Source organism: Artemia sp. Qi Xiang Cuo, chromosome 1, assembly GCF_049724085.1.
Source record: "Artemia sp. Qi Xiang Cuo chromosome 1, ASM4972408v1, whole genome shotgun sequence".
Taxonomy (NCBI): domain Eukaryota; kingdom Metazoa; phylum Arthropoda; class Branchiopoda; order Anostraca; family Artemiidae; genus Artemia; species Artemia sp. Qi Xiang Cuo.
Window position 1 is genome coordinate 81353080 of NC_142794.1, and position 72089 is coordinate 81425168.

The following is a 72089-nucleotide window of genomic DNA, read 5'->3' on the forward strand; positions in this document are numbered from 1 at the left end:
ACTTCAAAGTATGCTTCGATTATTCATTAGTTCCGAATTAACGTAAGTAGCCCCTGAAAAGCAGAGAAATCAAGCTTATCAGACACGCATGTCACAATTTGAAATTCATTGACTTTGTGAGCTTTTCTCGACATAACCAAGTTTCGAGAATTGAGACTTTTTTTTATTCCATTTCCGTGACCTCTTAATGATAAATCATAGGCAGCGCAATCGCGCTGCCTAAGTAAAGAACAATGTAGGCACAATGTATTATTTATTTATTTTTTGGTTCTAGACTAGGACACTTCATATCGAAGGAGTTGTCGTAGAAACTTCAAAAGGGGCTCATTCGATTTGAAATTGGAGTGGCTTGTGCCCTTTTTAATAGTCAAAAATCATTGGAAGGCAACTAACACCCCTTCCACGCCCACAATTTCTTCAAACATATCCAATCAAAGTTTTGAGAAAGCCATTTTGTTCAGCGTAGTTGATTTCCACATAGAAATTATCTTTTTGAGGAGAAGAGTCCCCCACAGCCCTCAGGGCAAGGGTTGTAAGTTATGGCTCGGGGGCATATAAGGTTTTTATTGAGAGCTTTGTCGTAGAAACTTCAAAAAGGGCTCATTCGAATTGAAAATTCAAAGGGCTAGTCCACTTTTTAATAGTCGAAAGTTATTGGAGGGCAACTAACCCCCCTCTCACGCCCACCTTTCCCCCAAACATATCCAATCAAAATTTAAGACAGCAATTTTGTTCAACGTAGTTTAAAGTTCTGGAAATTAGGTTTTGTAGGCGACACCCCCCCCCCCCCCCTAGCCCTCAGAGCAAGGGTTGTAAGTTATGCCCCGGGGTATATAATGTTTTTTTTATAGAAAGTCATGTAGAAACTTCAAAAAAGGCTCATTCGATTGGAAATTGAAATAGCTAGCGCTCTTTTTAATAGTCGAAAGGGCTTGGAAGACAACTAAAACCCATTCCACACCCACCATTTATCCAAACACATCTAACCAAAATTATGAGATAGCCATTTTGTTCAAAGTAGTTAAAAGGTCCGGAAATTATATCTTTGACGATGACACTCCCCCACAGCCCTCAGGGTAAGTGTTGTAAGTTACGCCCAGGGGTCATATAAGGTTTTTATTGAAAGCTTTATGGTAAAAATTTGAAAAGGGTCTCATTCGATTGGAAATTCAAAGTGCTAGTGCCCTTTTTAATTGTCGAAAGTTATTGGAGGGCAACTAAGCCCCCCTCTCACGCCCACCTTTTCCCCGAACACATCCAATAAATTTTTTTAGATACGCATTTTTTTCAACGTAGTTAAAAGTTTTGGAAACTAGGTCTTTGAGGATGATAACCCCCTCAGAGCCCTCATGACAAGGTTTGTAAGTTATGCCCTGGGGGCATATAATGTTTTTGTATAGATAGTGATGTTGTAAAAATTTCTTCCTCGCTCTTTAAGCCAAAGAGGTTCGTTACGTAAGTTAATTCGTAAGTTACGTATATTGATTACTAATAAAAACGTTCGCAAATAAAATTAAACAGGTTTTGAGAAAGCCATTTAACCAAATAAAAGTATAATTAATATTCAATTTTTTTTAATTATTCATGTACGGTAAGCCAAAATCAAAACCTGCATTAATTCAAAAACGTTCAAAAATTAAATAAAAAAAAATAAGTTTTTTTAACTGAAAGTAAGGAACGACGTTAAAACTTAAAACGAACAGAAATTATTCCGTGTATGAAGGGAGCTGTCTCCTCATGAACGCGTCGCTCTTTACGCTAAAGTTTGACTTTCTCACAACTCTATTTTTTTAAACAATAAAAAACTTTAGCGTAAAGAGCGAGGCGTTGAGAAGGGGACAGCCACTTTCATATACGGAATAATTTCTGTTCATTTAAGTTTTAATGTCGCTCCTTACTTTCAGTTTAAAAAACTTGTTTTTTTTATTTAATCAAACCAAAGGTCCAAGATAATTGGGAGTAAACTTAAAACACGATTTTGTGACTTTACTCATACGTCGAAGGCCTCTGAAAGAACTGAAAGAAGTGGCCGAACATTTACCTTGTAAGTCTGATACTTTAAATAATATAGGTCAAAGGTTGAATTAACTTTGTTGAACTGGCTTAACAGATTTAGTTTTTATGCCTGACAAATTCAAGGTTTGTTCTAGCTCTGTGTTAAATATGTCTGGTCAGTCATATTTACCGAAATCCTCCCATACAAGCATTTATTCTTCGAATAGATCTAATAGAATACTTCCACTTCGTTACTATATTTTCGTCCTTCTTCTGTTACTGACAGAATGCTCTTCACAGAAAGTTCAGTTGAAAAATCGGCGTCTGGTTTGTAGCGAAAATATTATGATGCGAATAGACAATATTTTTGCAAAGAGTAAATATTATAAATTGGGAGTTTTTTTCCCAGGGGTGATTGTATCAAACGAAAGGACCAAGATAATTGGGAGTAAGCTCATACAAACGTAAATTTAAAGCTCCTTTTTTTAAGTGACCGTATAGATTGGACCAGGGGAAAGTCTTGTTTTCGTGCTGTTTTAGGGCACAAAACTACAACTTTACCCCAAAGAGGATGAATTTGCAATCAATTTAAAATTTCGAGAAGCTAATGGATTTAAAAGTATGAATAACTATATCTTAGGCTTTCTAGATGTAAAAGAAGCAATGCCACACAGTGGCAGTACAGGATTCAACCAAGTTGATTCACTTAATTTGTAATGAAATTAGGCTACGTTATTGATCTGTAATTGCGTATCAGCTACAATGAGGGGGGGGGGACGAGTCCTTCTCTAGGTGGGGATAGGGTAGATTCATAACAAAAATACATATTAATGGACACATTACTTACTCTTTATGAGGCTCTAGAAAAATGTTAAAAGAGGTAGAGAGGAGTCGGAATTAATTAAAATGTTTCTCTATACAGCTAAAATATTAAATTCCCATATCTACCAGCAGAGAAGGGAGAAAAAGCAAGGCAGGTCATCATTAACCCCACCAGTATATTTCTTTGGGGTGGCAAATTCTGCTAGGAACTTGGTTTTAGCAATTTCAAATGGTAATATTTTTCTTTTTCTATTTATATGAAGTTCTTCAATTTATTTAGACAAATGTATGTAATGTATTTATTGATAAGAAAATCCTATTGTAGAGCTTGTGATGGCTTCAGTTATTTAAAAGATCAAAATTTTGTTCCATCCTTAACTCTTTACTGTGAAGTTTGGCTTTTGTTCAAATTTTTAAAGAAAATTTGCAATTAAAAAAAAAAAGATAGTAGTAAGTACATATGGAATTCTGAGCCTTGTATACGCCATTTCAAGGAGATTCAGAGCTCCCTCACATTGCGTTATATTATGTTCCATCTTGTACTTATTACATAACGTGTTATGTAGGACAAGTTTTTCTGACACAATTTACCGGATTTCTAGTTCACGGTATACATGTCTTTTTTAGGGTAAGCCCATGTTAGAAAACCAGCGTGTCTTGCTTGCGCCCCTGTACCAGACAGGTTTCTAATGGGTACGATCTGGTTTGGTGGGTACAATCTGGTTTGGTGGGTATAATCTGGTTTGGTGGGTATAATCTGGTTTGGTGGGTATAAAAAAAGGGGTAATTAGTGATTGGATAATTTTTAACAAGAAATGACTGAAAAGTGTTTTGGAGGAGATGGGATGATTGTGTACTGTATAATACACAAGTGATGGTTTGCACAGTGTTGTCAATTTTAAATAGTTTAGAAATAAAAAGAAATTAACAAGAAATGGCTGAAAAGTGTTTTGAGGGAGTTGAGTTGCACGAGGGTTGAGTTGCACGAGGGTTCAGTTACATACGAATTCAGTTACAAGGGTTTTATTGTCTGGGGGATGTGGTACAAGAGGGTTCCGTTTCCCAGAGGGTCAGTGGTCCGGTGGTTCGTTTATCCTGGAGTGCCGGGCCATGGGTGGGTCCGTTGAAAGGGGGTTTAATAACATGGGGCTGGTGCTGCCAGAAAGTTGAGTTTTACGGGGGTTTATTTGCACGGGGGGGGTTCAGTTACATGCTGATTCAGTTACACGGGGATTAATTAAATGTGGTTGATTTGCATAGTCTCGTTGGAAAAAATTGGAGTTCGTACTTAAACAGTTCTATTAAGAGCTATTGCTATGGAAATGGCTCATTTTTGAATCAAAACTTTGCTTTTCCGACTGAAGATACACATTTGAATCAGAAAATGTGAAAATGTATACAATTGAAACAGAGAAGTGTGTTTTGACGATATTTTCTATATTTTCGTCTGAAAAATAGGAGTTCACGCTTAAGAAGTTCTATTAAGACCTATTTTTATGAAAATGCTTTTACAATCGGAAATGATCGATTAACATTTTCAAAAAGGGGTAATGGTATTTGCGAATTGGAGGAGATGGGGTGATTGTGTACTGTATAATATACAAGTGATGTTTTGGAGAGTATTGTCAATTTAAAATAGTTTAGAAATAAAAAAAAAATAACAAGAAATGACTAAAAAGTGTTTTGAGGGAGTTGAGTTGCACGAGGCTTGAGTTGCACGGGGGTTCAGTTAAGGGGGTACAGTTACACGGGGGTTTAGTTAAATGGGGGTCTAGTTGCACGAGAGTTCAGTAGCACGATGGTTCAGTAGCACGGGGGGTTCAGTTGTACGGGGTTTCGGTTAGACAGGGGTTCAGAGTTAAATGGGGCTTGAGTTGCACGGGGGTTGAGTTGCACGAGGGTTCAGTTGCACGGGGGGTTCAGTTACATGCGGATTCAGCTACAGAGGGATTAGTTAAATGCGGTTGAGGTGCATAGTCTCGTTGGAAAAAATTGAAGTTCATACTTAAACAGTTCTATTAAGAGCTATTGCTATGGAAATGGCTCATTTTTGAATCAAAACTATGCTTTTCCGACTGAAGATACACATTTGAATCAGAAAATGTGAAAATGTATACAATTGAAACAGAGAAGTGTGTTTTGACGATATTTTCTATATTTTCGTCTGAAAAATAGGAGTTCACGCTTAAAAAGTTCTATTAAGAGCTATTTTTATGGAAATGCTTTTACAATCGGAAATGTTCGATTAATATTTGCAAAAAGGGGTAATGGGATTTGCGAATTGGAGGAGATGGAGTGATTGTGTACTGTATAAAACACAAGTGATGTTTTGGAGAGTATTGTCAATTTAAAATAGTTTAGAAATAAAAAAAATTAACAAGAAATGACTGAAAAGTTTCTTGAGGGAGTTGAGTTGCACGAGGATTGAGTTGCACGGGGGTTCAGTTAAGGGGTTACAGTTACACGGGGGTTTAGTTAAATGGGGGTCGAGTTGCACGAGAGTTCAGTAGCACGATGGTTCAGTAGCACGGGGGGTTCAGTTGTACGGGGTTTCGGTTACACAGGGGTTCAGTTACATGGAGGGTTCAGTTGCACGGGGGTTTAGTTAAATGGGGGCTTGAGTTGCACTGGGGGGGAGTGGCACAAGAGTTCAGTTGCACAGGGGGTTTAGTTAAATGCGGATTCAGTTAAACGGAGATTAGTTAAATATAGTTGAGTTGCATAGTCTCGTTGGAAAAAAATGGAATTTATACTTAAACAGTTCTATTAAGAGCTATTGCTATGGTAATGATTCATTTTTGAATCGAAACTATGCTTTTCTGACTGAAGATACATATTTGAATCAGAAAATGTGAAAATGTACACAATTGAAACAGAGAAGTGTGTTTTGACGATATTTTCTATAATTTCCTCTGAAAAATAGGAGTTCACGCTTAAAAAGTTCTATTAAGAGCTATTTTTATGGAAATGCTTTTACAATCGGAAATGTTTGATTATCATTTGCAAAAAAGGGGTAATGGGATTTGCGAATTGGAGGAGATGGGATGATTGCGTACTGTATAATACACAAGTGATGTTTTGGAGAGTATTGTCAATTTAAAATAGTTTAGAAATAAAAAAAAATTAACAAGAAATGGCTGAAAAGTGTTTTGAGGGAGATGGGTTGCATGGAGGGTTGAGTTACACGAGGGTTCAGTTAAACGGGGTACAGTTACACGGGGGTTCAGTTAAATGGGGTCGAGTTGCACGAGGGTTTATGGCTGGTGTGGAAAAATGGTACCTGTTAAATATTCGGGTAGTTTCCAATTTGAAGTACTTATCTTTTTCACCCACAACTATACTTTTGAGCTTTTTGGTTACCCCAACACCAAGAAATACTTTTCAAAGACCAGTTCAGAGCAAGTTTAATTCTTTATGACCCTTCTAAACCCATATTATAAGTTAAAGTACATATCTTTTTAACTCTAAACTATACTTTACAGCTTATTGAATACCTCAACACCAAGAAATACTATTCAGAGACCATTTCAGAGCAAGTTACTTTCTTAATGTCCCTCCTTAACCCATTTTCCAACATGAAGTACTTATCTTTTTCACCCACAACGATACTTTACAGCTTTTTGGATACCTCAACACCAAGAAATACTTTTCAAAGACCATTTCAGAGCAAGTTTTTTTCTTAATGTCCCTCCTAAGCCAATTTTCCAACTTGAAGTACTTATCTTTTTTCACACACAACTATACCTTACAGCTTTTTGCCCGGAAGAAGAAATTTTCAACTTCGGTTCTGAATTTTCTCAATGAAAATGAAACAAGTTATTGATCAATTCTATTTTCCCAAAATAATATAAAAATTTTCCACTTCAGTTCAGATTTTTCTCAAAGAGGTGAAAATTTAAATACTTCCAAATTTTTCATAGAAGATAGAAAAGTTCAAGTTCTCTTCTGAATTTTACCAACGAACACAATTCAATTCTAATTCTCCAGAGAAAATAAAAAGCTTCCACTTCAGATTTAAGTTCACCAAGACATAAAAAATTTAAAGTTCTGTTCTAAATTTTTCCGTAGATGATAGGAAAAGTTATACTATGATTGTGATTATTTTCCATGAAGATAAAAAGTTTCACTTTAATTCAAATTTTCTTAAATTCAGTTCCGACTTTTCACATAGAGATGAAAAAATTGAAAGTTCTGTTCCAAATTTTTCATAGAAGATTGGAAAAGTTATACTTTGATCGTGAATATTCAAGTTCTTTTCTGAATTTTATCAAAGAACACAATTCAATTCTAATTTCTCCATAGATAATAAAAAGCTTCCACTTCAGTTTTAAGTTCACCATGACATAAAAAATTTAAAGTTCAGTTCTAAATTTTTACATAGAAGATAGGAAAAGTTATACTATGAGTTTGATTACTTCTTATGAAGACTAAAAGTTTCACTTCAATTTTTAATTTTTCTCAAAGAAGTGAAGAAAAGTTCAACTTCGATTCTGAATTTTCTCAATGAAAATGAAATAAGTTATTGATCATTTCTATTTTCCCAAAATAATATAAAAATTTTCCACTTCAGTTCAGATTTTTCCCAAACAGATGAAAAAATTTAAAATACTGTTCCAAATTTTCCATAGAAGATAGAAAAGTTCAGGTTCTCTTCTGAATTTTACCAAAGAAAATAATTCAATTATAATTTCTCAAGATAAAATTAAAGACTTCCGTGTCAGTTTTAAGTTCTCCATTACTCAAGAAATTTTAAGTTTAGGTAAAAAATTTTCCTTAATAGACAGGAAAAGCTTTGTTATGATATCGAATATTTTTCATGAAGGTAAAACATTTCATTTTACTCCTAAATTCCCTTAAAGTCAATTCTAACCTTTCTCAAAGAGATGAAAAAATTTAAAGTTCTGTTCCAAATATTTTCCCGTAAAAGAAAAGTTCAACTTCAATTCTAAATTTTCTCAATGAAAATGAAATAAGTTATTGATCATTTCTATTTTCATAAAATAATATAAAATTTTCCACTACAATTCAGATTTTTCTCAAAGAGATGACAAAATTTAAAATATTGTTCCAAATTTTTCATAGAAGATAGAAAAAGTTATACTTTGATTGTGATTATTCTTCATGAAGATATGGAGCTCCACTTTAATTCTAAGTTTTCTCGAAGAAGTGCAAAATGTACAAGTTCTCTTCTGAATTTTCTTAGAGAGGAGAAAAAATACACACACACACACACACAGAGACGACACACACACAAAGAGACAACAAACTCAAAGTGAGGACTTACACATAGAGACGACACACGCACAGAGATGACAAACACACAGAGATGAGACACATAGAGAGAGAGACGACACACACACACACACACACAGACGACAAACACACAGGGACAACACACACACAAAGAGATCACACATACACAGATACGAAACACACAAAGAGACGACACTCGCACAGAGACGACAAACATACAGAGAAGACACAAAAACAGAGACGACACACCCACAGATATGACACACACATAGAGACGAGACACGCACAGACACGACACACAAACAGAATCATAGTGGGAGAGATATCCAAAAAGTTGGGTTGATCTAGGTTCACTTAGAGTGGCGCGCCACTCTAACACACTTCTCTGTTTCAATTGTGTACATTTTCACATTTTCTGATTCAAATGTGTATCTTCAGTCAGAAAAGCATGGTTTCGATTCAAAAATGAATCATTACCATAGCAATAGCTCTTAATAGAACTGTTTAAGTATGAACTCCAATTTTTTCCAACGAGACTATGCAACTCAACTGCATTTAACTAATCCCCGTGTAACTGAATCCGCATGTAACTGAACCCCCGTGCAACTAAACCCTCGTGCAACTCAACTCCCGTGCAACTCAAGCCCCCATTTAACTAAACCCCCGTGCAACTGAACCCCCCATGTAACTGAACCCCTGTATAACCGAAACCCCGTACAACTGAACCCCCCGTGCTACTGAACCATCTCGCTACTGAACTCTCGTGCAACTCGACCCCCATTTAACTAAACCCCCGTGTAACTGTACCCCCTTAACTGAACCCTCGTGCAACTTAATCCTCGTGCAACTCAACTCTCTCAAAACACTTTTCAGTCATTTCTTGTTAATTTTTTTTTATTTCTAAACTATTTTAAATTGACAATACTCTCCAAAACATCACTTGTGTATTATACAGTACACAATCACCCCATCTCCTCCAATTCGCAAATCCCATTACCCCTTTTTGCAAATGTTAATCGAACATTTCCGATTGTAAAAGCATTTCCATAAAAATAGCTCTTAATATAACTTTTTAAGCGTGAACTCCTATTTTTCAGACGAAAATATAGAAAATATCGTCAAAACACACTTCTCTGTTTCAATTGTATACATTTTCACATTTTCTGATTCAAATGTGTATCTTCAGTCGGAAAAGCAATAGTTTTGATTCAAAAATGAGCCATTTCCATAGCAATAGCTCTTAATAGAACTGTTTAAGTATGAACTCCAATTTTTTCCAACGAGACTATGCAGCTCAACCACATTTAACTAATCCCCGTGTAGCTGAATCCGCATGTAACTGAACCCCCCGTGCAACTGAACCCTCGTGCAACTCAACCCCCGTGCAACTCAAGCCCCATTTAACTCTGAACCCCTGTATAACCGAAACCCCGTACAACCGAACCCCCCGTGCTACTGAACCATCGTGCTACTGAACTCTCGTGCAACTCGACCCCCATTTAACTAAACCCCCGTGTAACTGTACCCCCTTAACTGAACCCCCGTGCAACTCAATCCTCGTGCAACTCAACCCCCTCAAAACACTTTTCAGTCATTTCTTGTTAATTTTTTTTTATTTCTAAACTATTTTAAATTGACAATACTCTCCAAAACATCACTTGTGTATTATACAGTACACAATCACCCCATCTCCTCCAATTCGCAAATCCCATTCCCCCTTTTTGCAAATGTTAATCGAACATTTCCGATTGTAAAAGCATTTCCATAAAAATAGCTCTTAATAGAACTTTTTAAGCGTGAACTCCAATTTTTCAGACGAAAATATAGAAAATATCGTCAAAACACACTTCTCTGTTTCAATTGTATACATTTTCACATTTTCTGATTCAAATGTGTATCTTCAGTCGGAAAAGCATAGTTTTGATTCAAAAATGAGCCATTTCCATAGCAATAGCTCTGAATAGAACTGTTTAAGTATGAACTCCAATTTTTTCCAACGAGACTATGCAGCTCAACCGCATTTAACTAATCCCTGTGTAGCTGAATCCGCATGTAACTGAACCCCCCCCGTGCAACTGAACCCTCGTGCAACTCAACCCCCGTGCAACTCAAGCCCCATTTAACTAAACCCCCGTGCAACTGAACCCCCCATGTAACTGAACCCCTGTATAACCGAAACCCCGTACAACTGAACCTCCGTGCTACTGAACCCACGTGCAACTCGACCCCATTTAACTAATCCCCGTGTAACTGAATCTGCATGTAACTGAACCCTCGTGCAACTCAACCCTCGTGCAACTCAACTCCCTCAAAACACTTTTCAGCCATTTCTTGTTAATTTTTTTTTTATTTCTAAACTATTTAAAATTGACAACACTCTGCAAACCATCACTTGTGTATTATACAGTACACAATCATCCCATCTCCTCCAAAACACTTTTCAGTCATTTCTTGTTAAAAATTATCCAATCACTAATTACCCCTTTTTTTATAGCCACCAAACCAGATTATACCCACCAAACCAGATTATACCCACCAAACCAGATTGTACCCACCAAACCAGATCGTACCCATTAGAAACCTGACTGGTACAGGGGCGCAAACAAGACACGCTGGTTTTCTAACACGAGTTTACCCTAAAAAGACATGTATACCGTGAATTAGAAATCCGTTAAATTGTGTCAGAAAAACTTGTCCTTCATAACATGTTATGTAACAAGTACAAGACGGAACATAGCATAACGCAATGTGAGGGAGCTCTGAATCTCTTTGAAATGGTGTATACAAGGCTCAGAACTCCATATGTACTTACTACTAAAGATTTCTCAAAGCACTAAAAAACTTTCGTTTAATGAGCAGGGTGTTGAAAAGGGGACAGTCCTTCTTATATACAAAGTAATTTCAATTTGTTTTGAGTTTTAAACTTGCTCCTTTTTTTAAATGAAAAATATTTTCTATTTGTTTAATTACATTTCGTGAGACTGTAAAGAATTATGAATGCAATTCTTTTTGTAACGCAGAAAAAAGATTAATATTTCAATTGTCTCTGTTTGGATTTTGATGTTAATCAAACAGTTCATGATAACTGGCGGTAAGTAAGGAGACATTATTACGTATATGAGGGGATTTTCCCCCTTCTCAACATCTCGCTCTTTCAATTTCGTCCCAATTCTTTAAAAACCATTACTGAAACAAAAAGGTCGTTTAATTAGAGCAATACAGAACTTTTTTTTAAAGTGCCAAAAAACTTTAGCGTGAAGATCAAGGTGTTGAAGAGGGGGCAACCCCACTCATATACATAATAATTTCTGTTCGTTTTAAGTTTTAATGTTGCTCCTTACTTTCAGTTGAAAAATCTTGTTTTTTTTATTTAATGATCCTTAGAGACAAACATTTTTCTAAAGGTAATGGAAAAAGTATATCAATTATAGTAAAAGTATACAAAAATGAAAAAAGTAAGTAATTACAAAACAATAGACGAAAAAATAGCCTATTTACAAAAACTAAGATATAAACTCCCAGATGTCTGTTCTGTTTAGCAATGTCGAAGCGTTGGACGGATATTTTTTAACAATATTGACAGTTTTGAATTTGGTTATCAAACACCAAATTTTTAATGTCTTTAGACTACTCAGTGCTTATAAAAAGTAACGTATTATCAAAGTAGTTTGGTCAAAGTAAAACGTTAAAATTAAAATTCAGAAAATCACACAAAAATTTTCATTAAATATTTTCAATTTAATTTTTATTACCAAAAACCAATATATTTGACACCTTTTTACTAATTAACAAATACATATTTAGGATCATCATAAGAAGCTGATTCTTTGATTTAATGTTATCAATAGATAGGCTCTTATACTTTCGTTGTTGACAAGGATCGTTATTTACTTATCATTCGTTACTATGAAGAATTTGATTTTTTTTTTTGTTGTTGTGGCTCGAACCAAATCATATAGCAAAACTGTTTCTGGAAAACTAGAGAATGGTCACTCAGTCACAAATTAGAGCTTGTATTTGCCTTATTGAGGGTCAAAATCTATTGGCAGGCAGCCAACAATGGAGCAACACACATTTTTTCCATGGGTTTTCTCTATTCTGCTCTCTTTCTTTTGGTTTCCTTATAATTAGTTTATAGTACCAAATTTTCCAAGGGGGGGGGGGGCATGGCCCCCCTGCCGGCGCGCATATTATTTTGGTTAAATTGTTTGACAGTTTATAGATTATGCAATTTTTTTATTGTTTACACAGGATTTGTCATTAGGAAAGAAACAAATGTTCGAAGCTGGTTGTGTTACAAACCAGTAAGGTTATAAATATGAAACTTCATTGGATACTTAGGGGCATTGCGAACTAAACAAAAATCCACTGTTTGCCTCCTGGTTATATGAAGGAGAAATAAAATTTGAACATTACTTATTTAGAGGAAGAAACGTAAGGATGATTGATAAAATATTGACAATAAAGAATACAGTTATTTTTGGCAAATTATTCGGCAATTTTAAATTATGCATTTTTTCGACTACTTACACACAGGATTTATCACTAAGAAAGGAGGGAATGTTTCAAACCACATGTAATCCAAAATACTAAGGGTGTCAATGCGAAACGTTAGTGAATGTTGAGGGGTATTTTTTAATGGCTTATAATTATTTAAATACTGCTGATACTTTAGCAACGGCTGCGACCATTCATTAATTTGACTGCAACTACTTGCGACTGTGACCACTTCCAATTGTGACTGCTTTCAGGCAATTTTAAAAAGCGTTTTTTTATCAACACCAGAGCATATTTATTTGCTTGTGGGTTGTTAAAAATTTCTATCAGCAATAGCCTTAGAAGAGCCGAGGGTATTAAGGTGAAACTTTCAGGGCCTGTTGAAAGGGGTGTCGGAAAGTAATTGAGGAGAACGGGGCTAAGTACCTGACAACTCAGATTCATATATCTGTTATGCCTCGCCCCCAACAGACCCTGGGGCAAGACTGAAAAATTATGCAATTTATGGATTGTTTCCATGTAGTATTTATGATTGAGTAGGGGGGGGGGGTAGAGGGCTAAATCCTGGGTTAACGAAAAAAAGGATGAAGATATTACGGTGAAACTTTATGACGTTTTTACCATTTTGAACAAAATGTCTAATTTTGATCAAATGTTTTTGGAAGAAGGGTAGTGAAAACGGGCTTGAATTCTGGGAAATTCTGGCAAATTCACCAAGTGTAAAATTTCCCCTGAAAAGTTCACCCCCCTGGAAACTTCCCTCTCCATGGAAAACTCTCCCCGTTTAAAATCTTCCCAGCAGAAAATTCCTCCCCTCCCAACCTGAAAAATGTATGTATATTCCCAATAACAAATAAAGCAATGGGTGAATTTTATAACTTAAAAACCTTTCCCCAGGGGCTGAAGGGGGCCATTTTATCTTTAAATACATATTTATTGGGCCTTTCAACTATGCTGAAGAAAAGAACTATCTCAAAATTTTGATCGGACGATTTTTGAAAAGGGGACTTGGGAGGAGGCCTAGTTGCTCTCCAATTATTTTTGTCGCTTAAAAAGGGAACTAGAATCTTTTATTTCCTTTGGAATTAAACCTTTCTAAATGGTCTAGGCCCATTGGGTCAATACGATCACCCATGAAAAAAAAACAAAAACAAGCAAACACGCATCCGTGATCTTTCTTCTGGCAAAAATTACACAATTTCACATTTTTGCAGATATGAGCTTGGAACCTCTACAGTAGGGTTCTTTGATACGCTGAATCTGATGGTGTGATTTTCATTAAAATTATATAACTTCAAGGGGGTCTTTCCCTTTTTTTTGAAAATCAGACAAATTTTCCCTGGATCGTAGCTTTTGATGGGTCAAACTAAACTTAATGAAACGTATATATTTGGAATCAGCATAATAAGCCATTTCTTTTGTTATATCAATTGGTATCAAGATTCAGTTTTTTATATTTTCGGCTACTATTGAGCAGGGTCGCTCCGTGCTTACAGTTCATTACTACCTTTGATTACTGTTCGATTACCCATCCAAGTCCAAACAGAGTTCATCAAAATATTCATCGTTTTTTCTGCGTTACCAAAAGTTCTGTATTATAAAACTTTAGTTTCACCAAATGTAATTCAACAAACAGAAAAGGATTTTCAACTAAAATAAGGAGCAAGTTTAAAACTTAAAGCAAATATAAATTACTTTGCATATAAGCGGGACTGCCTCCTTCTCAACACCTTGCTTTTTAAACAAAAGTATTTTTAGTTCTTTGAAAAATCTTATCTTTCCAATTGCAATTTTTCTTTAAAATTTGGAAAAAAGCCCAAACTTCACAGTAAAGAGTAAGAAGCTAAGGAGGAGACATCCCATTTCATATAAAGAATAATCTTTTCAAATTGGTTTCAAATCTGTTTCTTGCTTTCAGTTGAAAAGCTCTTTTTTTTTATTTAACTTCTGATCGTTTTTAAAATCATACCCAGGCCTAACCAAGATATAATTCGAGGTACCTGTCCCTTAAATCCCTGGTTAATTGCTTTTAAAATGTGTAAATCCATAATTGTACGTGTATTAGTACCGTCCTAGGTTTAAATTTTCAATTTTGGATAAAATTTGAATATAGGCTGCTTAAAAACTTGGCGATGAATAGTAATTTGGGTAGGAAGTCCTTGTTAATATTAATAAAAAATACTTTCGGTTGGAAGAACAGAAGTATCATTATTTTTGTGGATGGGAATTGTGTGAGAATTTTGATCTTCTACATAACTGAAGCCATCACAACATCTAAAATAGGATTTTCTTATCGATAAATACATTACATAGATTTGTTTAAATACATTGAAGTACTTCGTAGAACTAGAAAAAGAACATAATACCATTTAAAATTTCTGAAAACTAAGTTCCTTGCAGTATTTGCCACTCCAAAGAAATTTCCTGGCGGGGCTGATAATGACCTGCCTTGCTATCCACCTCTGTGCTGGTAGAAATGGGAATGTAGCATTTTTGCTGTATAGAGAAACAATTTAATTAATTCCTACTCCCCCTACCTCTTTCAACATTTATCTGAAGCCTCGTGGAGAGTAAGCAGTTTGTCCATTAAAATGTACTTTTTTAGGAATCTACCCTATCCCCACCTAAACAATGACTCCCCCCCCCTCATTATAGCTGATCCCGCAATTACAGATCGCCAAACGTAGCCTCATTTCATTACAAATAAAGCGAATCAACTTGGTTGAATCCATCACTGTCTCCGTATTACATTGCTTTTTTTATAACCGAAAAGACAACAACATAGTTATTTATACTTTTAAATCATTTAGCTTTTCATAATTTCAAATTTATCACAAAGTCATCCTCTTCGAGGTATAGTTGTAGCTATTCGCCTTAAAATAGCACGAAAACAAGACTTTCACCTGGTCCAGTCTGTATGGTCACTTAAAAAGGAGCTTTAAATTTACGTTTCAATGAGCTCCCTCCCAATTATCTTGGTCCTTTCGTTTGATACAATCACCCCTGGGAAAAAAACAAAACAAATAAACATGCATCGACGATGTGTCTTTTGAAAAAAAAATGCGAAGTTCCACATTTTGAAGATGGGAGCTTGAAACATCTACGATAGAGTTCTCTGATACTACTACTACTACTACTAACAACTCACCGCAACTCACTAACAACTCTGATATGATGTACCTAATAAAGAGCTTTTCAATAAGATCGCTTGCTTTTTTTGGGGGGGGGGGACTCTTTTTGAAAAAATAAGGCCAAGTTTCTAAGATTTTTGGTTGTGGGTGGGTGATAATAAACTAAAAGAATTATAAACATTTATAGTTAGCATAAAAATCCAATACTGCCGGTGTAACAATTGTCACGATAATTAAATTTTTAGTTTTGGTGAATATTGGTCCAAGTCACTCTTTATTTCCAGTTTTTTTTTCATAAAATATTTGATAAGATTCTCTTGTGATGAACATTATTTTGAACATGTTAATTTTTTTTAGTTCAATAGGACAATAAAAAGAAAGATGGACAATTTGACAGCTTGATAGTAAATTTAAATTTTGTTTATCTTTCGCTATTCTATTTTTTTTTTTCTTAATGTATGAATATATAACGGGTTTAAGTTCGAACAGAAGAATTGTCCTGTTATGAAAGAGATATATTTTACATGGCCGTTATAAAATCAAAACCTGGTATCTGTGCAGGCAGGATGATTTTTGCGTATCTATACTCCTTGTGTAAACTATTCTAAGGCGTGGGAAATTGTATAAAGGCAAGTCTACAACTGTTATAATCTATGAAAGCAATCTTTCTGTAATTTTTGTTCAAATTTGATTTTATTTTAAAATTAAATGTATAATAATTAAATATATTATTGATTAAACAAATTGATCCTTTTGTCAGGAATCCTTGCGGTTTAAAGTTTACTGTATTTTGTTTCATTTTGCAGGTAATTTATTTGCTCTTTTTATTTGAGAGTTATTTTCTAAAAGTATTTAAAAATAAACTTATTCCTACGAAAAAAAAAATCCTGAAATATATTCCATGTCACCCAACCACCATTGATATTTTGGCGTTTGCCCCCTCCCCGAGGAAAATATTCTGCTGGCACCCTTGTATTTCACAAAGCACTTATGTGAACTAACTAGGCCAAGTTCTTCTTTAATTACCTTTCTCCTTTTTCAAAATCTTGGACTTCAACCCAATTTGACGGAGCATCAATATTACCATGTTGAAACATTCACTTATCATGCCAGGCGATACAAGTTGAAACCCTGACTGTTTATCACTGGAAGACTGGTATTTATGCCCGCCTATTCAAACTAAATATGCAACAGTTCAGGAGTTTCTAATATAAAACTGATGGTAACAACTTTTAGAAGAAACAAATAAACTTATGAAAATGTCTTTTTTGAATTAAATAGGAAAAAAAAGTCAAGTTGTTCCTTTCAAAATTTTCTACAAGTCCGTTTTAATTTTATTAAACTTGTATGTACCATTCTTTCAGACAAGTTGAAATGGAATTTGCACGAAAAAGCCTAATTTAGTAAGCCCAGCAAAAAAATTAAAAAAATTGTAAACTCAGATTATGTTGCTAGATCAGGAGAACAGATAAAAACCAAAATCGATGCCTTTATGCGTCTGTTATCCCCAAACAAGCTAAAAATATTTGACATGGAAGAGATACCCTGGAATTTTCGTATGTCGTTCCCCCTTAAACCACCCGTGTCCTCTTTCAGTATTTATGTAGAAGTGTATGCCCCTGTTCGTTAATTATTAGTCCATCATGTTAAAACTAAAACCGACAATCCTTCTCTTTCTGAGAAAAAGTGTTTCTTTTCAAAAAGAAACAGTTTGTTCATAGCAGACCTTAGTTGGTAGATGAAACTCTTAGATGAAATGGGAATCAATTTGAAATATTTATGTGGGCAAGGTTATAATGGAGCTTCATCAATGAGTGGCCAGTTACAAGGTTGAACTGCTATAGTCCGCGAATGTTTTTCCCATACAGTCTGTGTTCACTTAGCAAGTCACTCCTCAAATTTAGCCCTGTGTCATTCGTATGACATATCTCTTATAAGAAATTGTCTAGGAACTTTGAAATAAGTCATTACGTTTTTTAACATTTCCCTTAAACGCTCTGCAATTTTCAAAGAAATTGTTCAAGAAAGTAATCCTATCACAGAGACAAAAAGAACAAGATTGAAAAAATTTTGCGAGACTAGAGGGTGGAGCATTTAAAAGCGATCATTTTTTTTAAAGAAATGTTCAATTTTAGCTGTAAGGCTGAAGGAGATTCGAACATCCTGATTCGGATTCCGAATCTTCAAGCAAAGTTTATTCTTTGCTATCTGCTATTAGAGATGCAGTTTTGTTGTTGCTATGGTTACTGTCAGTAAAGTTTTTAGTGTGTCACACACTTTATTGACAAATTTGCAATTAGAAACTATAGATCTCGTATACGTTCTCAAACATGCTGACGATATCAAGAGCGAAGTTGGAGAAATGAGGACGATGGGGGTGAAGCTATGTTTCATCCATTTTGTTGAGACATTAGAGAGACTACGTTTCATCCACCTTTTACTGAAGTAACTGAACTGTGTCAAGATGCTGGAATCAGCATTAGAGTGCACAGATGATCTCCGAAACAAACGTATAGGAATAATTTCACAATAAAGTAAGAGGATCCTAAAACATATTACCAACTTTCTATTTACTCTTAATTGTATTTCCCTCGACGAAAAAAAAACAAATCATGTATTGGATATTCTGACTAATTTTGGTATTTTGATACAGACACCTTTAGGCAAAGCTTGCAAGCTGATGCATAGGTTTTTGAATCATTTGAAATTTAAAAATTATAGCAACAAATTAAGTACAATTAGTATTCCTCTATGAGAGGTCTTTTGACTGAACTTTCTACGAGGATGCTCATTTGACTGAACTTCGGGCTCTAGAGTTTTTTTCAAAATCAATTTGTTCAGAACAGTTGAAAATATCAATAAATATGCATCCAAGAATGAGACAACCCCTGGATCCCTGGGAAAAGAGCCGTGAGTTGGTGGGAAAAGAGCCGAACTGTCTATTCTTTAGATATATTTTATAGTGGAAAAAGGGGGCGTGTTTGATTTTAGGAGTCCAGCCGCGAGAAACTTTCAAGGATTATTTTCTTGGTCAGAAGTATCAACATTCTGCTTTGGGATTGAGGACGGGCTAATGGTCGAAAATGAGTCAAAAAAACTCTTTTCTCTGATCAAATGGAATATTATAGTCGCGAGGAAGTAATTGCCAAGGGGACTAATACAAATCATTTCAAAGGAATTGGTCTCTCATCTAACAAAGGGGGTTCAAAAAACGACGGACTTTTTTTTATTGGCCAAAACTTATATGAAACCTTTGATTTAAGGGAACACCAATGCAGAGAGAGAAAAAATATTACTTCCCTTCAAAATGTCCTCCAAAAAAAGGACAGAAGAGTGCCAAAACACTTCTTCCACCTACTTCAAATGGATGGGGCTGTTTTAGAAATTTAGGCTCTTTTGAGAGGAAATTGAAATTTTTAGTTGTTCTTTAAAGATCGAAGGTCATTGGAGGGCAATCAGCTCCTTCTCGGCTCCTTTTCTGTTTTCCAGCCCTCCTGTAACCCCTATTATATCAAATCAAAATTATGAGGTATCTGTTTTGTTCAAAAACTTCTAAATGTCTAATAAGTTTATTTCTGGTGTTGATATCACCCCCTCAGTCCTAGTGTTAACCTTTGTATTACTCTGCTATGATAACTGAATTTCCAGAAACACGAAAAAAAGAATTGAAATAAATTGAAACTATAATAATAAATACTATAAATATTCTACACCACATATTCTGCCTACATTTTGTAATTAATTAAAAAAAAACAACTTTCCGAAAAATAAATTTTTCAAAGAAAAGTAAAGGCCATTTTAAACTTAAGCTCAGCAAATACAAATACCTGTAAAAATTTAAACTCAAAACAACCAGAAATTACTATTAAAGAATAAATGAAACCCAAAACAAACAAAAATTAGATAAACAATCACAGGAAAAAACATACAAAAAGTAATAATATAAATGAATAAATAGATCTTAAAGCAAATAATGCTTAGATTGAATACGAAAAATAAAGCTTAAAACAAAATAAAATATTTTGCTATTGAAGTATAAATGAAACTAAAAACGAAAAGAAATTAAATAAACAATCAATGCAAACAAACATACAATAGATACTAATGTAAATGAATAAATAAATCTTAAAACGAGTGAAACTTAAATTGAATATGCAAATCATGCTTGAAACAAACAAAAATCACTGTAAACAAGAGTCTGGGTATCTCCTCCTTCTCTCACTGCAAAAGTCTAAAACCTACTGCGTCATTGGTGCTTTACTACTAGTGGTAGATGATTGAAAAAGCTGGAAACAAACAGCCTAAATGACAGAATAGAATTCAAACAAGAATCAATTATCCCTAATTTCTTGGAAGGATTTATCTCTAATCCTGGATGATTTTTGATGTTTACTTATTAATAAAAATATCATAGGTATGATAGAACTTGCTGGCAATGCAAGGTTTTTTGAACTGACAATATAACTTCAGCTTTCCCCCGCCCCACTCTTCATCACAGAATCGGCTGCCCACCCTCACCCCCATAGAAAAGAAGCTACGCACGCCCCTGCTCCTATAACACAATGGCTAGTTCATTAGTTTAATTTAGTTAAACAAAAAAAATAAATCAGAGAGAAAAGTTCCTGGAAATCAATGATTTCTACTTTTTACAACGGCAACACTGGCTATGTATGAAATCATTTGAAAAGCATAAACGCTGTAATTAGTATTTCTATTAGAGCCTTTAGGCTAATTGAAGTTTAAAAAGGAGAAAAAAGATTAAACCGGTTGGATAAAAGATCTTTTTCTTCAAGTTACAATTTTCTTGTGAGTATTGGTGATTGTTCGGATTTTATTAAAAAATTCTTGACTATTTAATAAATAAAAATTGACATTTGTGATTTTAGCTGAATGTTTCAGCTACCTGACCAGGTTTTACCTGGTCCCACCCATAATTTCCACCCCCCTTACACTCAACCTCTAATTGGTATCCTCCCCAATGGACAAAGAGTAAGAATTTTTAATCCAGCTGATATTCAAAGGAGCTCAACTCAAACAAGTGTAACTACAAGTCAAATCCCTAGCTCTGTCCCTCATAGTTATGTTCTACCTCCCAATTATCCTAACTACACCATCCCAACAACAAACAGATATTCTGCGCTCAATGAAGAGTGCTATCCAGCTTTACCCTCTCATGACTGTGATGAAGAGCTCAGAACAGCTGGAAATCCATTGGAAATAGAAGGAATTGCCCCCAGACAGTGAAAGGAATTGTCCCCAGACAGTGAAGCAGGTTCAGCTGCAAAGTGTAAGCAAAGGAAATCTGCAACACCTCAAGCAAATTACATCAACAAAGATACACAGAGCATCATCCCAGAACAAGAACATTATAAAGTGTTATTATAAGTTATCATAGAGGAAAGTGGAAAAAACTTCCATCCTGTCTATGAAATTGCAAAATCAATCCAAACAATATTGGGTATTTGTTTAGCCTTGGGACACCTCATAAGGAGACATGTTAAGAAAACAATTCTTACTTTAAAATATGTATAATGATCCTAGTTCTTATATTATCCAAGGGTAGAACCTTCATCATGAAGTCTCTCCTCAGAAATTCCACAAAAGACAAAAAGTTTCCAAATATCTCCATATTTTCAATTCAAAATTTAAGTCTCTTGACAGTAACACTTTTAATTTATACCTAATAGGTTATGTTATATAAAGTGGTCAAGCTAGTCTTTTTATTTTTATTTTTTTTAAAGATTATTGGCGAAAGGCAAATAGCAGTGGCAAAGGGCAAATAGCAGTGGCGAAGGGCGAATAGCAGTGATATAAATAAAAAATATTAATAGCAGTGGCAAAGGGCAAATAGCAGTGGTGAAGGGCAAATAGCAGTGGTGTAAATACAAAATATTAATAGCAGTTGTTAGGTTAGGTTAGGTTACAAAAGATGCATGGAATTTCAAAGGGCAAATAGCAGTGGCGTAAATACAAAATATCCTATTAATAGCAGTGGTGAAATATTTTTTTTTAATGAGTTTTTTTTTAATGAGCACTGGCGAAAATACTGCTTTTTTAATGAGCAGTGGCGAAAATACAAGAAATGCAGGGAATTGAAAAGAAATGAAATAAAACACATAAATTTTTTGTTAAAGGCATGATTTATAACAGAATTCACAATGTTGTTGTTTGTTGTTTGGGGTTTGACGCGTTCGACCAATTGGTCATATGCATTCATATCACTCAATTAATCTTTGCCTTCTGTAATCACTAGCTTGCTTGGGTGTCACTAGTCAATATTCATTGAGCCATGCAGGTATCACTTATTGTGCTATTGGTAGGGGGTCATTCACATGTAGCAAATGCCTGCATTGAAAAACAAGAATCAGAGTAATTTGGCACTGCTTTGTCATAAAACAATTAAAATACAATTGCAACACAATTAAATAAATAATGCCAATATACAACATTCCTGTCACATGCATCAACTAAAAAAAAAAAAAAAAAAAAAAAAAAAAAAAAAAAAAAAAAAAAAAACTGATAGAACATAGATAAAAAGAAAAAATATACAAATTGTGATGACACTAAAATGAGCAAATATAAGGGTGTAAAAAAAAAAAAAAAAAAAAAAAAAACCATAAAGGGAATGAACCAAACCAGTAGTCTTAACAAATCTACCTAAAAGATTTGTGCTTAGTTGTCTAGCCCAAGGAGGACACGTGTAATGTACCAGAACAGAGCGCATTGTGAATGCTTTAAATACCCTCTCACAGCAATTCCTTAGTATTTCCCTCTCCTTTTCATATTTTCTACAGTTGAAGATGATGTGACTTATATCTTCGTACACTTCACATGTGTTGCAGTTGGGGGAAGGGGTCATTTTCCAATGGAAGAGTGTTGATTTAGTCCTTGCATGGCCACATCTAAGACGAAAGAGACAAGTTGAAAGGATGCAAGATGAGAGGTACATTTCTTTTGATGGCTGCTTGTAATTATACAGATCCAGGAGCTGGGTATGGAAAGAACGGAGCCAAGCCTCTTCTTCCTCCAAAATTTTTGAACTGATTGAAGACATGAATTCAGGACCGGTAATAGGGGTTTGAGTGACCAGACCAAGACAGAAGGCTTGTTTTGCAGCCTGGTCTGCCAATTAAATTACCTTTATACCACAGTGTGCTGGGTCCCATATAAATAGGACTGATATACCCTTTCTTGCAAGTTGTGTAGTCAGATTTTCAATCTCCATGGCAACATTTCTTGCTTGGTGTTGCTGGTGTGAAAGGTAGTCCAGAGCTGACAGTGAATCAGTGCAGACAATATACTTCCGATTTTTGGTCTCTGTTTGGCTTGCTATGGCTTAAAGAGAAAACTTAAGTGCCATAAGTTCTGCCGAGAAAATTGTCAGGTAGGGGGGTAAATGGTAGGAAAGAGACAGGCCCTGGGAGGGTATAACTACTGCGCAGCTGCATTTTGTTTCTGTCTTAGAGCCATCTGTGTAAACTTGGATGTAGTCCTGGTATTCTGCCAACTTTCCCAGGAATATGATTTTCATCACAGCTTGGGGAGGTCCTCCTTTTTTCAGTGCTGATCTGAGGAATAATCAGGTCCCCAATTGCTGTGGAGGCGCTGTGAAAATCATCATCCAAATTAAACCTAAGCTTGCCATTCTCCATGAACTCTTAAATGACGGGATGACAGAGGAATCTCTGGCCTCTCTGTTGGCTTATAGCGGACATCAGGATTGTGGTGGCTAATGATTCCTTTGTAGATAATGTGGTTCTTGAGTCTTATCTTTTTTGCAAAATATCTTGCGAGAAGATATTTTCTTCTGGAGTGAAGGGACTGGATCCCCACTTCACAGTACAGGGAGTTTTTGTAAGGGAGTTGAGTATTGCAATAGGAGTTGATTTTAGGCAGCCAAGGGTTCTTCGTAAGATTGCATGGAGGGTAGTGTCAAGTTTCTTGAGGAGACATTTCTTAGCAGATCCATATATAAATGATCCATAGTCTATCTTGGATATTACCACTGACTTTACAATAGTTGAAGCAAAGGCTGTGGGGGCTCCTCTTCTTCCAAGACAGAGAGCATTAATGAAGTTTTGTCTTTGTTTGAGACTGCCAATCAGCTCATCCAGACGGGGTTTCCATGTCAGTTTTTGGTCAAATACAACTCCCAGAAAGAGTGCATGTTTTACAACCACAATCCCTTGTCTATTCAGTTTCACCAGTGGTTTGAAAGCATCCCGGTTATGGATTTTGTGGAAAAGCACACTGACTGACTTATTGCTTGAGAAGACCATATTATTACTTTTTGCCCAAGTTGATAGCATATCTAAAGCTTTTTGAGAGACTGACTGTAAGCATGCAGGGTCTCTCCCCACAACTGCAACAGCAATATCATCAGCATACAGAAAGAGCTCTGCTCCAAGAACATTTTCCAGGCTTATATCATGACAATAAACTGAGAAGAGAAGTGGGCTTAGAACAGCCCCTTGAGGGAGTCCAATGTCAAAGGCTTTCCTCTTAAACTCTGAGAAGGAGCTCCCCAAGGAGGCCTGAACCTCCCTACCCATCAAGAATTGGTGGATCCAATTTACCAGTGGGTCTGGTAAACCCATTACAGATAGATTTCTGATTAGTTGCCTCACATCTACTCTATCAAATGCTGATTCCACGTTTAAAAATATCACATGTACTGCTTTTCCTTTTTTGAAGCTTTGTTTGATCAGATGCTCACAATTCACAGAATTGTGAATTCACAATTCACAACAGAATTCACAATTTCTATAATCTCAATATACCACTACTTTTTCTTTAAACATGTTTTTTGACACACGTGCTAAATACTATTTATAAGACATCATATTTGGCCGCATTTTACAGCTGCAATTTCGAAAGAATTCATCATTTAATTAAAAACGTGGCGATATTTGGAAACTTTTTCACTTTTAAGGATTGTTAGAGGAAAGACTTGATGATAAAGGTTCTCCCCTTTGATAATATAAGAACTAGGATCATTATACATATTTTAAAGTAAGAATTGTTTTCTTAACATGTCTCCTTATGAGGTGTCCCAAGGCTAAACAAATACCCAATATTGAAGAATTCCAAATTTGAGCTTGGAGTTAAGAAAGAAAGAAGGAACATGCTTTTATATCTACAAAGTGAAGATGAGGCTGAAAAGATTTTATCTACCAGCACACTCTGCAACATCACCATAAAGACAAAAAGAATTCAACCTATAGTAAGAGGAATAATTAAAGGTATCCCTCTTAACTTATCCATAGAGGAAATCAAGGAGAGCTTACAAACCCCAACAACTGTGAAAGATGGTATAAGACAGAAAATATACAATAAGGAATCTAAAAAACTTGAAGATAGCCTTGCAGTATTAATTATTTTTGAGGGTAGGACCCTACCACCAAATATCCGGTGCTTTGGAAGAAAAAAGGAGGTATACCAATAGCTGCGTTCGTTTTCACCGTTCGTCGTTCTTAGTACTAAAAAGATTTTCTCGGTTTTACTCTTAAATTGTGTTTTATTTCGCCGTTCTAAGAACTACGTTTTAACTGAAAAAACGGTTTATAAGAGCTTTCCTTAGCCAGATAAAATTTCAAAGTCACAGACAAAATTTCAATGAACCAGCACAACAAAAATGGAAAATATACTTCTAAATGTAGCAAAACAAGCAATAGAGTTACTAAAGCAAAGTGACTGTTGAGTAACTGTTGCACCGTTCTATAGAGTGCAAATGGGCACTCTTGCTTTTGAATGCTTGTGAATGGGCATAGACATTAGATTAGTTGAAATGGGGGTGCAATCCTAAATAGTGGACTCCACATAGGGACACATGTTAAGAAAATATTTTTTACTCCGTAATATGGACAATACTCATAGTTGTGGCACTTAGCCTAACACTTAATCAGCCAAATGTCCTTTCTAAATTTTTAGCTTAAGACGTTTGAACAATTGAACATATTCCTAAGGGTATTGAAACCTGGGGTTAGCGGGAGTTTCTTAGTATTAGTTGTAATCTAAGATATCTAGAAATTCCTCCCATTTTTATCCCAAAAATGCTTCCAGAACTTTCTGAAGATTTCAAAACTGTGCCACATATACGAAAAACAAATCACTACCATTTTTTAGATGAAAGACACCATCAACAAAATCTACAAAATTAAATATCAATAAACTTGTTTTCCGTCATTTTTTTTTATTTTAAAACTTGGCGCCCAAAAATAAAACTAAAGTTGTTGAACGTAGTTTGAGGCTCAGTTCGTTGTTCTAAGAACGACGGTACTAAGAATGAAGGACGGCATTTCAAAGAACGGCTTATAAGCGAAACATTTCATAGAACGGCGAAAACGAACGGCTTAATTGTAAAACCGAGGATTTGATTTCCATAGAACGACGAAAACGAACGCAGCTAATGTTTTTACCTTCACCTTTATCGGTATCATCTAATCGATACAAACAAAAAAGGATAGAAAAGGATAATAAAAATAAAAAAAGATTTAGAAGATAATATTTTTTTATTAATTCTTGTCCAGACGAAACTTCTTACTTACTTGAGGTTTCAGGCTCGGTGACTTCCACTTCAAGACTCTTGCGTGATGATTGAATATCCATTTCAGATTCAATTAGTGATTGCGGATGCAGTAGTTTATTCATATTTCTCCATGCTTGAAGCTTTTGAAACAATATCGCAGCATCGGTTCTAATTTTCTGTTTGAAGTAACTACTCCGCATTTGAAACTTGTCCTCCACCAGACAATTTATTTTGTCATGCCACACATTGGTTATTTCAAAAACACCTTTGCCACCACGACAAAACAAGTAATTTTATCGCTTTGTGAACATGCCGTGGATGATTGAAATCCTCCAATCGCATTCCAATTACTTTCATTATTTCGAGCATTTTAATAGAATCACAAGCAAGACGGGGCAGTTCTATCTTCAATTCAGTTGATGGGTAGTTTTCATCGTTAGATGTAGCTTGTCTTGCTAAAATCTCCGCTAAGCTATAGGCTGCTATTTTTTTTTTTTTTTTTAATATTTCTTCTTATCGCCTTTAAATTCATTTCAAATTCACTTTAACTAAGTTGTCACTAGGTTATAAGTCGTTTCTACGTCCATGAGGTGGAGGTGTTGATGAAGAAGGGGCATTCCTCCTCCTATGTGGGATAAATTCTGCCCATTTCGGGGTTTAATGTTACTCTTTACTTTCACAATAACAGTACAGAACGGAAATATTCCCAGAAATAATAAGGGAATGGATATGAATTTCACAATTTTGAGACGTTTTTTAATAGTTTTTTTGTACCCTTCCCCCCCAAAAAAAATACCCCTCAAAAAACTTAAAATTCTGGTTATGACCCTGGGGATTAAACATCAATTTCTACCTCACCCTCCCCTCGTCTCTCTCTTAGGACTAATTTTGTATTTAAGTGATGGCTCAATGAGAGCTGGGATGTTTTGGCATTAAAATACATCCTTTGAGGTTTCTCCCTCCCTTGCTAACTACAAAACAATCAGAGAGCCCAATTTTTGAAGCTTAAGTACCTTTTTTTTTAGTTTTTTAATTTGTCCTTTACTTACAAATACTATTTGTTATTGGGAAACATACAGAGATTTTTCGCAGGCAAGTTTTCTGCAGTGGGTGGGGAGTGTCTGGGAGATTTTCAGTGGGAAGAAAATTTTTGGGAATAATTTCCTTTAAGCGGGGATCAAATTGTCTGACAAGAATTTTCCGTGGAAAATGTAAGTAATGTTCAAAAGGGTGATGCAAGGTGACATTTCCCTTCTTATTGCATAAAAATTTTTCTAGCGTTTTTTGAGTACTCAAAATGGTATTCAAAACTGGAAAAACTCAAAATGAGCCAAAATTAACATGAGTAGGGCTGACAGCCCCCATGCCCTCTCAAGAGTAGGACATAATTTGCACTTTACTGAAAGCAAAATATATTTTAAATGTTTTCACTTTTTTACTTTAATAAATAAATAATTATGAAGACTTTAAGGAATAAATATCAATATATGAGTAGAGATGACCCGGGTCATCTCTACTTATATGTATATTAAACTGACAATCAACGGTTATTTTTTTTTTAAAGCAAAGTGCAAATTATGTTCTGGTCTTGAGAAGTGATGGGGGTTTGCAGCCCTACTCCTGGCAATTTTTGCTTGTTTTGAGCTTTGACTAGGTTATCTATTGCAATTTCTGTTCTTTTGGGGTTTCATTTATTTATTAATGGTGACTTGCGGTAGTTTCATATTTGAAAGATAAGAAAAACTTACCCGTAGAATTTGACAGCGCTTTTGTCCGTAAAAACTTAAACTATTAGAATTTGTTGGTTACCAGAGCCAACTATGGTTTCAAAGGAATAATAAATCTTCTTATCTTCTTCTTTTTTTTATTATTTTCTTCTTCTTTTTTTTCAATTTGCGCCCGCTGCGATCAAAAATTGCTTAACTTCATATGGAAGTCTTTTCAACAAAAACTAAATTACAGTTTTTCGATATTTTTAAGATACATATGGTGTGTAAATTTATCTTTTTCACTTTCCCTTAGCACTAAAAAAAAAAAAAAAAAAACGCAACTATACTAGAAAACACAACTCAAATAAAGTTCTCAAATTTAGAAAAGCCCATTTTCCGCAAGGGGCGGGGGGGGGTGGAGGGTATTTTTCATGCGAGGTAATGATTTTTCTTTGCGGGTATTCTCCCCTGCAGCGGGGGGGGGTCACGGGAGGAGGCATTTTCTGCAGGGGTTATATTCCAAGGGGGGGACACATAGAACCGTTTTTTCAAAGTCTATGTTGGGCATTCATGTATTTATTTATGTTAATAGTTTTTGGTCGTTAACTAAACTTTTTCAGTTAACTGTTGTTAAAAATATAAACTTAAATGAACCTTATTTGTTTTTAGTATAACTCTGAAAAATTTTAATTTGACATGAGGAAATACTCGAACGACAACCAATGTAACGCTATGCCTTTGCAACAAGCTTCTTTAGAAGGAAGTAGGAAAACAGGACCCATAAAGTCACATTAGATTTAGTTTTAATATTTCCTATTAGAGATCATAGAAAGAAATCAAACCTTTTCCGCTTCTTCTCATCAGTATCGTATTTTGCGTGTCTTTTCAAGAAAACTTCGTCGCTTAATGGTTCAATCCCCTCAATGGAATGAATAGGCGAAAAAACACGAATTTTAGATGTAGGAACCTATAAAACATCAACACTTTTAAAATCAGCGTTTCTATTGAGGTACTTTTTAATCTCTGTAAAGTGCGACATCTTTGTAGAGCCAACCTCATTTGGTACATATAATGTAGACTACAACTATGAAAAACCAACATTGAGACAAAATATTGTTTTTTGTTTTTTTTTTACAATACACTTTTATTCGTTAATAACTGCCTGAATGTTAATTGATACATAACATAACGCTTCGATAAAAATTCGATGGATTCACAAGCTGAAGACAAGCGACAACGGATATAAATTTTAATTAATTAAATAAAAGAATGTTTAAACTGAAAGTAAGGAGTAACATTAAAACTAAAACAGAACAGAAAATATTCCGTATATGAGGGGGTTGTAAAGTAAGTAAGTAAGTATGACAGCACTAGACCCTTAAGGTCCAAACCGGTGGTGCTGATGTCCATTTCGTGGCCCTTCAGCCAGGAAGTACAATGGGGGGCTGGGGGCCAGCCATCCTGTTTTTTCGCTCATTCTTCCTGCTTACCTTCCCCAGATATCTCCAGATACCCATTTAGAGCTGGGTTGACTCTGGCTGAGCTTACAGAGTCACAACACTGACCCGCGTCCCAAACCAAATAACTGGCCATGCCAGGGATAGAACCCGTGCCCCTTGGACAAAGAATTCTCAACCCAGAAGAATTCTCGAGAAGTCCCCTGCTTGATACCTTGCTTTTCACGATGAAGTTTTTATGCACTTTTAGAAAAAGCTTCTTATTCTAATTAAATGGCTCTTGTGTTTAAGGAGTTGTTCTTAAAAAAATTTGAACAAACAGTCTTTATGTTCGCTTTCAGTTTTAATGTTGCTCCTTACTTTAAACTGAATAAAAAAATGGCTTTTTTTTATTTAATTTCGTATCGTTTTTCAGGTATTGCAACTAAATCTGCCCCCCTCTAAATGAAAAACTCTTCCCTTTCCAGGAAACTCCTCCGCAAAAAGTTCCTCTCACAAAAATACCCCTCCCCCCCATCAAATTTCTTGAGGACAATTTCACAATACAAATTTTATTAACATACATTTGAAAAGGACTTCTCGTGGTTTATTTTAATCACTCTGGAATATATATAAATATATATATATATATATATATACATATATATATATACATATATATATATATATATATATATATATATATATATATATATATATATATATATATATATATATATATATATATATATATATATATATATATATATATATATATATATATATATATATATATATATATATATATATATATATATATATATATCAAATCCATCAAAAAAAATTTGCCATTATAAATATGCCTAATATTTTTCACAATAATTATAAACATCTCAAATTAAAATGAAAAATGAGAGCTTTCTAGAAGAATTTTTGAGCAAAAGAAAAAATACAAAAATATTTGAAAAGTACGCTCTTTTTTGCTACATTTGTTCCAGCGAAAAACAAAATATAACCTAAAAGTACCTTTTTTGTAATTCAGAATAAGTACAGTTTGTTGTATTTCGGTGTCAATTTCGGAGCTTCAGAAAATAAACTGTGGAACAATGCAGTTATAGGCGAATTTTGAACTCATAGGCGGAAATCAAGCTGTTCTACACGCTTGGGAACCACTGCGCCCCAATATTTGGAATCAGCAGCATTGAATTGCCTACCCTGTAAATCACTGGCAAACCAACTGTAACAGATTTGTTCCTCCCTTGAGAGATACAGGCATTGGATCACAGACTAAATTGAAAAGCCAAAAGGTATCCTTTGATATATTTGCGAATTCAGTGTTTTTCTTCTTAAACCAGTAGTGGCCATCCTATATGTCAGCTCCGAATTATGTAAAAAAAAAAAAAAAAAGCAAAAGATCATTAAAAAAAATTTATGATATCCAGAAAGAGACAAGACACCAAAAGGAAGGATAAAATAATGCAAATATTCGAAAATGACCGTTTGCCATTGTACATCTTCCTAAAAGTTGAAAATTGGATTTCGTGACTAAAAAGAAAAGAAATCATGAAGATACATCTTTTTTAGCTTTTGTGAATCTAATTGGAATTTTGTTTTTGTATTATTCACATCGCTGCTCTAAAGAAATGACGAAATGATTTTAAAAGGAAAATATTGAAACATGTATAAACACAAAAGGACTTACCTCGACAGAGAATTCTAACGTGCAGTCCACTGTAGCTTGTTTGGGGACACAGGCAACATGGTAAGAGTCTTCAACTAATAGTAAATCAGAATATTCTGGGATCATCTCTGAATCAATATAACGCACTTCTTTTGGAAGAATAGATGCTAGAAGTTAAAATAATTTTCTGTCATGGAAAAGTGTTGTTTTCCACATACCTCATCAAGTCATCGAACTCATTTTCATAACTCTGGTTTCAGTGTATTTATAAAGTAATCAATGCTCTAAATTCAGACATTTGAATTTACCATGCGAATTCAAAAACCCTGAGATTTCATACCCCATAAATAAACTACCCTTCAATTGTATCTTATCGCGATCACATAATTACGCAACTGAACCCCCCCCCCCAAAAAAAAAAAAAATTTTAAAAAAATATATTATTCCCAGACAAAACTTAAAGGACCACAATGTGAATAGTAGGCTACACATGGGAACTTAATGGGCCAACATTAGATTTAACGTACACGAGTAAGATAAACCCAAGAAAGGAAAGACATCATTCCATTATTGACACTAAAACATACAATTGATTAAATAAAAATTAACTTTTAAAAGATCACTCAGCAGAAAAAAATGTACAGACAAGGAAAAGAATACAAACCTAAATATTGTTCAATGACATTCATGAGGATGCTTCAACTGACAAAAATATAAATAATGAATGAAAAAAAGCGAAGACAACTCCTTAAAACACAGTTGTAATCAGAATCCTACCCCCTGCTTATATGGGTGTTCCTGAACAAGATAGAAAAAACCCATGGATGTTTCGGGTCATGCGTCACCTTGGCATTTCTAAAACCCCGATGCCACCCTCGTGGCATTTCAGTTTTGTTATCCAAAATTTCACTTGTGTTCATCCGATGGAAGCTAAAAAGGTCTTTAACTTCGTGTTTTTATTGGGTTTCCCTCCTGGCATACTTTAAGCTAACGAAAAATATTGTCTGTAAAAAACACCTTTTATAGAATACATGGTTATTCCAATACTATCATGTATCTTTTTGCTATTGAAATACACATGAATGTGACGGGATTCATATGAAAAAATGTTTTTTTAAATTAAGGCTCAAAAGTATAGTCAGCCAAACGGTGCATGTCCTGCCAGAGATTCCCCCAAATATTGCCATGGCCCGCCGGTGGGGACTGCACCCCACGTTGGGAATCAGGGCTCTAAATGGATGCAAGCACCAGATTTATATGGGCTAATCCCAAATTTGAGCTTACTTTTAAATATTTTAAGTCGTAATTAAAAATAATTCTAGCCATTCAAAATAACAAAAGGACTTAACATTGTTTGATATAGTGCCACTTTTTGCACTTGGACCGATCAATTGAAGTAGTTCTAGAATGTTAAAACATTCTCTTCAAAATAATGAAAAAGGGAATGGAAAAGGAAAGAAAGGAAAAGAAAATTGGAATAAAAAGACGCTAAGTATTCTAAGGAAGAGCTAATAGAGCTAGTAAAGGCTCAAGAACATTTGTACGACAGCGGAATCGATAGGTGAATTACAACAGGGGAATAAAATAATTTTAAGCAATTTCATCCCTTATACCCAAAGGGGGGGGACCCCAGGTTTGTAAGGGTGAAACGCGGCTTCAAATATAAGGAGACATTTCCAGGAAATGGAATTGATGTTAAAAAAATATTCACTTTCATCCAAATTTTCCATACTTTCGCAAATTATTAGGATATTTTTCTTCAAAACTTTCAGCAGTGCCCATAACATCTGTTGTGGTTGCAGGGAAAAATTTTTTGTGATAATATTGAGGAACTAGCCAGATGTTTTCCAGAGAAATTGCCTACAGATTGTTCTGGGTACCTGGCTGATTGGCCGTGTCTAAAACAGTATGCTGTACAAAAACTGTGGTCCAAACCCACTTTCTAGGGTTATGATGAAAGAAAGGTTGAGATGGCTAGGACACGTTCTGCGGAAGAAGGATGACAGATTACCAAAGATTGTCCTTGTTGGCCAACCATCTAGGGCTAAATGGAAAGCCGGTCGTCCGTGGTTGGGATGGGAGAATATCATAAAGAAATATTTAAAGGACATGGGGACGTCCTGGGAGGGTGTACAGAGGGAGGCTTTGAACAGATTGGGATGGAAGAGGAGCGTGGGTGCTTATGTTGGCCTAAGACGACTTGGTGCTGCGTTGAGTTGTTAGTAGTAGTAGTTGAGGAACAGGGGGACCAATAGGTATTAATCCTATGACAGCACTGGATTAGCATATGACATTTTGATAGCGAAATGATTCTAAGTTCATGTTTCTATTACTGTTGTCGTCGAACTAATTAGTATTATGCAGCATTTCCAAACTTTCTATGATATTAAAAAAAAATGAATATAATTTAAGAAGACACACATACAGGCATCTGTTTGTAGGGGGTACTTGCTTAGACTAGGTTTTACTGAAACATTCACTCTAGCACAAGGCTAATTTACGTAGTTTTCAGAGGCCTATACGGTAGTAAAGACCATATGGCTCCAATGTTTTATTATTATTATTATTTTTTTTTTCAAAGGCACTTCATATAGAAGGGCTCGTCGTAGAAACTTCAAAGGGGGCTCATTCAATTGGAAATCGAGAGTTCTAGTGCCTTTTTAATAGTCGAAAGTGATTGGAGGGCAACTAGCCCCCCCTTCCCATCATTCCCCCAAACACATCCAATCAAAATTTTGAGATAGCCATTTTGCTCAGCGTAGTTGATTTCCACATATAAATTATGTTTTTGAGGAGGAGACTCCCCCAAAGCCTTCAGGGCAAGGGTTGTAAGTTATGCACTGGGGGCATATAAGGTTTTTTATAGAGGCCGTTGTCGTAGAAACTTCAAAAAAGGCTCATTCGACTTGAAATCCAAATGGCTAGTGCCCTTTTTAATAGTCGATGGTGATTGGAGGGCAACTAACCCCCCTCTCATGCCCCCCTTTTCCCCAAACACATCCAATCATCATTTTGAGATAGCCATCTTATTCAACGTAGTTTTAAGTTCTGGAAATTAGGTCTTTGAGGATGATAACCCCCCCCCCCCCCACATCCCTCGGGGCAAGGGTTGTAAGTTATGCCCTGGGGCATATAAGATTTTGTTTAGACAGCGTTGTCGTAGAAACTTCAGAAAGGGCCTATTCGATTGGAAATTTAAATGGCTTGTTCCTTTTTTACTAGTCGAAAGTTATTCTAAGGCAACTGAAACCCCTTCCACACCCACCATTTCCCCAAACGCATTCAATTAAAATTTTGATATAGCCATTTCGTTCAACGTAGTTGAAAGTTCTGGAAATTATATTTTTGAGCAGGATACTCCCCCTACAGTCTTCAGGGGCAAGGGTTATAAGTTATGCCCTTGGGGTATATATGGTTCTTATGGAAGGAATGCTCGTATAAACTTCAGAGAGGGCTCATTTGATTGGAAATTGAAAGTTCTAGTCCACTTTTTAAGCGTGAAAAGATATTCGAGGCTAACCAGTTTCCCCCACCCCCAAACCATTTTTTCCCAATTGCATCCGATAAAAATTTTAAGATATCCATTTTGTTAAAAATATTTCAAAGATCAAATAACAAAATTCCACTGTCGATACAACCCCCCAGGGCCCGGGGGCAGGCGTTTTAAGTTATACCCTTGAGGCTTAAATGCGTCTTATGGAAGGGATGCTCGTATTAACTTCAAAGACTAAACATTTAAAGTTCTAGTTCACTTTTTAAGAGTCAAAAGAGATTGGAGAGCAACTAGCCCCCCCCCCTCCACGCCCTTTTTTCCTCAAACCCATCCGATAAGAACTTGGAGATAGCTTTTAATAAAATTGTTCAAAGACCACATAAAGAAAACTCCAGGGTCAAAAAAGCCCCCCTGGGCCCAAGGGCAGGTGTTGTAAGTTATGCCCTGGGGGAATATATGGTTCTTATTGAGAGGATGCTCGTAAAACTTCAGAGATAGCTCATTTGATTAGAAATTGAAAGTTCTAGTTCAGTTTTTTAGAGTCAAAAGAGATTGGAGGGCAACTAGCCCCCCCCCCCCGGGGCCCCCTTTCTCCTAATGCATCCGATTGAAATTTTCAGACAGCCATTAAGTTAAAAATTGTTCAAAAGTCAGATAACAAAACTCAGGTGTCGACATACACCCCCAGGGCCCGGGGGCAGGTGTTATAAGTTACGTCCTGGGACGTATATGGTTTGTATGAAAGGGATGCTCGTATAAACTTCAGACAGGGCTCATTTGATTGGAAATTGAAAGTTCAAGCTCACTTTTTAATAGTCTAAAGATGCCCGAAGGTAGCTAGCCCCCCCCCTCCTTCTTTTTCCAAACCCATCTGATGAAAATTTTGAGATAGACATTTTGTTAAAAATAGTTCAGAGGTCGGATAAGAAAAACTCCGGTGTCAATACAACCCCCCGGGGCCCAGGGGAACGCTCTCTTAGTTATACCCTAAAGATATGTATTGTTCTTGTGAAAGGGTATCTCGTACAAAGTTCACAAAGGGTTTATTTGATTGGAAATTGAAAGTTCTAGTTCTCTTTTTAAGAGTTAAGAGAGTTAAGAGCAACTAGCCCCCCCCCCCATACGCTCTTTTTTCCCCAAACCCATCCGCTACAAATTTTAAGACAGCCATTTTTTGGAAATTGTTCAAAAATTAGACAACAAAAACTGCCCCGGGGCCCGGGGGATAGGCATTGTAAGTGTTGTCCTAGGGGTTTATGTGGTTCTTATGAAAGGTATGCTAGTATAAGCTTCAGAGGGGGCTCATTTGATTGGAAATTGAAAGTTCTAGTTCAATTTTTAAGAGTCAAAATATGTCCGAGGGCAACTAGCCCCCCCCCCCCCCCACAAACCCTTTTTCCCCAAGCCCATCCGATAAAATTTTTATAATAGCAACTTCATTAAAAATAGTTCAAAAGTCAGATAAGAAAAATTCCTGTGTCGACGCAACTCGCCAGGGCCCGGAGGCAGGCGTTATGAGCAATGCTCTAGGGACATATATAGTTGTTATGGAAGGGATGCTCGTACGGAGAGGGCTCATTTGATTGGAAATCGAAAGTTCTTGTTCACTTTTTAAGAGTCAAAAGAGATCAGAAGGCAACTAGCCCCCCCCCCACCTCCTCCACGCCCTAATTGTATCAGATAAAAAATTTGAGATAGACATTTTGTTAAAAATAGTTCAAATTTCTGATAACAAAAAAATCTGGTGTCGACACAGCCCCTCTCCCCAGGGCCCGAGGGTAGGCGTTGAAAGTTATGCCCAGGGGGCATATATGGTTGTTATGGAAGGGATACTCGTATAATATTCTTAGAGGGCTCATTTGATTGGAAATTGAAAGTTCTACTTCCCTTTTAAAGAGTCAAAAGTGATTGGAGGGCATCTGGCCTCCCCCCACACTTCATTAATTTTTTTCCCAGAGGCACTTCATATAGAAGGGGTCGTCGTATAAACTTCAGAGGGTTTAATTGAAAACAGGTTTTCTCTGCATGTGAGGTGCTGCTCAATCCTTGACAAAGATTTAAACTTCAGTTGTTTGGGGTTTAGGGGGACTAAAAGGTACCTAAGTTAGATTACGTATTTAATATATGCTATACTTTTCATTTATATTTCAAAGGAAGCTCATTCGATTGGAAATCGAGAGTTCTAGTGCCCTTTTTAAGAGTCAAAAGTGATCGGAGGGCAACTGCTCCCTAAGCCCCTTTTCTCCAAATAAATCTGATAAAAAATTTGAGGTAGCATTTTGTGAAAAATAATTCAAAGATCATATAACAAAAACTTATTTACGTAATGCAATGTCGTTAAAAATAGTTTAAAGATGAGAGGTGAAAAGCTCCTTTGCCGACACAACCCCCCAGGGCCTGAGGCAGGCATTATAGGTAGTGCTTTTGAAACTTTTATGATTCTTTACAAGGGATGCTTGTATAAACTTCGGAGGGCTGATGATTGGAAATTGAAAGTTCTCGTTCACTTTTTAAGAGTCAAAAGAGATTGGAAGGCAACTATCCCCCCTCTCCACGCCCTATTTTCCTCAAACCCATCCGATAAGAACTTTGAGAGACACATTCTTTTCAAAATAGTTCAAAGGTCAGATAACAAACAATCCGGTGTCGACATAATCCCTGGGGGGATATGTCGACACCGGAGTGTCCTGGGGCCGTATGTGGGTCTTATGAAAGGGATGCTCGTATAAACTTCAGAAAGGGTTCGTTTGAATGGAAATTAAAAGTTGTGGTTCATTTTCTCAGAGTGAAAAAAGATCGGAGGGCAACTAGCCCCTCCCGCCCTCCACGCCTTCGGGTTTATCGGATGGATAAACCCAACCGATGAAAATTTAAGGTGACCATTTTGTTAAAAATAGTTCAAACATCAGATATTAAGACTCCGGGGTCGACACAACCCCCCAGTGCCCAGAGAGAGGCATTGTAAGTTATACTCTGAGGATATAAATGGTTTTTATAGAAGGTATGCTCGCGTAAACTTCAAAGAGGGCTCATTTGATTAAAATAGAAAGTTCTAGTTCACTTTTAAAGAGTCAAAAGAGACCGAAGCTTAATTAGACCCCCCCCCCACCCTTGTTCTCCAAACCTATCCGATAAAATTTTTGAGTTAGCAATTTTTTTTAAAAATATGTGAAACAGCATATAATAAAATCTTCGAGGTTGACACAAACCCGTTTTTTCACTTTGAGATTGTTACTTTGATACCATTTTTGATACTTTGATGAATATTTGATTTATTTATTTTTTAAAGTTTGATTTAGAAATAAGGAATTTTTAAAAACTTGAAATTTTTTGCAATCAAAAACGAACAAAACTAAAAAAAAAACTTTCCGAAAAAATAATTTTTTAAAAGAAAAGTAATGGCCATTTTGAACTCAAGATAAGCAGATAAAAATACATTTTGAAATTCAAACTCAAAACGACCAGAAATTACTATTAAAGAATAAATGAAACCCAAGACAAACAGAAATTAAATAAACAATCATAGGAAAAACATACAACAAGTAATAATATAAATGAATAAATAGATCTTAAAGCGAGCAATGCTTAGATTGAATATGAAAATCAAGCTTTAAACGGAAAACATATTTTCCTATTGAAGTATAAATGAAACTTAAAATAAACAGAAATTAAATAAACAATCAATGCAAACAAACATACAACAGATATTAATGTAAATTAATAAATACATCTTAAAACGGGTTAAACTTAAATTGAATATGCAAATCAAGCTTGAAACTAACAAAAATCACTACAAACAAGAGTTTGGGTATGAACTCCTTCCACTGTAAAAGTCTAAAACATACTGCGTCATTGGCGCTTTACTGAAAACTATATGCGTCTTGAACAGTCTTGGAAAGTATAAACAACATCAAATTGAATATTTGATGTATAATGATATTAATTGTTGAAAGATCGATCAGTTCAAGAATTTATTTCACTATAATTGTATTTTTATTTTCAATGCTATAAAGAAAATATTTGTAATATAATTCGTTTACAGTTAAGCGCCAATGACGCAGTAGGCTTTTGGTTTTATTTACAGTTAGGAAAGGAGGCAGTATCCAATCACTTGTTTGTTGGGAAACTATATTCGTCTTTAACAACTTTAAAAAGAGCTAATAAATTAAACTGAATATTTGATGCATAAAGATATTAATTTCTGAAAGCTCATTAGTTCAAAATGTTACTATAATTTTAATGTTTATTTTCAATATTAAGTACAAAAGAGAATATTTGTAATAAAGTTGGTTTTCAGTAAAGCGGCAACGATGCAGTGGGGTTTTAAACTTTTATAGTGAGAGAAGGAGGGAATACGCAGACTTGTGTGTAGTGAGTTTTGTTCGTTTCATGCTTGATTTACATATTCAATTTCAGCTTTACTCGTTTTAATATTTATTTATTAATTTACATTAATATCTATTGTGTTTGTTTGCATTGATTGCTTATTTAATTTCTGTTCATTTTAAGTTTCATTTATACTTCAATAGGAAAACCTTTTTTTCGTTTTAAACTTGATTTTCATATTCAATATAAGCAGTACTCGCGTTAAGACCTATTTATTCATTTATATTATTACTTGTTGTATATTTTTGCTATGATTGTTTATTCCATTTTTGTTCGTTTTGGGTTTCATTTATTCTTTAATAGTAATTTCTAGTCGTTATGGGTTTCAAATTTAAAAGGTATTTGTATCTGCTGAGCTTAAGTTTAAAATGGCCTTTACTTTTCTTTGAAAAACTTATTTTTCGGAAAGTTTTTTTTAAATTAATTATAAAAAAACAACAATAAATACAGATAATATGTATTAAATCTCTATGACTTGTTCGTCCCCAAAATAGGGGACGAACAAGTTTCGATACCTATTTGTCTTGAATTTCACGAGGTATAATTCCCGGCTTTGGCAATTCACTTTAGTATCTTTTGGAAAGATGTGGTGGTGCTAAGGTGAGATAAGCAACATTTTCCCAAAAGATATTATGAAGTGGTCCCGCCTATCTCGTAATAATTCAAGCCTCATATTTCCAGTGTTTGGCTATGATCTACAACTCCACTTCCACTTCTGAATGGTGCTGCTCTGTTCTAAATATTTTTAATTTCGTCGCATACGTAGCTGGTTTTATGGCCGAATGGACCACAAACAGACACAGTGCATTCGAGTTGCTGTCTTACATAACAAGACATTTTTGACACTGTCACATTGTCGCACCCAAATCCAAGTATTACAGTAAAAGTTTGGATTGATTTGGCACTGCCGTCTTATAAGAGTAGTTATCTAAGTACCATTTTGCCGAGACATATAGCAATTTGAAATATCATATGGAATTTGCTTGAAGCTATATACTTTGCGTACGCCTCCGTACCAAACAGGTTTTTCTGGTAGTCCTATTCTACAGGTCATTACATCTTTGCCAAGAGGAACGAGTATAACTTGATTGGTGATGGGGATTTGAATTAAAAGAATATTTTTCGTGACAATTCATATTAGTAAGAGAATTGGATTCAAAGAGAATAGTTTTTATTTGAAAGGATATAAGTGGAGAAAAAAAAATGAGTGGAGTATTTACATTATTGGAGATTAATGATGGAACTGACAGCAGCAGTAGCAACGATATACGAGTACCCAATGTGGCTGTGGAAATAACCGCTGGTTGTAGACTATGTCTTGAATGGGACATTATGTATTCGAGATACGTGATATCATAAAGCAAATTTAAGCAGAAGGAACAGCAGTGTATTGCGGCAAAAGTGAATAGTCTCAATATAAATAAACTTAAATCAGCATCAGATGTTCTGTATAAATATATTTATAAGAGAAAAATGAATCAGTGAATATTATTATTGTAATTCTGTTCAATAACACTGTTTCTAAATCAATGATATTTTTTCTTTCTTTAGTAGACTAGCGTATATTTTTTAGAGTAGAAAAAAGAAATTCTGTTTAGTCTGAAGTTGATCGTGAGCGAATTAGGACTAAAAAAATGGATAGATTCGAAAAAGATCGAATCATGAGGAATCTAGTTCTTATGGAAAAACATTTAATTCTAGACGATGATTTTCTAGAGTTGTCTATTCAAAGGAAGATATTTTCTCGAGGAATGCTTGTCGATATAATGAAAACTGATTCTCCATCATTAGACTCTTGTATGAAGCTTCTACATCGTGGTCCAAATGCATTTACACAATTTATTGATATATTGATCACGACACGACAAAATGATATTATGGATATGCTTTTAAACATTAGTTTAGAAATTTAGGACTTTTTTTCATAAGAAAGATGGTGCTCAAGGATGATTTACTCCTCTCTCTCTCTCTCAGAAAATTTTTTTGTTGCTAGTTCAGTTTTATTGTGGCAGTGAGAGCTCCAACACATAACAAAATGCTCCATACATCTCTTTTATTTAAATATTCACTGGGAAGCTGGTCATCATGTGAGAATTGCAAAATGATGGAGGAGTATGATGAAAAGTGTAGATTATGCAACCAACGTAAATTGCATAGAGAATATGCTGTACAAATTAAAGGTTGTACTTCCTGTCTTGAAGAGGTGTGTTACTCTCATCTTAGAGGTTGCCTATACTCCAATTGCCAGTATGATAAATGTAATCAGTGGGAGAGTACATACCCCAGTATGATTGGAAAGAATCCTAACCTTGATTTTTGTTTATTGGTACGAGATTGGTATCATCGTGGTTTTAGATTGTTCTGGGAGGAGGAACCGGGTCAACGATTCAACTGTTGGAACAACAAAAGAATATGGTTTCTACTTCATCGTTGTGAAGACAATGGGTGTTATGATTATAAGCCCACTGATTTTTATTTGGCTGTGACAGAATGTGATTCGACACTTGAGGGCAGTGTTTGTGAAATTGCTTCAAATAGGCAAATTGAAACATGTGAATTCTATAGAATGAATGAGAATAGTATCATTGACTATACAAAGAGATATGACAAGAGTGAAGTCACACTCTACTGTAGAAAATGTGACCCTGACATTGCACTACATCAAGATCAGTACATTGTGAATTCAGATAATCTACCTGAACTAGCTTTTGTCGAAAAACACCTAGTAGTAGTGGATGAAATATAAAGAGTAGAAAAGTCGTTTTATAATGTATATAATTTTTTTTTTTATCAATAAAAAATTTCAAATAAATCTTTAGAACATTTTATTCTTAGGGCACTAAAATCAATATTAAATACACTTGTAAGTATATTCTCCACTAGAAAGTCTTTCAATCGAGGTAAGTCAACGTAGATTTCAAGAAAATACTTGTATGTGTAGACAAGACATCTGAATATGAAAAAGAGTACTGCAAGAAAGCCAAATGTCTTGGTCGCTATATCCTCTTCTCTTCCTTGATTTTAAATAATGGTTTTCCCCCTGCTTTCAATAAATTTGCTGATGTATGGAGCGTAGAATTTATACAATAGACCAAGAGGATAAAAAAATTCAATATTCTTAGCTGTTTGAAAGATGCATAGCCAAGGACCGGTCTTCAAAGTCGATGGACTGCTATTAACAATGATTTGGGTATTGTTAACACTTGGAATTTTTTCAATGAAGTCCGAGGGTATGCAATAGGACTTGTATTGGGACATGTATGGATCCATACTAAATACATTGATTATTTGTTTTGTGTTCATGGTGCTAGGTCTAGTAGAACACTGCCGTCGGGCGTGATTTCCCAATAGGTTTCGAATTGACTCAGTGATATTAGCGTGATACTCTCAGTCAGAGCATCGCCAAATGTACACTCTAAACGTACATTCCCTGTTCGTACTATGGTCATATCTTGCGTGCCTGACAAATCCAAAACAATAACCCCATGATTTTTTGAAAACATTGAATCGGTTATTCCATTTTCAAATAGTTGAGAGTCATGATCTAGGGATTGCATGGTCAACTCGTACAGAGTTCAATAGGATTTTTTGTCAAATGATAGAGTGTACAGTGGAATACCATTCACTTTGCACATGAGGCTAGATAGACCGAAAAAATTAAAATCGTGGGGGGATTCAGTCTAGGATCCAACGGAACTGCCACTCTTCACAAAGGCCAATGCCAATTTTGATGGGATTTCTCCATTGATAAATGAAGAATCGCTATAGCTACGAGAGCCGGTGGCAATGTGACGTTGATTGGTGATTGTATGGGGGACAAGAAGTTTAATATTGTTACCATTGGCTCTTAGCTTTTCCACTGCCAATGCAACAGAACTCATAACCTGTTATATTCGAACATGGAGAACTGCCGAAGTGATAATGACATTTGCATCGGGTGCTGCAGGAAGTGTTTTTCTCAAAATGAAATTCGATGGGGCCATCTGTAACTTTATGTCAATCTTGACATTGGGTGGTAGCCATTGGGATATATTGAATATCTCATGATTTAATTTTCCAACTACATGATACTCCTGGGTCACTGTAGTAGTCAACTCACCGTCAGTATCAACACCTGTTCGATATTCATAGCCCAATGATTGTCCTCTCAACTCCTTGTAAGCCTTTGGCGTCATCATCATAAATTGTATGTAGCTTGCATAGTTGGATAAATTATTGCTAGTGCTCACCAATGTTCCATTAATAAATACATTAATTTGTTTGAATAGGTTGTGTAGAATACAGTTTTCATAGGAGAGACCATCACCGGCATTTGGAGTTGTATCATCTTACTTTTTCTTCACCACAAGATTTAAATCAATAAATGTTGACGACAAATCAATGAAATAGTCTTCATTGGAAAATATTTGACAGTGTATATTGTCCGAGAGGGGTTGTTGAGGGTGAAATTGTTCATAGTAGCCATACTTGACACTGACATCAACATTTTCAGCATTGAATAGATTCAATGAGGAACTGATTGATGCATATGATTCGTTGTGGGGGAGATAAGTCATCTTAAGAGATGAAATCCTTATTTGATCTAACAATCTCTTTCTTTTTCTTCTTCTGCTGCTTATTGGTCTTCGTTTTTTTATTTCTCAAAGTCCTTTGCTTCCTGCCTGGGTGGAGACTGATGAGTGAATGACGCGAACGCATCCTTTTCAATCCCTCCCCATTTTGTCGAGATTTTAGTTGCTCACCAACAGCTCTTGCTGAAGATCTAATATTTTCCTTAACACTCTCCTTTAAATTCTTGCCTGACCCCCATTCCTTTAGTGTAGAGGCAGCAAAATTTGATGCAGCATGTACAATATATTTTCTGGCATGGGGTAGTGCAGAACCAAATAGCCTAGCAAACCAGCTACCAAGACCATAGCACGACATTGTAGTACGCCCCTTGTAGTAGTCCAATCCATTGCCTATTTGACGAGGACTCAAAGCACCAAGATAACAATCGATATCGGGACAGACAAATGGAATTCTTCTATTGTTCATTTTTTAGGTTATTGTACTGTCGTTGACAATGGGTCGAAAATGACATGTAATCACTGCTAAACCTTTTGAAATTGCTAGAGAATCACCTAATTCAGTTCTTAGGGTTAACTGACAGAGTTTCAAATAGGAAGTGTTTACTGGAATATACTGAAGATGCTTTATATTGTAGTGATGAACATGTTCTTGATTGGTTTTTCGTTCAAGGACTCGTAGGAGGGGAACATTTGACTTACCAACCCGAGATGTTTCCACAAATGAAGCGTAGAGAAATAGTCCAAAAAAAAGATAACTTTGGGGACGGTGCGCCCCCCGCGCTGGCGGCGGCCGGCCTCCCCCGGGCCGCGAGGCCCCCCCCCCCCAAAGGCCGCGAGGCCCCCCCCCAAAAAAAAAGGTTCTTAGGAAATTAGTTACAGGACTTTATTTAAACCGAGACTTTCCCAGTGGGCAATACATTCGATCCGGTCTGAAGTTAAATAGTGTCCAAGGGGGAGGGTGGTCACACCATCTTGACAAAAATAGACCTTGTCGGAGATGGTACTCATGGCTATTTTCTCTACATTTACAGTATAGTTCCTATAGTTCAATGAACGAATTGCCAACAATTTGGCTCGTGGAATTGTATTTTCAACAATACAATTCATATAAATGTTCATGTCGAAATTCTTGTCCACATAGCGCGTGGGTACTCCTTTGCAATATTTCTTGATATCCTCGTCGTATGTCTGTATAAAGTACACCTTCGGACCTACAAACATACCACGAGAAATCAGGTCGCTACCCGTTTCAGATTTAAAAAATAAAAGCTGATTGGGCGCCCGACGTTTTACTAGCTCAGGGTAAAGACCACCACACCCCTTGGTGTAGTCCATCCGTGAACTGATGAGTTCACCGTGCGCCAAATCATCAATTAGATTTGGTGTTTTTACTTTGAGCAGTAGAGAATCCGTGTCACCGTAGCAGACCTCTACTTGCCCCTTTTCCAGCCACTGTACCCTAGCCACATTGTAGTAGAATTCCAACATGAGCTTTTTTGAGATCTCCAAGATAGCACTACCTGCTGCAATATTTTTATTCAAGACAATGCGTCTTTTTTTTCCTATTCAAAAGTACCATGTCCGGGCAAATGATTGTGAAGGAAGTGTAATTGGGATCGGCAATAATTCGATCACATTGTTCAGGATCGTTCAGAACGTCACAACGATTCCTATTGCGAACCCTCTCACACATTTTGCCGAAAGCTGAATTTAAAATGAGTCTATAAATTTCTTTTTCGGCTTTCGTCTGTTGAGTATTTTATTTTGATAATAACGGAAAATATAAATATTTATTTAATTGAAAAAAAAAAATATTTTACACTACTTTAGATGCCTAACATAAACTGAATTATTTTCCAAACCAAAAATGCATTTTTTTTTCATGTTAAATTTTACCCTTTTTTCAAGGAAACGGACACGTGCAATAACCCCCCTTCTGTCAAGAAAGCAACATATAGCGAAGGTATATTAATGCAAGCTGCAAGACCATCAATTATCAAATATGCCCCTAGAATTAAACGCGATCTGGACCATCCAACGAGCACCCAGCTTATAGTGTCAGAGCCCTCTAACCCCAGTGTTAGCTCCATACAACTTGGAAGGAAGTTGAAGAGAGAATGGACTGCTTCATATAATGCCTCAGCTCAGCCTACTGAAGATTGTGAGCTTGACCCCCTTCAAGTTTTGCCAAGGAGTTCAGATATAGAAGCCTAGTGAGAATTTGTAAGTATATACATAATTTTTTTTTCTATCCATATTTTCAAAAATAAGTTAAATTTTCTCAGGCTCATAGCTTTTTATGAGTAAAACTTAAAATTTGTTTATAAAAACTATTTCGTTTTCTTTCGTTAACCAAATTAGCGGTATATAAAGGAATGCTTATCATGCATTTCTATAACAAAAAAAAACCTTGCCTTTTAACTTCTAACCAAAATGCATTCTAATTCAATAATTCCAATATTCCTTTTAAAAAAAAAAAAAATATTTGAAAAAAAAAAAAAAACGATTTGCTATTTCACAGTTGACAAGCACTTTTAAACTGGTATTTTTGCGCTAAGCCATTTGCACGCATCCGCTACTTATCAGATCTCCCATCGCTTTTTAATCCGCTTTGAATTCTAAGTGGGTCTCTTGCAAAGTGGACTTTAAATAACAGGATGTCTATCTTCGATAAGCAATTAACACAGGAAAAAAGTTTTTTAATAATTTCCAAATATGTCTTCACAGCGATGTCAAGAAACATTATTTGGGCGAACCCGTTTTTGGTCATTTCATTGAAACACTTAGGTGTTTTCGAGAAAGAATTTGAGGCTGTTCTATTTGAACAGTGTTGTGAAGTCCGATACCCCCAACTCGAAAGGGTATCGATCCTCCTACCTCGAAGGAAGCCCCTGGTTCCCAGGGGTCCCTCCCCGGTAGGGGGAGGGGGAGGGGAGGGGAGGGGCTCTAAAAAGGACCATCCAAAATTTTAATTGACAAAGTTTATTAACTATAAAAAAAAATGGTTATTTTACATAAAAAATAAAAAACTTTTTTTTCTACAGATTAAAGATATAGCACCAACAGCGACACCATAGAGTGATGAAGTGAAACACTTAGATGTTTTCAAGAAATAATTTGAGGCTGTTCTATTTGAATAGTGTTGTGAAGTCCGATACCCCCAACTCGAAAGGGTATCGATCCTCCTACCTCGAATGTAGCTCCCGGGTTCCAAGGGTCCTTCCCGGGCGGGGTTGGGGGGGGGCTCTAAAAAGGACCATCCAACATTTTAATTGACAAAGTTTATTAACTATAAAAAAAAAATGATTATTTTACATAAAAAATAAAAAACTTTTTTTTCTACAGATTAAAAATATAGCACCACCAGCGACACCATTGAGTGATGAAGTGAAACACTTAGGTTTTTTTTCGAGAAAGAATTTGAGGCTGTTCTATTTGAACAGTGTTGTGAAGTCCGATACCCCCAACTCGAAAGGGTATCGATTCTCCTACCTCGAAGGAAACTCTCGGTTCTCAAGGGTCCTCCCCGGGAGGGGGATGGGGGGGGGTAACTTTTTATTTAAAAAAAAAAAATTGTTTGATAAAAAAAAGAAAAGTGTGTTATAATTGTGATAAAACTTTCGTCAAAAAAAAGAACAAAAACTTACTCTATTACTTTTCTAGTGTCAGGGGGAGGCTGTGAAAACTTCTGACTTCCCTGGTCTAGGACTTCAAAATATCATCGGTAATTGCCCCCTCTCGCCGGATGTTAGTGAAGGTATGTTATTTGATATCCCCCTTGGATTCTTAATTTACATATGAAGAAACGGACAGTCTTATTCAAATTGTTGGCCCTAATTCTTCCGGGGACATTTTTAACGATAACTTTACAATTAGTGAATTGAGTCCTGAACAAACAGGGTCAGGACATGAAAATGGTGCAATGTCCCAGGAATTACCTGATTTTATCTGTTAGAATCTTCTCTAAGCCATTTGCCAACATACAAGGTAGATTTTAACCCTCCCGAGGAAAACGCAAGCATTATTCTAAATGACACCGTGAAAGTTCTCCATAATTATATCGACAGAATTGAAGCAAAAATTGAGATTCAGATCCAGAACTGGGTGGGTAGGGGGGGACTAAAAGCATCGGTGAATCAAAAAGTTTTTTTACAAAAGGTAACATCAGGCGACATTTTTTATTTTCCTTTTTCGACAGGCAACCAGACTTTTTACCCAGATCTAAACGACTTTCAAGACAACTTTTTCAACTGTGTGAATAAAGTAATTTCAACTTTGGATACATTTAACGAGAGGGGGAGTGGGTCCACAATTTTATACATTGAACGCATGGATCTGAATCTCAGTGGATTTAAAAAAAACGTTATTTTAAGGGGAGGGCGAGGTAACAAAATAAATTGCCACCCAGATTTGTCGACTACAGGAGGAGTTCAAGGTTTCAGATTTAACACTGGACTGCAATGTTTTACATATGTGTTTTTAGCAGCAGCCCATAAAACATTAAATAATGAATCAACAATGAAAAATCTTGACAGACTTGCTCATAACGGTGAAGAAAATTTTACTAAAGTAAATTTTGATTGTTTAGAGGGAAAGTATCCGGTGTCCTTTAAAGAAATAAGCATATACAAGAAAGCAAATGAAATTCTTGGGGTGGGGGTGGTTGTTCTCCAGTATGACACAGAATTTGTAGATGGGGGGAAAAACCAAATTAAAAAGGGGTTTTGTATTCAGTGAGGATACCGATGGTGTAAAATGTTAAAAATTGGGTATGGATTATTTACGAACCTCCCAAAGATGTAAATTCTTATGGTCATTTTTTCCCCGTTACTGCAATAAGTCGACTCCTATCTCAAGGCGTTCAGAAAGGAGAACGCTTCTATTGCCCCATGTGCCTTTCCCCATTTAGATCTGAGCGAAAATTCTCAGATCACATGAACCATTGCAAAATTCATGGAAATCAGAGAATTGAAATGCCGGCAGAAGACAAAGACACTTTACAGTTTAAAAATTTTCAAAATTATCTTCTGCAATCTGATAAAGTGTCTTTGGATTGTGAAACAAGACTGGTTGAGGTATCGGACCCATCAAGGCCAAATATAGTCAAGGAACACAAACTAGTTGCGTGTTCCTATGCGCATTTTTATCCATTTATATCCATTTTTTTAGTCCTAACTCTCTCACGATCAACTTCAGACTAAACAGAATTTCTTTTTTCTACTCTAGAAAATATACGCTAGTCTACTATAGAAAGAAAAAATACCATTGATTTAGACACAGTTTTATAGAACATAATTACAATAATAATAATCACTGATGCATTTTGTTCTCATCAATATATTTCGATAGAACATCTAATGCTGATCGAAGTTTATTTATATGAAGAGTATTTACTTTTGCAGCAAAACACTGTTGTTCCTTCTGCTTAAATCTACTTAATGATATAACATATCTCCAATACATAATGTTACATTCAAGACATAGTTTACAACCAGCGGTTATTTCCATAGCCACATTGGGTACTCGTATATCATTGCTACTGCTGCTGTCTGTTCCATCATTAATCTCCAATAATGTAAATGCACCACTCATTTTTTTTTTCTCCACTAATATCCTTGCAAATAAAAACTATTCTCTTTGAATTCAATTCTCTTACTAATATGAATTTTAAAGAAAAATATTCCTTTTATTCAAATCCCCATCACCAATCAAGTTATACTCGTTCCTCTTGGCAAAGGTGTAATGACCTGTAGAATAGGACTACCAGAAAAACCTGTTTGGTACGGGGGCGTACGCAAAGTATATAGCTTCAAGCAAATTCCATATGATATTTCAAATTGCTATATGTCTCGGCAAAATGGTACTTAGATAACTACTTATAAGCATGCTTGAAAAAAGCACTAAGAGATTAAAGCATAAAAGGAAATGGAATCTAGGGATTTTTGACGACAAAACAAATGGAAATGTCACTGAGTGGAACTTGGGGTCTCCCTTTAGGGGGAAAAAACCCGATGATAACTTATTTTGCGTGGTTGAGAGCCAATCTTTATTCTTTGCAATCACCAAAGAAGGAGCTTAGGAGGCTATCACTGAACCGCGGCTCTATCGCCTGATTATATACAAAATGCTTGACAATAAAGGAGAGATTATCTACAAACTTGATTAATTCATCAAAATTTGTTCCTTCCAAGAGCAAATTACTAAATCTATCCAAGGACTGTTCAAGACATATTTAGTTTTCAATAAAACGCCAATGACGCAGTAGGCTTTACACTTTTACAGTTTGGGAAGGAGGCAGTACACAAACTCTTGTTTGTAGTGATTTTTGTTCGTTTTAAGTTTGATTTGAAAATTCAATTTAGGTTTTACTCGTTTTAAGATTTATTTATTCATTTATAGTAGCACCTGTTGTTTGTTTGTTGATTGTTTATCTAATTTCTGTTGTTTTTGGGTTTCATCTATTCTTTAAAAGTAATTTCTGGTCGTTTTAGTTTGAAGTATTATATGAATTTGTTTCTGCTAGTTCTAAGTTTAATATGGCTATTTACTATTTTTTCAGAAAGTTCTTTTTCGGGAAGTTATTTTAATTAATAATCTCAAAATTGAAGCCCCAAAGCCTTTTATCTTACTTAATTTATGTTTTATGATTTATTCCGTGTTTTCTCAGATTTGGCCATTAAGTCACAAGTCTTTCTTTATTTTGAGAAAGTCCTTAAAAAGAACGATAAATTTCGTTAAGCGAAAATGACCAAGCAAGTTTACTACGATAATTTTGACTGGTATGTAGGATTGACAACAGAATTTTCAATTTTAATCTCAAGTTTTTTAATTCCCACTTCTTTCAACCGTATCTTCCACTTCATATTATTCAGATTAGCTTCTTTTACAGTTAAGTATTTTTTTCACTTGTCACGGTTTTTCATGTTTTTGTTTCACGAGAACTTCAACTACCCACTAATCAACTATATCAACTATCCAAATACTTAACACCTGGGACTTGGAAAAAGGGAATAAAAAAATATATTAGTTTACACCTTATTCATTTTATCATATCCAATCATCATGCATTGGCACACAATTTTGTTTTCGGTTGTTTAACTTAAATCTGCAGAATATAAAAAAAAAAATCAGAGCTATTTCAATTTAAACTATTCATTACCATAAAGCTACACTGTAACTAGGACCCTCATAGGGTTCAATGTCTCGATTATGCATGTAAAGTCAACAATGTATATGATACTGACGTGTAAGAAAAGAGTAGAAATACTATCATAGAAAAATAGTTTACTTCCAGAGCAAGCTTCAAACTATATACTCTGCTTCCTTACTTATCCATTTTGTCTTTGCCCGAAACAAAATAGTGAGTTTACTTTCAGTGTTTGATTCAAGAAGGACTAAAAACTGACTACCAAACTAAAAACTCTGCCTTTATAGCTCATAACATTACACATAAATGAGAATAAACACCTACATCAGTTTTGTGCATTCAAAACTGCCGCTAAAAGAGGTGCACTACTTTGCCGAAAGAGACATATGAACTTGGTCGTATTTTCGCCCCAACCATCCTCACTAAATTTACTGAATATTAAACTTTTTTATATGCGTTAACTTCCTGCTACAATCTACCATTTGCTTGTCACACCACCAAGTGAGTTCTCACCCTCTTTACCGAATTTCGCGAATAATACACCTGCTTATAATGCTAATAATGCGCGCAAACTTCCTACGATAGCCTAAAACTTCTTTTTATTATAGCACCAATTGAATTGTTGATGAAGACATTAGGGGTTGCGAGTATAGAAGGAATGTCTTACAAGCAGGTTCTGAAGAGCCTTGCTGAAATTTGAAAAATTAGGGCCTTAATCCTCACCTTTTTGGTCCTTTTTATCTCTTTAATTAATCTCTACAGAAACATTTCCTACTCGAGGCCATATCCGTATCAGCCTAGTAAATGACGGATTAGGCCCACGATGAAACAGAAATACCACAATCCAACTCAGACTTTGACCCCCCCCCCCTCCCTCACCTCCTAGTAAAAACAAGGTTTACATTTATAAAATCTAGGTGTTCTTTAAATAAATCAATTTAAAGCAGGAAATAACTTCAATCTGAGTAAAACACTTTTTCTTATCGATTTTGGTAATAAATTCCCTGCGACACCCCTCCCACCCTGCGATATACCAATGAGCCGGCAAAAAATAATGGTGAGCAGTAATAAGCCTGATAAATACCTTTGGTTTCTTTTTCGACCTCTTTAGTTTCTGAGAATGACTTTGAGGTGAGCGTGGAAGTTATTTCGCTAGCATCACTTGATCCATGAATATTTTCGGCATAGAAACGAAAGTGATATGAACGAAAGACTTCAGAAAGTATTTTAGAGTACTTTTCTTGAAAAAAATAAAAACAATTTTTTCTCTTTTACCTGCAATTAATGCTTTCAACTTTTCCAAAAACACATCACGATTCACTGCAGTATCGATTCTATATAAACCAGGGTATCGGAATTTTTTTACAAAACTTTGCTTTCACCATCAAACTTCGCATAAGATGGTAAAGCTTACTGAATCCAAGCAGAGATAAGAGTTTGGGTTTTTCTTATCTCATCTATCAATTAGAAATAATGATTGGGTTTTAAGAGTTGTACATTCACCAGAGCATATCTGCGATTGTCCACATACACCGGTGAGGGTCCGAATGCACAAGAATACAACGAAATATTTGATATTTCACTTACGTATTTGGCGTTTGTTGACATTCACCGATGAAAGTCGATATTCATCATTTTTGGACATTCACGGTAATATATATACGTCAAAAACTTATAATGACATTTATGGCAGCTCTACGCTTGAGCGCTCAAATTTTACATTTTAGATGTCATTTACATAGTGAAATATACGTATAATGTCCTGTGTAGATTTTGTTTTATTGAGTGGTTACTTGTTCTGAAAGATGATAATTATCAGAATTCGGGATTATAATTTCACTATTTATTTTGTTGATTTTCTTTAGTTGTTTGTTATTAGTTAACAAAAAAACTCTTGCTAGCAATTGAAATTTATATCTTTGATACGAAAATTGTATAAGCATATTCAACTGTTTTGCTCTAGTTTACTGTTTTTGTATTCAGATGCTAAAGACGGAAATTGGAGCCAAATGGAGAGAAGAGCGTGTAGACACTGCTCAATTTTATGTGGACAAATCAATTGACTCGTTGTTGGCTGATACAGAAACCATCTATACTGAAGAATTGGAGAGTGGTGATCGTCAAAGGTACGTCAGCGATTCCCAACATCCCCCGTTGTTCTCGATGCGCAGGTACCTCGGCATAAATAAAGAATTTGCTATCAAATTCACTTTTCGCCGCATTATTTAAGATTTATTTCGCCGCATATGTAAGATTCTGTTCGTTGTACTTAAATTCTTTCAATTTCAGTAGAATCTTGTTCTTCAAGCTATTCAAACGATAAATCAACAGCGTTTTTAAATTACAAACGGTTGAAAAGATGATGTCCGACTCTTCACAAAAAGAGAATTTGTTAGGAAGACTGCATGTCGTCCAGAAGAAAATAAATTTGATGTTTAAGTCACTGATTTTTCAAATATGTCCGCAAGGAATATGATATCATTGAACCCCAGCTTCTCTTCAAATTGTATTGCTGATGGTCATTCAGAAAGACATAAAGTCCTTTGAACACAAATCTTTTACACGGAATAGGCATCTGACTTGATATTCAAAAACAGAGCTGAAGAAAACAAAACAAAAACAAAAACAGTCCTATCAGACCTGACAAAAATACGCGCAAAAAATCTTACAACATTCGTTCAAATCTACGAATACCAATATATAGATATATTTTGGAAAGCCAGCTGTAATTTTTCTGCTGTTTCTACTAATATTTGCAAGCTCAGACTAGATTCTGGACACGAGTCGAGTTTACTTTGGCACGTTCACTAGGTCAAGACAAGTTCCTTACACTTGCAATCGATTGTTTTATTTTAGATTGGAATTACAGTTGAGGAATTCTCCGGTAAAAAAAAGTAAAAAAATGCTTACATAATTTTTATTAAAGCAATCACTTTTTTTTTAGATTTTTTTTTTAGATTGGAATTGCAGTTGAGGAATCTTCCGGTCAAAAAAAAGTAAAAAAGTGCTTACATAATTTTTATTAAAGTAATCATTTTTTTTAGATTATTCTTAATATTTACTGCTGACTGTTTCAGCACTGGTATAAAATGTACTATCATGTATTTCTTAAAATATATATCTAAAAGTGAAATATATCCCATTCTTATTTGAAGAAAATTCTAAAGCAAGGCTTCAGAAAATTGCCGTTGTACCATACACACCAGCTGGATAACCATCCTTGGTGAGGAAGCTTAATACTTTAAGAACTTTTTTTTAATCCATGAAACATTGCGGTACCAGAATCCAACAAGATGTCATGAAAGCTTGAATGACAATTACCAAATTTCCGTAGCCGAACTATCTATCTATACTGTAGCAAACTCTTAAAACTCATTTTCGTACTACTTGGGTTGTACGCACTATCTCTTGACACAAAATCTTTCTTGAATATGGGACAGAAACAGAGTAGTCACAATTCGGGAAGTCCATTGATGAACAAGGTGGCGCTATCGATAGTAATATCTGCTAAGTTACTAGTGTTGTCTCTACAGAAACAGACAATATTTAATAAGGGGTTCTACAGTTTTCTGAGAAAAACAATTAGAAGCGCTAGCAAATATTGAAACTAGAAAGGGAATACAAACCAGCACAACTAGTTTGAAGAAGAGTATTTGAGGTTATATTGTGTGAGGAGTAGAATATTTTGGCTCAAATGAACCTTCTTTTTTGTTAGAAGGATCTCGCCTAATTTTTCAATGAACGAGAAAATGACAATTCAGCTGCTTGGAACTATTTTTGCGTTGATTTTCTATTAAAATCCATTTATTTTTAAAGAAGTGGATATGACATCAAAACAATTAAACAGAACAGAAAATATAGGATGCAGCTTAGCTGCGCGAGAACCATATTATTTCTAGAAAGAAAAAGAGTTTAAGACCAGCAGCTCTACAGTTCCATGAAAATTAAAGCAAATACATCGTTTCCGTTAAGAATAGCTAAAATGTGAATAACTGACGATACGTTCAATTTATTATTATAGTGCATCTAACTCAAGCCCCTTTTTTTGTGAATTTGCTTTGATTTCATGCGGCTTAATTATGATGATTTTTATGTTATTTAAAATTCGGTTTAAAATCTAAATTCAGAAAAAATACAACGAAATAAAAAAAGACAATTAATACGTCATCAAATAATAGACTACAAAGAAGGCGAATTGATTTATTTGTAGCTTTTGCTTTAAATTGACCTTATAATATTATTTGAAATGCCTCTTGATAAATTCCCTAAGTTTTCATTTAGCGATAACTACTTTTTGGAACTAGTTCCTTAAAAACAACTAATAGACTAAAAACTCTCCCAAAATCTTCAAACGAAACAAATCGTACGCAGTTCGGTTCTTCTAACTTCGGTTCTATACTAATTTTTTCCTATCTCTCGCTCTTCCTTTTTGTAAGTTATCCTACTTATCTTCTTTGTTTTCCATTTTCATGTTTATATCTTTTCCAAGTCCTTTATGAATTTAGTTTCTTTGGCTGCTGTTGTGGAAAAGTTGTTTAAAAGAAGTTATATCAAATAATAGTCTGCAAAAAAAGGCGAATTGATTTATTTGTTTTCACCAATCTTGCGAAATACCATACTCTCCTAAATACGTTTATTCTCCTGAATAGGTTTATTTCTTAAATTCAGTTTCATTTTAAATGTTTATCACTTTCAAACTTTATGATTTCTGCACTTATTAATAGGAAAGAATCGGAAATCAATGAAAACGCACCATTAGTGGAAGACTAACTCCGTCGGTAATACACCCAAACTGACATTTGGACTAAATGTTAGCCTAATAGCCCAAGTGATTAATTGGTGATTAAGTGATTAATTGGTGATTAAGTGATTAAGTGATTAATTATTGGGAAGTATGCATACATTTCTAGGGGGATTTCCTGCTGGTGCGATTTTCCTCGGGGATGATTTTTCATGGGGAGGGAAGTTTCCAGGGGGTGAATTTTTCAGGGGAAATTTTGTTCTGGGGGAATTTGTCAGAATTACTATACGAAATTTTTTTTTGTGTCTTGCTTTCTTTTTTCCGTCTCAATTTTACGCGTGGAAATATTAAGGGAAATAGTCCAAGGTATATTTTCACCAGGATCGAATTGTCTAGAGAATAAATCCTTGAGGAGGAGGGATTTTTCCGTGGAGGAGTAGCCAGATTTCCTGGCATTATTTAAAAAACGATCAGAAATTAAATTAAAAAAAAAAACAAGTTTTCTTCAACTGAAAGCAAGGATCAAAATTAAAACCTAAAACGAACAAAAATTATTGCTTTTGTGAGGGAGTTTCTCCTCCGCAAAACATCATGCTCTTTGCGCTAAAGTTTGAATTATGTCCCAATCCCTTAAGAACGACTTCTAAAACAATATGTTCACTTAATTAGAACAATAAGAAGCTTTTTTTAAATACTAAAAACCTCTAGTGCAAGGAGCGAGGTGTTGTGGAGGAGTAGCCCCCCCACCCCCATATACGTAATAATTTCTGTTCGTTTTAAGTTTTAATGTTGCTTCTTACTTTCAGTTGAAAAATTTGTTTTTTTTATTTAATTTCAATCTAGAGGGGAGTGTAGTAGATACTCATGCGTTTGTTTTAGTGACTCAATTAAAAGCCCGAACGGAGTTGGGACATTCAGCAAATATGTTAGTAATGCGGTGAGTCACAATTGCCAAAGGATTGGGGGCTCTTTCGTCTTCCCATACATTGTATCGTGCACAATGGACTTCAACATAAGCTTTCTAGATGCGGGTCTTGATACTGATCAAGATCCTGATACCTGATGACCAATCAGGGTCTTGATACTGAAATTGATATTTGTACAATTCCAAAGTCTTGATGGCATGCTCCAATGGAAAATATTGATCAGAAGAAGCATACTACCAATGAAGATGCTTTAAGGCTATCACTTTAATTAAACTTTCAGCATTCCAAACTTGGGCGATTTCTTTGTCGGAATTTGGGACCAAATGCTCATAATCAGAGCCGGATCTATGTGACTAGTTCATTGCCTTATAGCTAATTTACATCCAGATAAACCAAGATAAACCTTCATAGAGTGTTTTATCATTGAAAAATTCAGAGTTCAACTGGTAAATTGCGTCACTTACAAAACTCTGTCACTTTCAGGAATCCGAGCTTGAAGCCAGCGGGTAGCATCCATTTTCTCTTCTTAATCTGACTTTGCACACAAATTTGCTCTGCACAAATACTCAATGCGCTGATTTAGACTGACTTGGGAATTTTCAAAGGATTCAACAGAAAAGTAGGCAATAGTAACTAATGTTTCTATGTCGCTTTCCAATAGATGACTATAACACTTATTAATTGATCCGAAAAAAGTAATTGTTAAAACAGTTAAATAGTCGTTAAATTCAAAAATCATACCTTTTTACAGATTACTACCCACAGGTGGCTGTAATGCCAAATAATAAGTTTTCAATATATATTAACAGAATTTTTTGTTTTTTTGTTGTTGTTTTTTTTCAAGCAACCAAATCTTTTAGAATCATAGTCATCTGCAAAGAACATTGTTAACTGAGGATCAGTTTGAAAGCTCAAATTTTGTCACGTAAGATAAAAATGTTGTGTGCTCCAAAAAGGACATGAAACGAGTAGTTCCTGGGGTGGCAGAATATATAGGATAGCACGGATTTCTCCTGCCCTACCTCCGTATTAACAAAACATCATCTGTGGTTGTTTCATAATTTTATAAATGAGGAATATAGATGGCAGAAGCATTTCCTATATTTTTTCCATCTATATTTTACCTATTCTAGAAACTATTTAAGGCATGTGTTTGATGTATGCATAAATCTCTTTTTCTTTGTGGTGTATGCATACATGGTGTATTGTAAAGAAGCCCTTCGTCAAATCAACGTTTTTGCACTTGCAGCATTTAAGTTTAAAAAAAAGTTGAATGTAATATAAATCAATCTATCATGTATTTTATGAACTTCAACTTTATATTCTTGTCCTCTTTAATGCAAAAGTGTATAATATACATCAATTTTTAACAAGGTTAGAAACACCGTCAACATTAACGAAAAATTTAAGGCTAACCCCGACCCAGTGTTAGAAAAAAGACTGAAAAGCCTCTCTAGGAATAAAAGCCCTAATATCCTCGTAAACTCACATGTTCACAACATTTAACGAAAATATAATAATTCCCTGATAAAATTAATTTTAAAGTGTATTTTTTTCTATTGTTTCATTCAGTTGGATAAAAAGACATTGGGAAAAACAAATTATGTCACTAGACCCATTTGTTAATATTTTTTTATGAAAGTATTATTGACATAAAAAGAATTTGCTCTACTTCGTTATTCTGTTACATCTGTTACACTGTTACACCCAAAACGAACAGATATTACAATAAATAACCAAGTCAATTTCAAAACGAGGAGAAATTAACATAAGTTGGGCTCAAAACGCCTATGCCTTCCCAAGGCCAGAACATAATTTGCACTTAACTGAAAAAAATACAAATGAATGTGCATTGTCAGTTTGCTATACATATACTGATATTTCGTAATCAAAATGTAAATATTATTTGATTTATTAAAGTTATAAAAGTAAAAACATTTATATTTTTTTCAGCAAAGTGCAAATTATGTTCGGGCCTTGGGAAGGCATAGGGGTTTTAAACCCAACTTATGTTAATTTCTGCTCGTTTTGAAATTGACTTAGTTATTTATTGTAATTTATGTTCGTTTTGGGTTTCATTTATTTATTGATGCTGATTTGTGATAGTTTCACGCTTGGTAGATTATTTGATTTTATTTTTGCTCATTTTTTGTTTAAAGGAGTTCTTTACTTTTCTTTGAAATACTTGTTTCGTGGAAAAAGTTTTTTAAATTTATTTCTGTTCGTTTAATATTGACATAGTCTTTTCAGGGAAAAAGAAAATAATACTTTAAATCTTTTTGTTTTTTAAGACTTTATAGTTTGGCCTGCTATTTGTATGCTGGAGAAAAACTTTCAGCAATTTTTAATAACATACACCCTTTTAAAGGGTGTCTCTGGACACAAATAGTAGTGTTTAATTTAGTTTCATACCTCCTCTATTTGACCTGAAATGGAAAACTTGTTACCATTCGCAAAAAAATCAGTTTACTTTCTTTGACAGATTGGATACACTTACGCTATTTTGATTTGGTTAAATTTTAAGAGCAGAAGTAGCCCCAAAAGTGTGAACATAATACCCTCAGTCATTCTTGGGATACTGCTGAGATACCTTATTGGGAATTAGCACCAACACAGTGCATTTGGATTTAATCTTAAGGCAACATTTAGTATTTAAACTTAATACCCAAATTGGAGTGTGGGCGTTAGAGGGAGATTATTTACCCTACAATCACTTTCAACTATTAAAAAGGGCATCAGCCCTTTCTATTTTCTATTGAATGAACTCTTTTCAAAGTTCCCAGGACAGCTCCCTCGCTACGAAGTGCCCTGGTCTAAACAACAAAAACAAAAATAGTACATTATACCCATATCGATCTTTACCATAAAAATGTCAAGCTTTCCAATCACTTCAAACTATTAAAAAGGGTACTAGGCCTTTCGATTTCCAATCGAATGAGTTCTTTTTGAAACGAGAACGCTTTCTATAAACATCTTAAATGCTCCCAGGGCATAAATCGCAACTCTTATCCTAAGGGCTGTTAGGGTGGTTGTCATCCTTTGAGACCTAATTTCCGGAACTTTCAACTACGTTAAACAAAATGGCTATCTCAAAATTTTGATTGGATGTGTTTGGGGAAACGATGGGAGTGAGAAGGGCGATAGTCGCTCTCCAATCACTTTCAACTATTAAAAATGACACTAGCCCTTTCAATTTCCAATCAAAAGAGTCCATTTTTGAAGTTTCTACGACAATACTTTCAATACAAATCTTATAATTTATAAAAAACCTTATTTGCCCCCAGGGCATAACTTACAACCTTTTCCCTTGGGGCTCTGGGGGGTTTGTCATCCTTAAATACACAATTTACAGAACTTTCAACTACGTTGAACAAAATGGCTATCCCTAAACTTTGATTGAATACTTTTTGGGAAACGGTGGGCGTGAGAGAGGAGTTAATTACTCTCCACTCACTTTCGACTATTAAAAGGACACTAGCCACTCCAATTTCCAATCGAATGAGCCCTTTTCGAAGTTTTTATGACAACTCCTGCGATACAAAGTGCCCGGGTATAGAAAAAAAAATTATAATAATACATTGTTCCAACATCGTTGTTTACTTAGGCAGTGCTATAGAGCTGCCTATGATAGACGCCAGACAACAAAACGAAATGCATACGTCTCTGCTTAGTTTGTAGATTACGATGAATTGTGTTTGGCCTATAAAGGATGTTTTTCTTTCTCTAATATTCGTGACAATGTCTACTACTCCAAATTTGAGCTTTGCTCAAAATCTTGGCAGGGTTCAGGGGTCCCTTCTATTTTCTATTTGTTTGTTTCTTAAAGATTTCACAAAGCTTGTTATTCCAGTTCAACGGCCCTTGTGTTACAGCAGTCGTTCTTACCTAGGACAAAATTTTAAAATATTAGCAAGATTTTCGATGAATTGTAGTTTAGTTTAATAAGTTCTTATTGGTATGCTTGCTACAGAATTCCGACCGGACGGAGAGGGGCCCTATAGTTCATATGGATTGAAATTCTACATGAGTTTTGATCTTCTACTTGACTGAAGCCACTGCGACCTCTACAGCAAGGTCCTCAGGTATTTAAGTACACTGCATAAATACGCTTAAATACATTTAATTGTTACATATAAACAGGAATAAGAACAATATTTCCTTTCAAAATCACTGAAAACAAAGCTCCTGGCAGAATTTGCCAACATCTCCCACCCCCCCCCAAAGAATTTTAAAGCAAGGCTCATGATGCCCCGTCTTGCCTTTTCCATCTCTGGGCCGGTAGATCTGTAAATGTAATATTTCATGCTAAACAGGAAAGATACATTGTCACAATAGAAGGACACTATATTCTCCTCACAAATAATAAATGTGAAAACCAGAAACATTACCAGAAATCAAGAAGTATTAGATATTAATTTCTTCCTCTCCCCCCCCCCTTCACTAGAACATATCCTATATTTATCTAAAGATCCAATGAGACTTGGAATGTTTTGGTATCAAAATGCACTGTTTGAAGCCTCCCCTGCCACACACTCAACACAATTATCTACATCCCCCCCCGTTCATAATACCTGATGCAAATGCATCATTGCATATCATTTTATAAAATATGAAGCAAATTAGTTTAGTTAAATAAAGCTCTAAAATAAATGCCAGAAGCATTTTTCTATAGTAAGAAGGGAGATATCACCTTGCAGTCTCCTTATTCAGGATTAGTCTATAAGAAGGGAGATGAGAGATTAATTTCTAATTCCTCCCTTATACCCTTTCCTATATTGATCCGAAGGTTTGTGGAGATTTAAACCATCTGGGTATTGAAATGTGATCTTTTAGGAATCCCCCCGCCTCTCCTTTATAATACAACATGACACTTTTCTTCGTTCCTTTTATTTGTCTTAATTTCCCTTTGACTGATTGATTTTACATTTGAAGAAAATTTTCCTCGGAGCAAATGTGGGGAAAGGGGAATTTCCGACGAGGGGGAGTAAGCCGTACTTTGTTTCGAGTCCCCATAGAAGAAATGTACATTAAACACTTAAATACACTACGATGTTAAAAAGTAACCTGCTGCCGCTGGTATAACTTCAAACAAGGTTCATTAAAACCAAAGAACAAAGAAACTAGAGAGTTAAATTTTCAAAAAATATATTTTTCCATCGGTTGAACTTGTCAGGGGTTTAGTCTCATATATTTCACCCCCTACATTAATGGAAACTGTTTTTTAAACCAAAATGCCAATACTTTTCTTAACCTTCCACAAAAACAATAGTAATAAAAAAAAGAAATGCAAATTTGCAACTGGCAATTGCAGTTTTGAAATTGTCGCTTTGATGAAAACCTATTTATTAAAAAACAGTCCAGGAACAATATACAAAATCTTAAATTTTCTACAGAAAATTGATCTTGAAAATAGGCTAGTAATCTCAATACCGTATCTACCAAGATCTGCATTGGATGTAAACAGTCTCCATGTCATATCATTTAATACACTGGGTTATCCTTAAAATCCGAGTTAAAAATGGAAAATAGTGACTGATCAGTATACAGCTATATTGATTATTTGTTCCGTTCTGTTTTATCCATGATCGTCATTTCCACCTGTCTCTCAGTCTTGATATATATCTTGTATGTTGCTTATATCTATTTCATAGGAAAACAATTAAGCTTTGCTGCCCTTTCGTGGCATTAAAGCTTTTGCCTCTAAATTACATTTAGTGCCAAATACTAAACTACGTCGTACTGAAATAAAAAAATAATTTATTCATTCATTCAGAAAATCCAAAACTAATCAAATTTAATTCTAGTTTTATTCAATAAATCGAAAGTTAAACAGGGACTTTAATTGACGGAGAGTCGAAACGTCAGGACCAGCTATAGATTTCATAAGACAGATTCTCAAAGAGGATTAAAAGAAAAATAGAACTGTTCTTTTCATGTGCTGCAATTGCATCACATGAAGCACATTGTTCTTTTCAATTGCAGTGACTTTCGAGAGAAATGTACACAACTTTGCACAGATGCAGCAGCAATGATTGGATGAGATTTTCAAAAGCTATTAGAAAATGAAACTGCATAATTTTTGAAAAGGACTGAGCTCAACAAAATGCTCTGCGATCTTGATGAAAATTATACAACACAATCCAAAATGAATGAGAACACCAAAGCGTGTTTGTATTTTCTCCCAGTGGTAATGGCATCAGAGCAGCAGCTATACATTATTGAAAAAGAGTCTACCTGAATGAATTTTGAGGACCTATTGCCTTATCAAACAGTTTGTAGTATAAAAGTTCTAGTGCCCTTGTTAAGTGACCAAAGAGATTATACCTTAGAAAGTGGCGTTTTTTTTTTTGATTTTGTGGGGCCAAGCTACGATTTTGCCTCAAAGAGAACCAAGTCGCTATCCATTGAAAATTCTGATATAGCAAATTGGTTTAAAAGTACCTAAAACAGTATATTGAGTTTCCTAATTGCAGAGGAAGTAGTACCGTTGGTTTGGGCAAGTCCATATGATATATATGGTTAATATTAAAACTTATCTAAATGTTGGATTTAACTAAGTTGATTCACTTGATTTTTCATGCAATTGTGCATAGTAAGGTGTAATTACTCTTCAGCTATTATGACATAGGGACGGTGGGTATATGCCAGATGCCTAAGAGTGCACATTTCAATGTCTAAATTATTAACACTCTATGAGTATTCATGTAAATACGGGAACGGATAAGGGGGATAAGATAAGGTAAGATATTTATTTCAAAAAGATCACTATCGTAAGCCCACAAAGGGCCGAATTCTGACTTCGGAGTCGACAATATAAATGGTTGCACTAAAACTGGCAAAAATGAAACAACAACAACGAAATAGAAAAATCATAATGAACAATCATTAAACAGTCAATAATTAAAATTGTAAAATAACAGTAAAATAATTAAAAGTAGGAATCAATCTGTCATCCCTCTTCATTTAGATTGAAGACTAAGCATAAATAAGGGTGCTTCAGGATCATAACGTCCTTCTTATTGCAGAAAAATGTACCTAATACTTTTTTTTAAAGCTTCATTTAACTAAAATAACTGCTTTAAATTTCACACAAATGCATACAATTATGATTAAGTGGGAATAGGCTATTATGAAGGAGAAACTGTGGGTCATGTTGTAGGCAGGAAAGGGGGCGGCATTTGTCAAAGAGTGCATTTTAATATGAATTCTGTAACTCTTGTTGATCCTTCAGACAAATATAGAATGAGTTTTGGGGGGAGGGGGGTAGGTATGGATATCCCTCTTGATATCTGGGAATGCTTTTGGTCCACTCCTTAATTATTGGTGATGGGGAGGTAATAGTGTCCCCAATAGCTAATTTCTTGAGGAGACGGGGTTGACAATTGCAACCAAAAGCTTGTCAAGCACACATTCTGAGAACTACAGAAAGGGTATTTGTACAAACTTTTATGGGGAAGGTTAACTTAAGCCCTATAAATAGTGTTTGTCTGGTATTTTCAAAAATTGTACGAGAGATATTTCAGATGAATTAAATAGGTATTTAGATGATTACAGATTAAATCTCTGGTCTCCTTTCATTAGGAGACTGCTCTCCTTACATTCTAGAATCGAGACGATAGTTTTTTGAAAATAATACTTCATTTCGACAAGCAAATACACTAAACAAGCTGTTTCTTTCAAAGCATTGTTTTTCAAAAGTTGAACTGTAACGTAAGCCTAGGGTTCGAAAAAAAAAATAATTTGTCACGATATTTAAGCTCAATCGATTCTTTGAGTAGCTTCAGAAGAAGATCCGAAAAAAATATCCTATGAATATTTGCGTTTTCTTTCTTTTCGAACAATAAGGAATTTTTTGTTCCTAAGTAAGCGATAGGTAAATTCTTAACAAAATTCGCCAGAAAATTGGGGAAAGCCACCATTATTTCCCTCAGTTATGCAGAGGAGCCACTGAATTTCCAAGGGCCCTAGAAGTCTTTGTGATAAGATTTTTCTACAAGTCACTAATAGAGATTTCAGTATCTAATTGTCCCTGTCATCACATTCTTTACTCAATATGTTTTTTCCTTAAATTCATCCCGCTATATGAGGCAAAATCGTTCAAAAAAATCTCAGAAATATTTAAAAGCAGTCATGAAAAGTTGATTATTTACATGTATGCAACATCATTATTATACTAGCTTTCATTATTTTTCCTATGGAAATTTTTGTGAGCAGAACACGAAAATCGAAGAATAGTATTTAAATGTTTTTAACATATTTTTTGCAATGTTTCCTTCGCAAAATGGACTTCTAAAGCGTCACCAGATGGCTCTACTATAGCCACAAAACGTCTTCAGTGGCTCTACAAAACGTCTGTGGCTCTACTATAGCCACAAACGTTATCAAACATCTCATTGCGGGAAACGTGGAAGTAGACTCAAAAGGGGGATGAAGATACCATGTTAACTTCAACCAGGACCTGCTCTACGCCACCTGTTCTACGTCCTCAGTGTTTTTCAGCTAAACAAAAGTTGCCTAATATACTCGTGTGTAACGCGCATTCCTTGACGTATTTTTTGCAATGTTTCCTACGCAAAATGGACTTCTAAAGCGTCACCAGATGGCTCTACTATAGCCACAAAACGTCTTCAGTGGCTCCACAAAACGTCTGTGGCTCTACTATAGCCACAGACGTTATCAAACGTCTCATTGCAGAAAACGTGCAAGTGGACTCAAAAGGGGGATAAAGATACCATGTTAACTTCAACTAGGACCTGCTCTACGCCGCCTGTTCTACATTCACAGCGTTTTTAAGCTAAACAAAAGCTGTCTAATATACTCGTGTGTAACGCGCATTCCTTGAACAATAAAATCGACGAACACGAAGTTATAATCAAGCAGAACAACGCCTCAATCGCAATAATAAGTGAATACTGGGACATTACTTCTGAGTCTGATTATAACTTCTGAGGTAATGGGACTTCAGAAGTAATGGGACATTACTTCTGAGCACGCATTAAAGGCTACACTGGCTACTTAAATACTCATGGTGACCGTGGCCTGAATCGTCACGGAGGCGGCGTAGGATTTTACTTTCGGGACGATCTACCGTCAAAGCTGTTAAGCGATCCAGTTGATATTATGCATGACCATGAGATATTGTGTACGGAATGTATACCAACACATTTATCCAGAAGATTCTTGTAATTGAACGTCACTTCGGTCTGTTTCTGTCTGTCGTTCTGTCTATGTTTCCTGTTGTTGGCACCCTGAGAGTCCCAGAAACAAGAAAGAACTTATTTAGCACATACAGTTTTTCGCAGACAACATATGCCAAAAGTCTGCCTCTCCTGCCTTTGTGATTGCTGATGAATTTAACCAAACAAACAGTGGGTTTCCAGTGTCTTAGATTTACGGAATATTGTCGCAATACCGACCCATCAGATTGGCAGCATACTTGAATTAATCTTAACAAACCTTACAGACTTCTATGATGCACCGCAGTCCCTAGGATCCCTCCAGAATTCCGATCATTTTATTATTTTCTGGGAAGCAAATTCAGCAATCCCCAAAACCAAATGAGTTAAAATTACTATACGACCACTAATAAGTAATTCGATTTCTACGTTCGGTCATTGGATTGGCAACTACAAATTTGATAACATTTGCTCCGAGCCGGACATCAACGTCAAAGTCAGTAAGCTAAATGGCCTAATTCAGGAGAGGTTCCATGCTTATTTCCCGACTAAAATCATAACCGTTACAGATACTGATAAACTATGGATCATAAGTGACCGCAAGGACCTAATGAAGACTCGCTGCCGCCTTCACAGCAATGACGATTCAGCTGTTTCAGCCAAGTTACGGAACAATATTGTCAAACTGAACAGGCCGAGGAGACAATATGCGAAGACAAAATTATGCCCTTACTTAGGACAGATCTACGCAAATGGCATTCATGAGTAAAAAACCTACTGGTAAAACGACATCCAGAGACTTAAGGGTATTGAAAGGAGACGGTACCTTGTTATTGGCTGCGGAAGGGAACACCTTTTTTGTTGGCATCTGTGCCACCTTTCCGTCAATCATAAGTTCCGAAATCGAGTCTGTCATTACTGAAGCGGAGATCGATAATGCAGGTGTAATTTCCGAGTTTGCCGTTTACAAGCAGCTTCAGAAGCTGAATAGGAGCTGGGCATCCTTCCCAGGCCAGCTTCCTTTAAAGTTGTCACGTGAATTCACTATTTTCCTTGCCAAGCCTCTCTCCTCCATTATTAACCAGTGTTTCCAAGAGCAAGTGTTCCATAGTGCTTAGAAGAGAGCGTACGTTTGCGTCATACCCAAAGTGAAGGGTTCCAAATCTTGCGACCAACTCCGACCTATCTCAATAACCCCAAACCTGTCTAAGGTGGCAGAAACGCTTGTATACCGTGAGCTAATGTCACATATTTCTCCTTCTCTTGACCCACATCAGTATGGATGCTTGAAAGGAAACAGCGAAACCGTTTACTTAGTGAGAATGTATCACCTTATTGTCGAGTGGCTTGATCGAGGAAGTGCGATTGTCGATCTTCTAATGGATTACCAAAAAGCCTTTGACCTTATTCGCCATTTCAGACCTTTGATAAATTTACGTGCGATGGGTGCACGCAAGCATATTCTCCTTTAATGATCGATTTTTTGCAAGACCGTTTCCAGTGCGTCTACAGACTTTTCCCTGGAGACACCAACTCCGAACGGGCTGAGCTCCCGTGTGGTGCTCCAAAAGGCACGAAACTTGCAGCGCTGTTGTTTTTAGCAGTTGTAAACCTTGTCCCTTCTGAGTTTGAGGACAGGTTTAAGTATGTAGACGACTTGTAAGTTCTGGAGTGAGACTGGATTGACTGTGACTGGAATTGTCACAATTCCACTCACATTTGTCAGAAGTGAGACTGGAATTGCCTGCTCCAAGAACAAACCGTTTCGCTGATTCGTCCGTTCCTTTTTAAATGTCAGTGGCTAATAGGTTATAGGCTCGTGTTTTTTCTTTTTTTTGTCGTAAGTATTAGCGCAATATAGTTGGAATTTTTATTCTAAAATATGATTGCTTGTATAAACAAAACTATACTATACTATATGCGAACACACGAGTAAGCCACCTGCCCCATCCCCAACCCACACGAAATTCATCAAATGGACCTCTTTCCCAGAAAAAACTTAAACAATGGCCCAGAAATACACCTGTTTACATTTTGATTCCTCCATCTAATAACTAGACCAATTTACACCAACGGTCTCTTCGTACAAGCGATCTTTTAGCTTGTCTAAGGAGTATTTCATCTATTAAAGAAAAAAAAATAAGGAAGAAATAATACAAACTTAGAATCAACCTCTTTGTAGTAGTATCCATTCGGATACACCCCATATAACGTTGATGAAATCACAACCCCGAAGGAAGTTGCATACTTTAATCCATTGGCTAAATGAGGAAACGCCTCCTTTGAATCTTTGTAACGACGAAGGCACTGAGCAAGTCTAAACCAGGCGGGAAGACAGAGAACTAATAGACGGGTCCACCATAATTCTTGCAAACATTTACTGTTCTCTGAAAAATAAAAAACTTTCGTGAAACAAGAAAAACAAAAGAATATAGAGGAAATAGCCCGTCAAATCCTTCCTCTTTGTTACGTTTATACTGAAAGTAAATACTAATTAGAATGGTCTATTTCCCGAAGAAACTTCTCTATCCTTGTATATTTTTGAGCTTTTGTTTCTTAAATTTTTTACCATTTTGCGCACGCACTTTGTCGCAAGATTGTACTTTGATTTGACTGTAGAAAAGTCTTTGTTAGTTTTCTATTGACACTTCCCTGTCCCTAAGACACAAGGTTATACCCCACACCCAGACCTTTTTCTTTGTATTTCTTTAATGATTTTTTATACAACGTTACGTTACGATTTCAAGAAGCACTTTTAATTCATGAAAGGTAGAGAGACACCCACCAAGATAAAAAAAAAAGAAAATTTTCTAATACCTCTAATTTGGATATTTTATTTTTATAATTAATTGAAATATTTATATAACGAAAACCTACCTATTAGCAAAATATAGCAATATGCAGGGATCTTCCTCAGCTATATTTTTTCATTCCTCTTTTCTCTTCTATTATTAGTTACTCACACCTTAAATGGAGCGTTTTAAGAAATAGGAAAGGTCAAAGTAAATATCGTAATTTACTTATTAAAATTTTAAACCCAATTTCGTTACACTTGATTATACTTGATCGTCAGGATATTCTCTAGAAAAAAAAAAAATTATGCCAGCACGTTTCCAAAATCCCTTCGACATAAAACACTAAATATTTTTTCTCGAAATAAAAGTAACAGCAAAAAAAAAAAAAAAACAAGACAAAAAATTAAATATGTGAATAATATACGATTAAATTTGACATAGGTCTCTGTTTTAACTCAGAATATTTACAACGACCCAGAACTATGCAGAGTGGCAAGGATAATCCCCCCACCTTCCAAAAAAAAAAATTAATACCAACAAACTTCCAAATCTTTTTAACACCGAACACCAAATATTTTCTCTTTTTAATGTCAGTTTGACACCAATCAAAAATTGTTCTATTATTCCCAGTTTTTTTCATATCCAACGGGGGCCATTGAATGATCAGAAAGTAACTGCATACGCTATCTGCCGGCCCTATATGCAGGGGCGTCATTTAGGGGGGCAGGCTGGGGCTATAGCCCCACCCTGATTTTAGGAGGAGCCCCAAATTAACTGTCACAATTTCTGTCAATGTGATTGGAATTGTAAAAAACAAATTGTGAAAAAAAGTGTTCTTAATTAAAAAAAATCCTTTTCTAATATAGCTGTGCTTCACACCATAATACAGTGGGCGTCATTCCCATACATATTTGTTTATTATTCCTATTTTGTATATTGCAACACATTTTTATTGCCTTGTTGCTACAGCCACGGAGACTTTCATTTCAATCAAGTAATTGACCCAGAATCCGTAATAAAATAATACATGTCAGTTACGTGATTCTGAAGCAGTGGTCCCCTCTACAAGGCCGTATCCAGGAGGGGGGGATAGGCGTTTTGAGCCCCCCCCCCCAAATGTTTGTATGATTCGTGAAAACGTAGTAAAAATGAAAAAAACAAATTTTTTATGTATAGTATTTTTGTGTAACCCCTCCCCCCGAAAAGAAATTCTTATTTAAAAATCCATCCAAACAAAAAGTCCCGGATACAGCCCTGCCACTCTATATATATGTATTATGTACTCTATATTTCTTTGAGTCTGTTTGTGAATCTGTTCTGACTCATTTCTGAGTCGTGTGTGACTCAAGTCCTTCTCTGTTCCTGGACTTTGTAAATAAAACACTATTTTTTTTAAAACGGCAAACTTTTTGCGCTTCTAGTAGCCATAGACGTATAGACACCAGACCATATGGGATTTTGCAAGTTCTTTGTGCTTTTTCTTCTTTGCCTCCAGTCAACATGTTAAATTTGAAATTTTGTTTAATTCAAAATGGTTATTTCCTAAATTTTGTTTTTGGAATTGTCTGGAAATTTAGCATCTTGAATTTCGAAAAAAATCAAAGTGGGAATTTTCGACCATTAATTTCTTTTAGAGTTCAGGAAAGATAAGAAAGACAAGAAAAACATATTCTTTGAAAAATTCAAAGAATCATTACAAATCTTGAAGGACGGTACTTAATCTCACACACCAAAGATCATAACAAAATGAGAATATGAAAATGGACAGGATTTGGTTAATAAGAGATTTAAAAAGAAATCTTATCAAAAATCAAAGACCAAATATTTCGATTTCACAAACGAAAGGTTTTATCAACAGGAAGAGATTTTAGCTTGAACCAACTTATAAAAATGGTGAAAAGACATAACAAATGAGAGCTATACCGGAAAATTCCTGAGCAATGAAAGAAAAACTCGAATATATCAATTGATGTTAATTCAAGAAAATCTATGAGGGGGGGAGGGGAATTTACTGTTCAACATCCAGAAGGAGGTGAAAATTTTTGTTGTTTTTTATTTTTCTGTGAAAATACCAAACCAGTGTCATTAGCGGCCACTTTTCAGGTGGGCAAGCCTGCATTATAGAAATTTCACCACATGAAATTTACATTAACTGCCATGCTCATAGACTCAATCTTGTGTTGGGTGATTCCATTCAGAACTAGAGATAAATGGCATCTGTCTTCTGCACTCTTCAAGAGATTTACTGTTTTATTGTGAATAGCAATACACGCTACCAACTGTTTGTTAATGCTCAAAAAGCCACCGACATAACTGTTCTTCAGCTGGAAAAATCATCTACTACAGATGGGCATACTGAAATTGATTGGTGAGAAAAGTACTGAATAGATACAACTGTATTTTGGCCGTTTTATCAATTACCAGAACATCTAGTGACGGGGAATTGGCAGCTCAGGCCCACGAACTTGCAACCAGACTTCATACATTTGAATTTATATTTATACTCTATCCAGCGGAAAAATTTTTGTGCCACAAACTTTGTCTGAGTAGCTGCGGGAGATAGACCTAGTTTTCTCTAGAGCTACTGGTCTTATTGCAGGTACGCGAGATAAAATTATAGACATGCAAACTGACAATGATTTTGATAAAATCTTTCATAAAGCAAAAGTGAAGACCTGCGTGAGTGCAGTTTCAGTGAAGACCTTTGGTAAGATTCTCAGAATTCTGATTTTTCGTGTAAAAGACCAAAACATGCACAGAAAGTAGCTTCCTGATTACGTGATTTTGTAACAATGTGGACTTTGGGAAAAGCAATCTTGCCGAAGTGAAAGAATCAACTAAAATCTTTTAAGATTGGGTCATTTTCTCGTGACAGATATATTGTGCTCCAAGTTTGAAAGCTGCTTCATGAATGCTGTTCCACGGTTAGAGTCAATCTCTGCGATAGATGTTAATTCACCAGACACAACTCTGCTTGCCTTGCAAATGGATCTCATGAGAAGATACATAGACTCATTAGCAAATAAGCCAAAAGATTTCTTTGAACTTCGCGATTGTCTGAAGGCAATATGCAAATTTTCATTACTCTGTCTATCACAATGGCTAATAATGAGAGATTCTTTTCTACACTTCGCCTGATTAAAATCTCTTTAAGATCAACAGAGACAGAAGACTCAGTGATCTGAAGATGGTATTTAGTAAGAAGGCTTTTGTGAAAATGCTAGATTTCAATGCCATTGTTGATATTTTTGGAAAAATGAGACATTGTGTGTTCAGAGTGCAATAAAACTGTAAATTACTTTTCAACTTAAGTTCTCTCTATATTCATTAAGCACTTTTACATTGCTTCTTACTATTATTGGTCAATTTTGGGAGAGACCTGTACTAACCACTGTGAAGAAATATTGATCTTTTACAAATGTGAGCCAGACAGTTTAGGGGCCCACAGTGGTTGCTTAGCCCCCCCCCCCTCCCTCAGAATTAAATGACGCCACTGCCTATATGTCTCTTTTTATCGAGGAATTTTTGGAAACAGGTCTAGTCTGGGTGGCCTACTTACGTTAATAATATAAAAAAATAAATGAAATATTTGTCAGTACATTGGAAAAAGCTTGAGGTTCAGAGAACTGAAATTTAGAAAAAGAAATAAAAAGATTTGACATTAGACCATTTACAGTAACGTTAAAACGGGCACTAAGAATGAGTTATATTTTATTTTAAACATTAGATTGGAGAAAGAGTTTCTATATGGCGTAAAATAACACAGTATAGATTTCAAAGAACACACTCTAAACAATTAACT

General features: G+C 35.4%; 2 protein-coding genes across 2 annotated transcripts in view; both read right to left on the minus strand.

Annotated features, from left to right (window-relative positions):
• Positions 1–24864: 24864 nt before the first annotated feature.
• LOC148956795 (uncharacterized) lies at positions 24865–52294 on the minus strand. Its single transcript, XM_089091989.1, has 4 exons — positions 52237–52294; positions 31074–31219; positions 28778–28902; positions 24865–24916 (listed from the first exon to the last, which is right to left on the minus strand). Exons 1-4 carry the CDS (start codon positions 52292–52294, stop codon positions 24865–24867), a joined length of 381 nt encoding a protein of 126 aa, XP_088948115.1.
• Positions 52295–66698: 14404 nt separating this feature from the next.
• LOC148956796 (uncharacterized) overlaps positions 66699–72089 on the minus strand; it is a 123822-nt gene continuing 118431 nt past the window's right edge. The window contains exons 9-10 of the mRNA XM_089092002.1: positions 67654–67879; positions 66699–66777 (exon numbers count right to left, since the gene is read on the minus strand). Of these exons, the coding sequence (XP_088948128.1) occupies positions 66699–66777; positions 67654–67879 (305 nt within the window). The remainder of the gene's footprint in view (positions 66778–67653; positions 67880–72089) is intronic.

Coding starts and splice junctions, on each gene's coding strand:
- LOC148956795 (XM_089091989.1), bottom strand. CDS start 52,294: ATGTCCAAAAATGATGAATATCGACTTTCATCGGTGAATGTCAACAAA. Junction 31,220..52,236: donor TGTCAACAAACGCCAAATAC/GTAAGTGAAATA, acceptor TTTAACTTCTAG/CATCTATTCTTCCAAAAGAA. Junction 28,903..31,073: donor CGTTAGAATTCTCTGTCGAG/GTAAGTCCTTTT, acceptor GATGTTTTATAG/GTTCCTACATCTAAAATTCG.